Source organism: Saccostrea echinata, unplaced genomic scaffold, assembly GCF_033153115.1.
Source record: "Saccostrea echinata isolate AGI-Se365-2 ecotype Australia unplaced genomic scaffold, CSIRO_AGI_Sech_v1 ptg000033l, whole genome shotgun sequence".
Taxonomy (NCBI): domain Eukaryota; kingdom Metazoa; phylum Mollusca; class Bivalvia; order Ostreida; family Ostreidae; genus Saccostrea; species Saccostrea echinata.
The window spans coordinates 2,285,289-2,357,377 of NW_026889782.1; the positions used below are offsets into that span (position 1 = coordinate 2,285,289).

The window sequence follows — 72,089 nt, forward strand, 5'->3', positions numbered from 1 at the left end:
TAACACATCCTTGCACTTTCACAAATTTTATCTTTATCCTTAATATTTCAGAAAAGAAGCGATTTTGTTGTGTATTAATGAAAAACATTACATCTATAATCCAGAAAATTCAGAGTAGAAATGTGCGAAAGCAAACCCCTTCACTAATATCGTCAGCCCGTGCTCAGTGTTGTGTACATAGTTTAACAAATTGAATACACCCGTGAAACGTAAACTGTTTTTGTAAACAGGGCACGAGCTCTTTTATTGTTAATGTTTACGATTCACCGAGTGTGTTCAATTGTTAAAGTCTGCACACACCACTGAGCACGGACTGACAATACTGTGAGTGGGTTTTTGTTTTCGAACATTTCTACTCTGAATTTTCTGGATTATAGTTTTGATATTTTTCATTAATACACAACAAAATTTGCCACTTTTCTTAAGTATTAAGAATAAAATTAAAATTTGTGAAAGTGCAAGGATGTGTCAATCAAACGCGTCCAGAAATTTGAAGTTTCAATGACTTCGAGATGAAATAAGATTTTTACTATATTTTAATATGAAATGCTATAGCAACATATAAGTCATGAAATTTTACAGAAAATTTGAGAAAATATTAACTTCAAATCTGTGTCCAAGCACCTTTAAATTTAACGAAGAAGAAAAATTGATTTTTTTTTCAAAATGTTTATTCTGTGTGTATAAACGCGATAAATGACGATCTGCCTTCGTCACGGTCATTTGCGGGTCAATGTGTTTGTTGTCTCATTCAAGTAAAGAACCGGTTCTTACTGTTTACGGAGACAGCCCATCTTCTGGTTGAGCGAAACTGATGTGTTTGCTACGATATATATTTCTTGAAATTTGAGAATAAAATATAGTATCATTTGTTAAAAGTCTTGGACTAGGGAAAAAATGAGAAAAAAGTCAATGCAGCAACAACAACAACAAAAAATAACCAGAATTTTTTATGCATATGGGAAGATTTGAGTTTGCTTCAAAAAAAAAGGGGGGTGGGTGGGTGGGTTGTTAGAGGTGGGTGCAATTAGCCATTCAGTGAACATCTTCATTCTATATCAATCAATTACCAGTGAAACATTATGTATTGAACCCCCCCCCCCCCCCCTACAACATGCCTGCATTTAATTACTAGTAAATAATGCGTCATTATTTATAAAAACCTCAAAACATAATACGAGGAAATTAAATCTTAAAGATTGAATACAGATTTATATCCCTGTAATATTGCATCTGATTATTATTTTAATTTCATTCAAAGATGCAATGTTTATCTGAATTAAAGATTACGAAAATAAATAAATTTTTGTGTAGGAAGGTTTGCAATAAGTTCCGTTTAATCTTTGAATTGATAAATGGGAAGAATGACTTTATTTTTTTTTAATGAATCATATTTGGCCATTTCTTAGGGCATGTACATGATGTATGTAACAACAATTTCAGAAAAAAGGGGGCTTAAAATGACAAGTTAAAAATACCCCCCCCCCCAAAAAAAAAAAAAATCAAAGAAAAAATGAATTTCGGTAGGGGGTAAATCTCTTTTCGACAAAAGAAAATTGAGCTAAAGTGACAGTGCTCAGCAATGTCGGCGATTCCACCAGACGTTACTCAGTAGATATCCAATGCGTACAAATTTATCAGACCTCGGGTCAAGGGGCGTTTCACAGATACTAGTATAAAATGTCAAAATTTTACGAGCTTGAAACGACAGGTTGTTAGTGTTAGCAAAGAAAAAATTATTTCTTTTTAACTCTGAGATAAATACTTCTATCGCCGTGCAATATCGACTCATGAAATAAATCTTAGTTTGAATATTATTTAAAACATATATTCTTTTTATCAATTTTAATTACAAATCTTTATGTAGTGTTAATTGCCCTCAACACTTTTTATAGCCCTATATAAAAAAAAATCCTTAATACATGTCATTTTATCCCTCAATTCGCTAATTGTTGCTATATACCAGTATCTAAATTGTATGTGTCCGGAGGCCCGATAAATTACTGGCCACTTCCGTTTGTGTCCCCGCATGTATTTCTTGAAAGTTAAAATTGTTACTTTAATAAACTCGGAAACTGATTTACTCGTTACTTTGGATTTATAATATGTGATTTCGGAAAGAGTCCTAGGAATACAGCACTACTACTTCCGGCCCGCAGCCATTTCACTGCCAACATTCCCTCTTTCCCGATCATCGACATATCTTATTAAACCCAAACTAAGCGGTCATACTTCCACAAAATTTGAGAACCAGTAATTGAATGGAAGAATATGTAGGCCTAAGCTTTTGATTTTTTTTTTTCATACGAAATTTAGCGAAAAAGGGGGGGGGGGTACATGGTGAATCAATGAGACATAAAAAAAAATTCAAACTTCAAAATATATTCTTAACTTATAATGACTGTATAAGGATATAATGATAATACGAAAATTATATCCTTATCCTCAGTTTTTGTGAAAATTACATGTTCACTGCAAGACATACGAATATTGACCTGCTTATAAATCGGTACAGAGCAAATAGGCAGTGCAAATATTGTGACGGTTTACGCCAATATGTAGGGAATACGACCAACTTTAAAACATTGTTTGTATGCCCTCTCGCGACTCAGGACGAAAACATTGGATCGGTAGGTAGATGAGAATTTTTTCCTCAGAAAATTTTAATATCAATGCTGAATTTTTGAAATCTATTTCAGAAATGCAATTTAAAAAAATGCTTCCTGACAGTTAAAATGAGTTTTGACTCATGCCATTTTTAGCCAGTCGGAGAAGGCGATCAACCAGTTTTGACAGATGTTCTAATATGTACAATATCGGAAGAAACATACATTACAGATGTAAAAGGGGGAAGGGATTGTCTCGGAACTTGTTATTGCCTGTGTCAATATTTACCAATGCAAGATAATGAATACACATATGTTCAGTATTGTAGGTACTGTACATATTGCCCCCTCCCCCTAAACTTCATTTAATTTGTCAGAAAACCTCCTCAAACTTCATTCTTTAACTTGTCAGAAAATTTTAACTGGGTTGTGTTACTGTAGATGCCCCCCCCCCCCCCATCCGGATCAATTTTCTGTATCCGCCCTTCAAGCTTTCTTTCATAAATTCATCTACGTCATGCAACATAAAACAACAAAAATTAAATCCCTATGATGAAAAATTATCAAACAATGAACTCTATTATTACAAGGAAGACGCGATGTTATCAGTCTTATCTTACACATTCTTTTTAAATTTTTAACAAATATTTTTCATAAACTACAAATAAATAAAATACTAGTCTGTAAAATATCTAAACACATATCTTTTATTTGTTTGTTTTTATTCAATATTAACTTTTCTCTGAATCGTATATCAGAGCAATATTCACGTCTAACATGACGTCGCGAGTGTTTAAAAGAGAAAAAAAGCTTACCCGGTATTTACGGATATAAAACCATTATCTGTGTTTTACTTATGAGAAAACTTACATAAAGAATTTTTTATCGGATTTTTTAAATCATGTGTGTTACATTTGGTCAAAATGGACATTTATGTGACATGCAAAAATGTCGACACTCTGATACAGAGTCCAAAACACCTTCTCTTTATAAAATTAAACTAATATTGAAACGGTTTCGACACTTACTATATTATTTACTTTAACGAAAACAACTACATGTATATTAAATATTGCATGTAAAATAAAGGCAGGGGATTTATGCATAAATTTTTCATGTATGTTTTCGTGTGACAAAGTAAGTTTTTTTTCAATCAGATACATATTTCAAATATTTATGAGAGTAAAATAAAAACGTCAGTTTGAACGTCATTTTCCAACGTCATTTATCAAGGTAATTTTAACATTTTCTTAACCTTTGATTCCCTATATCTCAGTAATTATTCTGAATATTTGAATCAAACTTTGTATTTGGTTATTTTACACTATAATCTATCATAGTCCATTGAAAAGTCAATTTTGAAAATTTTTACCTTAAGGGCCCTTTTCGCATGGGACGGCTCATTTGTCAATCAATATCTCTAAAATAAGTTAAGAAACCTAATGATTTAACTGCTTTAAGATATGTGGGACATACTTAATTAGAAATAAACAAAATGTGAAAAAAATTAAATGACGGAATTTTTTATAGCCTAGGGTCCTTCACCTCCCTAATGCCAGTAAATTCTGTAACACCGTCCACTATTCTCCGTTGATTGTCAAATTTGCCATTTTCTCACAGCTAGTTCTTTTTTATGCAATATTTTGAGCGAGATTCGATAATAACATGCTACGTTTGACAGACGCTTAAACCACCTCAGAAGTATATAGGATCTCCTAAATAGAACATCATATGTTAGACTGTAGTGTTTGTAAACATTCACCTAACTGGTACATGTATTTGCATCCGACTAATGAGCAAAAGTTGACTAAAATTTTAATTCGCTGAAATTGTGTCTATTGTTACGTCATATTAATGGTCAGTCTGCTAAACACACGGGATTCTGATGTCATTTTCGGAGTTATTTCGTCATAAAAATTAAAAAGTGACGTCACAGTTAGTGTAATTTTTTTCTGATCTTTCCAATGATATCGAAACAAATAATTTCCGCTAAACGGTTAATATTTTATCAAACAGTTCTCAGAACTTTTCAAATGCCCCTGGTATTTTAAATCTATAATCTCTCAAACCGACTTATTTTCAAGGTTTTAAGGGAACTATTTTGCGGAGTAAAAATTAAAATTTTAATTAAAAAATCCTTTTAAGGTGTAATAAATTAAGTAATGTTTTCCGATAAGAAAGATAATTAAAAACGATTATTAATATAACTTTTAATCATTTACAATTTTTCCAAGAATCTTGTATAACAAGCGTTGACAGAGGTGTATGTGGGAGTGTAGCGAGACCGAAACTCTGGATAGAGAATGGTCACTATCTTTGTTTAGGTCTTAGGTTGGACGCGGCAAACGAGGATTGAACCCGGGCCTTTCGATCAAGAAGCGAGCGCCCTACCAGTAGGCTACCTTGACCGGTATAATTTATGTTGGAAGAATATGTCTGTCAATAAAAAAGAGGGCTTCTGGGAATGAATGAATTTAATTGCGCAACAGTTGATAAGTATACTGGTATTTTGTTTGCAATAATTTAAAGAATATTTTAAACTTCGGTCATTCTCCTATTTTCTTCTGTAAACACAAAGGAAATCAAGCCAAAACGGCCAGGGCGTCTGGATTGATTGATATGGCAGAAGTTAGCTACAGTTCATTTGTAAATTACTTGTCTTGAAGATGAATCTTGATTTCGCTTGAATATTCTGCAATACATCCAGTATTAATCAAACATGGTGTTTTGATTAGGTCGAAAGCATTACCACTTCGCCAGAACCACCCTCCTTCTTTTGAAGGCACTACTGCAGCAAAAAGGAACACAAGCCAAAAAGGCCAGGGCGTTTGGATTGATTGACATGGGAGAAGTAAGCTACATTTCAATTGTAAATTAACGTGTCTTGAAGATGAATCTTTTGATTTAGCTTGAATATTCTGCGATACCTTCAATTTCTTAATCAAACATGGTGTTTTGATTAGGTCGAAAGCATTCCCACTTCGCCAGAACCAACCTCCTTCTTTGAAGGCACTACTGCAGAAAAAAGGAACACAAGCCAAAAAGGCCAGGGCGTCTGGATTGATTGATATGGCAGAAGTAAGCTACATTTCAATTGTAAAATACTTGTCTTGAAGATGAATCTTTGATTTAGCTTGAATATTCTGCAATACATTTAGTTTCTTAATGAAACACGGTGTTTTAAAACGATTAGGTCGAAAGCATTCCCACTTCGCCAGAACCACCCTCCTTCTTTGAAGGCACTACTGAAGCAAAGGGAACACAAGCCAAAAAGGCCAGGGCGTCTGGATTGATTGATATGGCAGAAGTAAGCTACATTTCAATTGTAAATCACTCGTCTTGAAGATGAATCTTGATTTAGCTTGAATATTCTGCAATACCTTCAGTTTCTTAATCAAACATGGTGTTTTGATTAGGTCGAAAGCATTCCCACTTCGCCAGAACCACCCTCCTTCTTTGAAGGCACTACTGCAGCAAAAGGAACACAAGCCAAAAAGACTTTACAAGTTGGATCACACATAGAGGTGACACATGGGAAAGAAATTTTGAAAGCTGTTGTAAGTACATTTGAACACATAATTTTTGAAGTTCTAATTTTCATATAAATGTACTTGGTTTCTATTTTTATTAATCATGATAATCATTTGTTCTAATGTATGTATTAATACAGGTCTCAACATGCTCAAAGTGGAAATACATTTAACTATTTGTTTTGGTTTTTACCATACTAAGGATTTTTTTTCTGATTGTTCGTCTGTCTACAAACCCAATGGGTTATTGGGTTCGTTTTTTTTCCGTAAGGCTTCAAAGGGGGTTTATGGACTCGAGGAGAAAGAATTCTTCATTGTGCAAGAAGACATTTCTAACAGCATTCATGACCCTACTCTAGAGGCCTTAGGGTCACGACTGTTTTATGTTTTAATAGAGTTAAAGTTATCATAGTCTTTTTATTTTTCATCTGTATGTATATACACAAACATGCATGTTCATAAACATCATAATAGCTTTTCTTGTGGTAAACAAAATATTCTCATTGATTTTTAGCTCTACTGGTCAGAGACCAAGAAGAGCTTACTGCCTGACGCCACGTGCGTTAGGCAGCATAAGGATTAATGTTTTCATGATCCGAAACTAAGCGATCATTCTTAATCAACTAGATTTTGTGCAAGCTGATTTACATCGGAATTTGTTACCTGCATTTAAACAAACACAGTTTGCAGAAGAAAGAATCATATTACTAATGCAAAATAATGATGTGTTTAATTCCTTTAGTTTTTTTTTTCTTTTTTTTTTATGCATGCATATGTTTATTCTTTGCGGTTCTTTGAACGGACATGTCCGTGTAACATTTTTTCTGCGTTTCTAAACTACTGGATCAGTCCATTTGCCTTCTACGAAAGGGGTGACACAATCATTTCGCGCCAAATGTCACATGTAAATTATCTTCGCGCCTTTTTCTTGGATTGTTCTATTGAATGGGTGTGAGAACTTCAATGGAAATAAATAAAGTTCAATCTTTTAACCTGATTCTTAAGCTTCAGATTTTTTATTAAGAGTAAATTTGTACTGGTTTTCATTTCATAAAAAGCACGTTATTATAAATTATGAGAAAGTTTCTAAGATCGATTGAAAAGAAAAACTAATCAATTTTAAAACTGTACATAAGGATGTATTTTAAACTCATTTATAATACATGTATATGGTAAGACCATCATCTCGTGAGTTTTGTCCGGAAGTGGGGGGGGGGTGTTATTGGTATCTTGTTTTGCTCTAGCTATAAAGTGTACAGGCCATTTACTTTGAGTTCTAGAACAGCATTGAAGCATTTTTGTCTCAAACACTTCAAACAAGTTTCCCAGTTAAAAGTGTTCATAATTTACTTCGTCTTTGAGAACGACGAAAAAATGACCAGTCTACAAATAGAGGCCGTCTCATCAATCTATCACTGATGAGAGTGTGAATGAAGAAGCGCACCCTCTGGCAAGAGAGTACATGTAATATGAATTTTTTTAAAACGAATCATCTAACTATTTTTCCCAGACTTATAATCTACGCTAGCCCACTGGCAGTTTCATCCCAACGTAACTAGTCAGCCCGTGGGCTAACTAATAAATAACCAAATGGTGGCATGTCTTAGAGATTCGTTAATCTGTAGTTTTGAGAAAGTCAATTGTACATCTTGTGTAATGAAGTATCGCAAGTATGTCGCTCCTCGTTTAGCACCTCTCTTGCTTATACGTTCCATAGAAAATGATTAATTAGTCAGGCAAGCTTTTTGAAAAGTTATTACTTGTGCAAAAGTAAGATTCAGTCGTTCGTATGACTAGCTATTTATTTGTATGTTTGCCTGTAAACAACTTCTAAAAATACTACTCTTCTTACAGTTTTGCACTGGTTTCGTTATATCTTGACACACAAGTAGACTACGCCAATGTACACTAAAATACATAATTCTATATCTCTGTTTTTGAGTTCCATGAGCAGTTTTGGTCTGATTTCAATATAACTTGGCACACAAGTGATACTTTTCTCATACTTTTGTTAAAAGTACAAACCAATAGAGCTACAGTCTCTTCAGAGAATTCTGGTAAATATTTTTACAGATGTAGATCTATATTTCCGTGCATCCATCATGTCCATTTTCACTGTAACAATAACCATGATAAAAATGGAGGGATACCATTATCATGATTATGTTCCATGCATTATAATTAACACAGAACTTCTTTCTTTTAGTTTGAATGTTCATAACAAAAGACTGGGTGAGACTGAAATTCATCATTTTTAAAAATAATTGATCTTTTTAGTAATGACTAAAAAATTCATCATTTTCTAGAATAATGTTGAAAAACAGTCATAAATGTTTGGAGTTTAGAGTTATTTCTGAAAATAAACATGACCATATTTCATCAGTTTTTTAATCAAATTAGTAGGTCTAGGTGTACTGCATTATCAAATTTGTTTTACAGGGGGTGCACTTTTCACTGTCAAGATTTTTCTCTACACATGGGTCCATCTTATTATTGTAGTAAATAGATTGAAGAAATAACATTGGAATGGAAATATGATGAAAACAAGTCATTACCAAAAATAATGAAAATATGTACATTATATAGTTAGTATAAATGACAATAATCAATTTTTTTTTAATATGGTGGATTTCAGTCTCACCCCGGACTTGAAGTTATGATGATTTTTTTATATGTTATGATGATGTTATGACATGTTAACATTGTGAACATTACGAGATTCTCATTATGAGACATTATTCACAATTGACCAATCATACATCATTTTTAGTTATACAGCTGTTAAAACATGATAAAGCTTTGCATTCATTCATGTAAGCATGAACAACACATTTGTTTTTAATATTAAAGGTATTGTTTTAAATTTAGTTTGTATTTGATCTTGTCAAACATTAAAACAAATCATTTTGTGCTTGAGAAGCAATATAATCATGGCCGTAGGAGCTGGGGGGGGGGGGACCCTCCCCCCAATAATTTTGCCGAAATATAGAATACTATAGAAAACTTAGCTACTATATGCTTGTGCCCAATTTATTTTTTACTTGTCAAGGAATTTTGGTAGTTGAAAGTCTCCGCCAAAAAACTGAAATTGCTTCCTACTGGCTTGATAATGATTATCAGTATTATATATAATCAGCAAATGATCATCAGTATCCATGGTATTCTCTTATTTTGGGTGATAAATAGTTTAGTGAGGATGGAACTTGATAAAGAGAGACATCTCTATAAACCCTGAAACCCTGAACAAATCTATCGCAACAAAAAGCGTGGTACAGTTTATATTTCTGGCGATACTCTAAACCAAATAAATGTTTCACTTAAATACATTGATTCCCCGTTTGCCTCTGATGTTAAGGGAATATAGGGAATATATAGAAAAAGGATCAACTATGTACAAATTATTTATCGGTACTCCGCTTTGCAGTAATAATTATAAAGTTTTATTGATAGAAGCATTATTTCCGGATTTTACTTTCAAACAAAAATGTAGGAATTAAAGGAAAGAAAAACTCGAATTTAAGCAAAGTTTATTTAATACCCTGAAATTATTAAGTAAGGTAATTGTGTCGGAAGGATATTCTATATGACTGTAAATGAACCTTCACTAAATCCCCCCCCCCCCCGTGCCTTGAAAGAAAGACGCATTTTATTCCGTGTCCTTACACGATCTAATTATAGATTGTTTCTCCATGACCATTTTCAACCTATGACGAATTTGGATGTCTCTCTGTTTATGATTGTCAGACGTCATGGCGTCAGACAGTATTTGATTTAGCCAAGGCTTGTTGGTCAAGTCGTTCAATAAAATTCTTGCGATAACTCGATTTTGGAAACTTCATTTTGTCTTAGAACAGGGAAACATGCTAAACACCCAAACAAGCCAAAGCATTGGACCTAATTATTTTCCCATTATATATCAAATGTTACTTAACAGTTGTCCATTCTCTTATGCATCATTTATCATTCATGTACGCAGGATTGAAGCTGGTCAGGTCAACAGTTGTCAAATATCCTTATCAGATTTAACAAATATGTTTATTAGCTCACCTGAGCCGAAGGCTCAAGTGAGCTTTTCTGATCACATTTTGTCTGGCGTCTGTTTGTCTGTAAACTTTTCACATTTTCGACTTCTTCTCAAGAACCACTGGGCCACTTTCAACCAAACTTGCCACAAAGTATCATTGGCTTAAGGGAATTCAAATGTGTTCAAATGAACGGCCATGCCCTCTTCCAATGGGAGATAATTACAAATTAGTGAAAAATTAATAGCATCTTTTAAAAATCAAGAACCACTGGGCCAGGAAAGATGAAACTAATGTGGAATCATCCTCAGGAACTATAGATTTAAGTTTGTTAAACTCATGACCCCCAGGGGTAGGTTGGGGCTACAATGGACGATCAAAGTTTTACATAGGAATATATAGGAAAAAATCTTTAAAAATCTTCTCAAGAACAGCAAAACCATGATTGGTCATATTGATATGGAAGCATCCTCAGATAGTGTAGATTCAAGTTTGTTCAAATGATGACCCCCGATGATAGGGTGGGGTCACAATGGGGGATCGAAGTTTTACATCATTAGGAATATATAGGAAAAATCTTTAAAATCTTCTTCTCAAGAACAGCAAATCCATGATTGGTCATATTGACATGGAGGCATTCTCAGATAGTGTAGATTCAACTTTGTTCGAATCATCACCCCCAGGGTTAGGGTTGCGCCACAATGGAAGATCAACTTGAAAAAATTCTTCTTCGCAGGAACAGCAAAGCCATGCTTTGTCATATTGATATGGTAGCATCTTCAGGTAGTGTAGATTCAAGTTTGTTCAAATCATAAACCCCAGGGGTAGGGTTAGACCACAATGGGGGATCAAAATTTTACAAAGGAATATATAGGAAAAAATCTTTTCGAGAACAGAAAAGCCATGTTTAGTCATATTGATTTGGAAGCATCCTCAGGTAATGTAGATTCAAGTTTGTTCAAATGGGGTAGGGAGGGGCCACAATGGGGGATCAAATTTTTACCATGGTAATATATAGGAAAAAAATCTGCTCAAGAACAGCAAAGCCATTTCTTATATTTATATGGAAACATCCTCAGGTAGTTTAAATTTCAAGTCCCGGACGGATTAACTTCTTTACAAATATTAATTAAAATATACATGTACTGGAAATGCTAAGTAACCGATTTAGGTGGAAAGGGGGGGGGGGGTTCTTAATCATATGGAACGGCAAACATATAAAGTTATTGTGAAGAAAGGATTTTGTTCTCTCTAACAATAGCTTTTATGTATGAATTGTAGTGTATTACATTTAAATGAATATTTCTTAACCCCACTATCAATTTAATTCGCTCTAAAGATATTCAATTAACTGGATATCCGCAGTACTATTTATAATTCTCAGAACTAGTTCTTATAATGTATATCTATAGTAATTGAAAAAAAAAACACGTGTTAGTAAATAAATAAATACTTTCTAATTTTGCTGCAGTTGGTAAATTAATTGCCATGGATTATTATCTCTCCATTCAGGATTTGTCGTCTTTAACATAATAACAAAATGTTGCAGTGCTTGAAGTACCCGTATATTTCCCGTATTTAAATTCAATTTTTCAGCATTTACATAGGTATATACTTATAACAACACAATTTTCCAGAGTAATTTAATAAATAACATCAAAGTTAGAATAATAATAAAACATATTGTAGATAATTTGTTCCCATGAAGTAATGATCCTTTAAACACGATAAGTTTATTATTAAATTTCAAATCCTGTAAATCATTACTTACAAAAAAGGTAAGTCCTTTCACTTTGGAGTTCCGAATGACAGTGACGACTGAATGATAAGTGAACGCTGAACGCAAGGTGAACGAAAGTGAACGAACGGAGAGCGAACAGTGAACGCGAGCGCACGGTGAACGCAGAACGCAAAACCGTGAACGGAGAGCGAACGATGAACGAACGGTGAGCGAACGGAAAAATTGGAAAGTAGAACGTTTCAGGGAGTGTATTTGCTTAAGCCCCGTCAATAAAAACATCTGATGACTCCTTTTTTTTGCCTGTCAAAGGAATTTTGATAGTGGATAGTCCCCCCCCCCCCCAACTCAAAATATATGGCTGTGCCCTCCCCCAATTGAAATTGCTTCCTACAGGTCTGAATTCATACAAGTATTGAAAAACTCAAAAGGTCCTACACCTACAGATAGAAAGCCTTTATCAGGGATTGAAACTCCCCTTAATTTGAAAAAAAAAAGTGATCTTATATTTTCTCAAAAATATTAGATTTCCCTGTTAATCACACCGATATTTTTATGCAAGCAGATTGTACTTTTTCTATTTCAAAGTACCAAGTGTGGAAGTGATTCGAAGGGAAATTTCATAATTCTGAGAAAATATAGTCTCTTACAATTTTTATTCGTTTGTTAATTGGGAGGGGGTATCGTCACTCTAGTTCATGTGCCTGTGCTGTGGCGACACGGGGGGCTAAACGGGGCTGGGGAATTATAACAATCGACATGAGACATCCAAAAATGCGATAAAAAATCCTGTTTATAAATATGATAAATCAATTTGGTCTGAACGTCTTCTTTATTTAAATTTAAATTGAAAAAACAAATCTATGATAAACTGTTAAATAGGCTAGGCCAGAGAAGCGTCGGAAAGTCTTCTCAGCCGATGTCGATCTCCAATGGTTGCCACTCCAAGTCTGGTTAACTCGCCATTGGAGACAGAACTTACCATTGATAGTTTAATTCTTTCAGAACTGAATCTTTCCGTCAGAGTCTTTCAGTACCGCGTCCATCTTCGATTTCCCGCGTTCTACAATTTGAGAGGTTCCGAACCGTTGCTGCTGCTTTGAAATGTGCACCATTTATTTTCTCGGTAGTACTCGGTGCTCTTTAATAATCACTTTATAACGTAGAAAAAGCACTGATTAATATTATTCTCTATTACTTAACCATTTAACATAGATTAACGACTATAAGATATTTATCAGACACTCGGTATACGAGTAGTTTTTTGCAGATTAAATTTAAAATAGAACCATGTTAACATTTTGAAGCAAAGTTTATTTCAGAGTATGCACTCTGTAAAATGGCATTAATACCAACTTAATCATGAAAACGCAACGTGGAATGTAACACTGACCAGATTGTCTCATGTATTGGGCCATTGCTTCATTTTTTTACCGTTTAATTGAAATATGATATCAATTTAATCATCAATACCACGATTTAATGTGTTTTTTCAACCATGTGAAACCGTTCACGGTAGCTCAGTCCGTAGAGCGCTCGCTCCGTGATCAGGAGGTCGTGAGTTCGAATCTCGGCCGCGACTGACCTAAGTCGATAAAAAATGGGTAGCAACTGTTCCTTCGCCATGCACTCGGCACTTTGAAGAGAAAGTTGCGGGTCTCTCGGAGGAGACCTTGAAAACCGAGGCCCCGTGTCACGGCAGGCGTTGGCACGATAAAGATCCCTCACTGCGCAATGGCCGTAAGTGCCGAGTAAAGGTCAAAATTTGAAGCCCTTCAGCGGTATATGGTTACGTCTTTATATGAGTGAAAAATTCTCGAATGGGACGTTAAACAGCATACAATCAATCAATCCATCAACCGTGTGAAATAAGCTGCATACCAATGAATGTACTTGATGCATCTTTTGTAATGTGTTACTTACCATTTACTTTGCTCCTTTCACCTTATAACAAGAAATGGTGACCATTTTACAAAGTACACCGTCCCTTTGTTATATTGAACACACCATTTATTATGTAATTTTCACCCTATAACAAAGCGCATTGACAATTTAACATGGTAAACCGTCCCTTTATTTCATTGAACACACCATTTAATATGTGCCTTTCACTCTATAACAATGAGTGGTGACCACATATTATAAGGAACCGACCGTTTAATATATTGAACACGCCATTTATTTCGTGCCTTTCACGTTGTAACATGGAGTGCTGACCATCTGATATACGGAATCGACATTTTATTTTACTGAACACACCATTTATCTTGTTCCTTTCACCCTATAACAAGGAGTGGAGACCATTTGTTATAACGAACCGACCATGTAATATATTGAACACGCCATTTTTATGTGCCTATCACCCTATAACAAGGGATGGTGACCTTTTAAATAGTAAACTGACTCTTCATTATACTGAACACACCAATGTGGGACGTGGAGACCGGTCCTTCGGATGAGACCGTATAAACCGAGGTCCCGTGTCGCAGTAGGTGCTGGGACGAAAAAGATCCCTCACGAGTGCCACTGGTCAATGGATGTGCAGTGACCTTGAACGAAGTTTTTAGGTCAAGGGTCAAGGTCAAAAATAGCCTCTCTGTTTAAAACCTTTGTTCGGTGCATAATTTCTTTCCCTTAAGTCCAGCCTCAAACTTTACAATTGACTTGGGGTACGAAACATTTGTGATTTTCCTTCCATATTTTGATAGAGGATATGAAAAATTTTTATAGAGGATATGCAACATTCCTGATTTTTGTGCCGTTTTCTGATAGAGGGTAAGGAGCACTCGTTATTTTCATGCCATTTTTTTTTATAAAAAGGATGACATAGAATCCCTTTAGACTCAAAAACACATCCCTTAATAGTACACAAATGTTCCTCTTCAAAATAAACCCTTTTCAGCTACCTTACATTTTCATGTTCGTTGCTGAAAACGGGGCCCTTTGAGATGGCCACCATCTCAATGATATCTAGTTGTTGTATGGCTTGACTCGCTTAATATTTTTTCCCTCTCCCTCCTCTTCATGAGGTCTCACAGGTGACAATGTTGGGCAATCATCCATTTTTTAATGCACTATATGATATTACATATCACTAGAGCTGTGTTATATACACATTCTTTATACCCCTTCAACCGTTCACGGTAGCTCAGTCGGTAGAGCGCTCGCTCCGTGATCGGGAGGTCGTGAGTTCGAATCTCGGCCGCGACAGACCTAAGTCGATAAAAAATAGGTAGCAACTGTTCCTTCGCCATGCGCTCGGCACTTTGAAGTGAAAGTTGCGGGTCCTTCGGATGAGACCTTAAAAACCGAGGTCCCGTGTCACGGCAGGCGTTGGCACGATAAAGATCCCTCACTGCTCAATGGCCCTGAGTGCCGAGTAAAGGTCAAAATTTGAAGCCCTTCACCGGTATATGGTGACGTCTCTATATGAGTGAAAAATTCTCGAATGGGACGTAAAACAATATACAATCAATCAATTATACCCCTTCCAACTGTTTTGTTACAACCATGCATTTGCTGGGGTACTGTAAACCAACTTTCATTCGCGTGCGAGAAATTTTCGGTTAACTGAAAGGTGATTGAATGATTGTTGAAAGGTGACTGAATGTCAGAGCTCTGCCTTTCATGCAGTCACCTTTCCAGATCTTTCAGTGACCATCCAGTTGACTGAAAGGTGAAGTTTTATCCTGGGTATATGTATATCAATCATCGTCTAGGGCTATATCTGACTCTCCTCCCCCTTACCAACCATCGACTGGGCTGCATCTGCGTCTGGGGCTATAGCTTCCTCCCGGGTCTGATTGACAGGAGGGTTATACAGACCCCAATATAGCACCTGGTACTTTATAAACATTCTTTTGAATTTCTCTTTCTATACATTCCAACAAATGTACAGAACATCTTGTATCCGGGCTGTCAGTCAAAAACTTCATATAATCTCCATATCAGTAAACAGAAGCATCCTCCATATTAAGAATACCCATTTTATGCATAACTATTGATTTCTAAAACACAAATCAACAAGCAGATGAGATGCAAATATGAGTTCCTCAGAATAAGGTTAGGGAACTCACATATTTGTTATTCCACTGGGTGTCAAAGGAAAAATATTGTAGTCAGACCTTCAGGCTGATACTCAGATAACACAGGACTTTCCTAGAACAAGTACCAATTTTTGGACTGGCACTTTTGGGGTTAGACCAAACAATCGTCTTGGGGGCAGCCCTTTGGTAGCCCCAGCAATTATCACCGCGGCAAATAGCGCCACACAATAAAAAATACTCCAATATAACCAGTGTTTTTATCCTTTACGACAATCTGAGATAATACTCCTGCTACAGTTTTGGTTTCATTTCAATCTAATATGGCACACAATTGGACTACACTACGATACATAATATTGGATATGGGTTTTTGATTTCAGCGAATGGTATTGCCATGGTTACTAAAAATAGAAATTTCTATGAAATACTTTCAAAACGCTACCCCTACAGTATTCATTTGGTTTCAGTATAAATTGGCACACAAGTAGCCTACACTGATATACATAATTCTATATATTGCTGCATGTTGCAAAGTTTTAAATCCAAGTGCTACTTTTCCTTTGTTAAACGTACAGACCAGTAGAACTACAGTCTCGTCAGGGACTTCTTGTTTAACGCCTCCCTCGAGAATTTTCACTTATCTGGAGACGCCACCACTTGCCAGTGGAGGGCTGCAAATTTATACCTATACTGGCACACAGGGCCATTGAGCAATAAGGGGTCTTTTTCCTACTGCGACACGGGACCTTTGTTTATACGGTCACATCCGAAGGACTGGTCTCCACGTCCCACAGTGGATTCGAAACCCGAAACATTTTTTTTTAAGTATGTACAAGTACAACAAACTTAATAATTTTTTTTCAGCTGTACTGGTCAGAGACAAGAAGAGCTTATGCAATAGTAAGGTGTCCGTCGTCCGTCCGTCTGTCTGTAAACAATTTTTCAAAACGCTACTCCTACAGTTTTGGTCTGATTTCAATATAACTTGGCACATAAGACATTAAGTAGACTACACTAAGATACATAATTCTGTGTATCGGTTTTTGATTTCAATGAACGGTGATGCCATCGTTACTAAAAATAGAGATTTCTGGGAAAAACTTTCAAAATGTTTCTCCTCCTACAGTTTTGGTCTGATATGAATATAACGTAGCACACAAGTAGACTATACTAAGATGCATAATTCTTTGTATCGGTTTTTGATTTCAATGAACGGTGTTGCAATGGTTTCTAATATAGAAATTTTCTTGAAATACTTTCAAAACGCTACTCCCCTACACTTTTTATCCGATTTCAGTATAACTTGGCATACAAGCAGACTACACTGAGATACATAATTGATGTTAATGTTTTTTGATTTTGTTAATTGATGTTGCCATGGTTACTCAAAATCGAAATTTCTGTAAAATTGTTTTCAAAGGCTACTTCTCCTACAGTTTTTGTCTGATTGCACTAAATCTTGCTACAAAAAGAGACTAAACCAAGGATCATTTTTCTATTTATTGCTTTTGCAAAGTTTCAAGTCCAAGTGCTACCTTCATCTTCCTTTATAAGTACAACCAGTAATGCTACAGTCTGGTTTTTACCTGGGGTCAACACTGAACTTGTCATCCATGTTCCACCAGGCTGGGGACTTGAGTTTCCCTGTATGGTTGGGGCAATGGTTAAGGTTTCACTCGTCTTCAATGTTCCACCAGGCTGAGGACTGGTGTTTCCCTGTATGGTTGGGGCAACGATTACGCTTCTCTTCAATGTTCCACCAGGCTGGGGACTTGTGGGTTCCTGTATGGTTGTGGTAAAGGTTTCAATCGTCTTCAACGTTCCACCAGGCTGGAGAATTGTGGTTTCTATAGACTCAAGTGTTTGTGTAGCATATCTATCAGATGGTTCTGGAAAATGGTAGTGCTACATATAACATCTAAACTGCAGAAACATGTAGCATAACCCCACTTATAATAAATAAAGGTAATTTACTTGCAGTTAGTGTAGAAGGAACCTTACTCCCAAGGACATTGTACAGAATGCGTCTCTTGAACCACTTTGTTGATGTGATGGTCGGCCCTACCGTAGACTCGAGTGTTTGTGTAGCATATCTATCAGATGGTTCTGCAAAATGGTAGTATAATTGTAACACAAAACATCTAAACTACAAAAACATGCAGCATAATCCCACTAATAAGAAATGCAGGTAATTTACCTGCAGTCAGTGTCGAAGGGGCCTTCTCAGTCCCACTCTTGGTCAACGATGTTGTTGTAATGGGAGGTACAGGTGCTTCACGTGTAACATCAACCCCATCAAATATTTCTACAAAATTAATGTGAATTCGTAACCTCTCGGTCATTTCAAAATGAGTAATAGGGATAACGAAGCCGATGCAAGAATTGTCAAAGGCGGATCAAAAATTCCTTCAAGAGTTAACAGAACTCACCCCCTCATTGCCGCTTTATATTTGATTTCTTAATAAATATTAATCGCTACTGATAATTTATTTCTTTTTATTTTTGTTGTTATTGTTTTTTTAACAAAGTCAAAGATGGTGAAAAATGTATACCAGTGATCGAGATAAAACTGCGCTATGTTTATGTTTGGCATTTTATTATTGCAATAACAAGGAATAAAATTGACACCGAAATGTGGACAGGTAATGCCCGACCTATCCCTCACTACAGGATAACGTTGTTTTCCTGTTATACCGTTCCGAATGAACACGTTGACCTTGCAATTCTTAATTCGGACTTTACGCACGTTTCCAGTAGTAAAAGATGCTAGTCTAACACAACTGAATTGTAAAAATCTGTTGGAAGCACAGTTGTAAATGCCAAAATAAGTCACGCAAATGGCGAACTTGCACTGAATAGTGCGAAAATGACACATAAAATCATCCTCTCCATCTTTGCTTACCAGTTCTAACGGCGCGAATATTCTGCACGAGCTTTTGGTCATGTGACGGGTAGCAAATGACATGATCTCTATTGTTTACATTAAAACATTTTTCGGGGTTGAGATACTAGTAATTGAAACTTGTGAACTGAAAATGACATGCTGGTATATCAATGTGTGTGTTCTTTCAATTGCTTTAATAATAGTTCCATTGTTTAAAATATATATATATATATATATATATATATATATATATATATATATATATATATATATATATATATATATATTTGTGTGTGTGTGTGCGCGTGTGTGTGTCAGTAGAAAAAAGTTCTAAATAAATATATAAACTAAGAGTGGTATATAAGGATATTTAACTGTTTAATACCAAATTCATATCAGATCGTTCTATGTCATCAGGTTCAGATCAGCAGGCGTTACTCTTGCATATTTCTTAATCGTTAAACTATCGCATGATATCTAACGGGATCATAATTTAATGTTCAATCCTTTGACAACTAATTAAGCATTCTACAAAGGTGCTATGAATACATAATGACCTTGTCCAGTTTGCATAACTTAATTATTCCTTACTACAGTAAGTACGTAACGCCCCTTTTTTATTTTAAATGATTTTAAGATTTACCATGAAATATTTTTAATTTTTATGCGTTTTATAAATTAAAAATGCATTCAGATTTCATGATTCGCTGCTTTTAATGTGAAACATATAAACAATTAAACAGGAATTTTACTAAAGTTGTAATACTATATATGTTGTCAGGACACGCTACGCTACCTTTAAACAGATGTGTCCTGATAAAGCGGTATTTTTGAAAATAAAAATAACATTGCCGGTAATGTTAAAGAAGTGCGTCCCACCTTCCTCACAACATTTATTGAATTACGTTTATGAAATATACATTTTTAAAGAGATTGAATGAAAAAAAAAATTGCAAAAATTGCGGTCGGCAGGGGATACTCACTCCTCCATGACACCTGATCCCACCTCTGATGTTTTAGAGGTCCATGTTTGCTCTGTTCCAAAATTTGTATTGTTTAATGGACTTTTGAGCATGAATACTGTTTGTTATCTCCATACATTTCATTGATCAGAGGGAATTCCGGAACGATTCTAAAACGCGGTTCACCACAAAGCCGTCCCAAAATGGTATTGTGGTAACTTTCTCAAAAAATCTCGCAAGAAAGACCAGACAGATGGCATTACAACTTTGCAGAAAAGCTGGTGTACCTGTTGACTGATACCTAGGCTTGAACGACATAGAACCGTTTGAAAAACTGCTGGACGTGAGTGTCAATGTCGTGTCATCAAGAGTAGGGAACAAATTTGTCAGGGTCGCAAAGGAGAGGGAGCGAACATGTCTATATTTGTATCACATATCAGAAAATGAAAAACATTGGTACGGTATAAGTAATATCCAAGGCTTCTTTAACGACTCTTATTTTTACCACACTTGTTTGAAACCTTACAAAACCAAATTCAAACACACGAGTGCAACCTCATGCGACGTATGTCTGCACGATAATTATATAGAGACGGAAACAAAAGTAGGATGCACATCATGCAGTCGTGTTTGTCGTTCTCTAGAGTAGGGATGGGTATCGGCAAAAATTTCATATCGTGATATATCACGATTTCCCCCAAAAAATATCACGATAAATCGTGATATTTTTAAACACACAATTTTTACAATTTCAAAAGAATTTCCATAATATTTCTTTAAAATATGCTCTAAAAAATAACTTTACCTTTTAATTTTTTTTTTATTTATTTAATGTAAACATGTTTGGATGTCGTTGTTTAACTGTTTTCAACATATTTTACATTCCCTGTAATTGTCATTCAATAGTTTGAACAAATAAATGAATAATTTCCAGAATTTATAATTATGTACCAAATACCGGTACTTTAGTCTCCGTATCACGATACGTATCACGCAATAAAAAATCGCGATATACCGGTATAGCGATAAAATCGCACATCCCTACTCTAGAGTATTTCAAAAGACACGAGGTGGGTAAAATGGTGCAGAAAGAAAAAGAATCCTCCCGCTTGCGAGCTGTGGCAACAGTGCAAGAAATGTCGCGTAAAACTTTCAGTTGCTTAACGCAAACCAAACTTCATGTCTGCTGTGAGTGGCAATGTTCCAGTTGTTCTGAATAACACGTATGGGATCATCTCTGTTACATTCAAATATCTTACATTTCGGATCCGGAAGAACGAAAGTAGTAATTCATCTTTTATGACTTTGAGACGCGACAAGACGATATTTATCAGTATGAGCAGGGATACAACTCTTCCTGCATCAGATGTCGAGAACGTGCTCATAAAGGACTTAAGTGTGCAAACTGTAGACTATGTCGACATTGTCGGGACTCTTGTGGACTTGCACAACATAAAGTTCAATTTTGCCGTACTACAAACGTCATAGCACGATTGTGAAAAGGGGGAATTAGAAGATTCGAAATGTAAAAATTGCGGCATACGTTGCGCCAGTTGTTCTAAAAGGACGAAAAATCAGTTTGTTAGTCCACCCTGTCCTGATAGTTGCGGTCATCGGAGACGCATATTTAGAGGAGAAACGGCAGCAGAAGGTTTTGTTCCTACGTGACTCAACCTCATTTTAAAATCACAATCTTAATCGCCCACAATGCCAAAAGCTTTGACCTGTATCCCATTTTGGAGGTTCTTGATCATAGACCGTCATTCGATTCGTCCAGATAAAATCATTTTACAAATGTTCCAAATGAATGTACGTGGACATCGCCAACAAACTGAATCTAACTTTTCCTGATTCGTTGAATTTTTTAATGATGAAATTGTCAAAGATTCCAGATGCATTTGGTATAGAGGAACTCGGCAAATGATTTCTTCCACATTTTTTTTTCAAAACTAGAGAAAATCAAACTTACGTGGGTCCCTTTCCTGCTCTAGAATATTACGGATACGATTTTATGTCGCCGGGAAAGAAATTAGCTGAATGGCATGCAAGTAAAAGTTCTGAAATCTTCAATTTTTGAGAAGAGATGTTGGAATACTAGTCGATGTCTTGAGAAGGGGATGCATAGTGTTTGGAAATACCGTCATTCAAGCTACAACTGTCGAAACGTCAGAAGTGGAACCCGATGGTACTCTTTCAAAAACTATCACATATGTTACCAACGAAAGACTATCATCCATGTTATTCAAAAAAAAGACTTTCCTTCACCATTAATGTTCATTTACACTTTTTTCGGTTTAATTTAGAACCACTCCTAGAAACGAAGAAATGCAGGAGAAGACCGGGTCAGGTAAAGAGTATTTTTTATTCATTTCAAAAAAAATTGAATCAGGTGGTTAATTCATGCTTAATTTTTAAAACTACCCAGATAAATCATTTTATTCAATATAAGTGAATGTTTTATTTCTTTTTAAAGGTTCAAAACTCCCAGGGCCCCTAAAAGACTGAGACTGTGGTTAGTATTCTCTCTTAAAGCTGAACAAGCTTCGTAAAAAGAATGTGTCCGCCATTTTCGATCGGACTCTCGCTATATCTCAGGTCCCCTATATAAAGGGCCTGACTTAGTCACTGTTCAGTGTAATCGGTCGACACAGGTGTAGACGGACGTATACTATACAGCACTCGGTAGAGACAAAAATAACTAATACTTCGTCTAATGCAGGAAAGTAAGATACCAAAGAAACTTACAATAGTGTACAGGTCAGTGCAGTATACAAACACAGATACATGTAACTGCAATAAAATGTAAACAAAAGTATTGCAAGATAACTAGCACGAACACGGGTCGCCATTCCACGCCGATACCCGTGACAATAAAGCAGTCAGGTGTAACGAATGCGAAGAGTATACCTTGGTGTTGATATCGTAGATAATAATATCAAAAATGGCGTATGCCTATTTACGAGTCGTGTTCAGTTTTAAATTAGTTGTCTTACGCTTAGTCTGATTTAAATAGTTCCCTTAATCTTAATTTCTTTTTTTTTTTTTACAGCCATCCAAGAACCCCGATAAAAGAATCAAACCAGTAAGTTTCAATTTGAGTGTTTTGACATTTATATACTATAATTGGAACTTAAATGGAGAATCACAATTCTTTTGTAGAAAATAAATTACTTTCACCCTTTTTAAGAACGCCAATGACTAACTGTTTCAGATACACATGTCCCCCATAAGGTTAGAATTATTATAACCTTCTCTCGACCATTTTTTTTTACTTCAACGTATAAAAAGCAAATGGTAGTATAAAATGTCCTATAATTAAGTCTCAGTACAAAACAAAAATATTCTATGAAAAAAAAAAAACATATTCAACAATGTCCTTTGATTGTTTTCTTGTAATTTGTCAGTTCATTTTTAGCTGGTCAGAGACCAGAAGAGCTTATGCGATAGTGAGGTGTCCGTCGTCTGTCTGTCCGTTTGTAAACAATTTTTCAAAACGCTACTCCTCCTACAGTTTTGGTCTGATTTCAATATAACTTGGCACACAAGTAGACTACACTAAGATACATAATTCTATTTATCGGTTTTTGAATTCAATGAATGGTGTTGCCATGGTTCCTAAAAATAGAAATTTCTGTGAAATACATTTAAAACGCTACTCCTCCTACAGTTTTGGTTCGATATCGGATAACTTGGCACACTAGTAGATAATACTAAGATACATAATTCTGTGTATCGGTTTTTGATTTCAATGAACGATGTTGCCATGGTTACTAAAAATAGAAATTTCTGTGAAATACATTTAAAACGCTACTCCTCCGACAGTTTTGGTCTGTTTTCAATATAACTTGGCACACAAGTAGACTACACAAAGATACATAATTCTGTGTATTCCTTTTTGATTTCATTGAACGGTGTTGCTATGGTTACTAAAAATGGAAATTTCCCTGAAATACTTACAAAACGCTACTCCTCCTACAGTTTTGGTGTGATTTTACTATAACTTAACACACAAGTAGACCACACAAAGATACATAATTCTGTGTATTCCTTTTTGATTTCGTTGAACGGTGTTGCTATGGTTACTAAAAATAGAAATTTCCCTGAAATACTTTCAAAACGCTATTCCTCCTACAGTTTTGGTCTGATTTTACTATAACTTGACACACAAGTAGACTACTCTGAGGTACATAATTGTCATTATTGCTTTTTGATCTTGTTGAATGATGTTGCCATGGTTACTTAAATCGAAATTTCTGTAAAATTATTTTAAAAGGCTACTCTTCCTACAGTTTTATTCTAATTGCAATAAATCTTGCCACAAAAAGAGACTAAACCAAGGATCATTATTCTATTTATTGCTGTTGCAAAGTTTCAAGTCCAAGTGCTATTTTTATCTTCCTTTATAAGTACAACCAGTAGAGCTACAGTCTCATCAGAGACTTCTGGTTTTTAATAACGTTTTGTAAATACAAAATTTCAGACACGAGTGGAATCCTATTATTATAGATTCGAAGTGAGAAGTAACTTTCACAATTATCAAACATCAATATAATTGAAAAAAAAAAAAAAGAAATTCACTTAATTAGAAATTATGTTTATAAATACTGTTTCCTTGAATCGCATAGTCTATAATTGGATATTTATGATAATTTTACTTTTTTGTAGATCAGAATCGGAAATACTCTGTATTCCACTGTAAGTTTTCTCTTTCTATTTCAAAACCATTAAGCCTTACGAAATATATGTATATCTCATACAATAATATTTTTTAAAAGAATACATTATTTTCTACGACTGTTTAAGGAAATGTACAGGTGAAAAAAATTTATCATAGGTGATGATATTTTTCATTAAACTAATATTTATTTTCTTCATTTCAGTGAGGAAGAAAAAGAAGAGATCGTGATTCCTTCGTAAAGTCTCCAATGTTTACTTTCTTTAAATTTATACATTTTTTAAATTCGTCATTCCTTCTCTCTTTCTCCAAAGAAAAACAATTATTTTTTATGTAAAAAAAAAAAAAATGGAGTAATTCAGTTGGAATGAAAAGAAAAACCTTAATCGGTAATACGACAGATTTTCCCTCTTTTTCACGAAAGTCGATTTGTATTTCCCGGAGTAAACTTTAATTCGTTTTATTTTCTCGGAAAAAAATGATAAATCAGGTTTATTTTCTTGTCATTTATTCTTCATTCATTTTATTTTACAGGTCACATATACATCTTCAGAGACGAAAAAAAGCTTTGTAATTTTCGTTTTGAGGAATTAAAACATATCGATTCCAATATTATTGTTTTTCTTCATACAGAATTACTGAAACTTTTTGTTGCGTCATTTATTAATGGAATGATCTGTAATAGTCTTTTCCATTGTGTCGCAGTCAGGTACAATCCTTTTATAGTGGCTTTCTTATTTAAGAAAACCCTTAGGTCAACACGCATAGTATTTCCATATAAGCAGACGATCACAAATACATTTCCAGAGATTGAAAAAGGTTGTATGAATTCACAGGGTGTGCCATTTAAAATATTACAGTGTATGCAACTGTGACAAAATCGATGAAATAAAGGATCACCTCGCACAAATTAATGACATCCTTAAGCGGGTCATGGGGTCCGCGAGTATCTTTTCAATTGTAGATTTAATTAAACTGTGAATGGGAAATCTTTTAATGACTTCTATTTTCAAATAATTGAATTTTTATTTTCACATTGATCAACACTGATCAACAGAGGTCCCGTGTCGCAGTAGGTGCTGGCACGAAAAAGATCTTTCACTGCTCAATGGCCATGAGTGCCGAGTATAGGTCAACATTTGTAGCCCTCCACCGGTAAGTGGTGGCGTCTCCATATGAGTGAAAAATTCTCAAGATGGACGTTAATCTACAAACAATCAATCTTTTTTGTCCATATTTGTTTTATTCTTCAGTATAAAAAGCAAATGGTAATATAAATTGTCTTATCATCAAGTCTCAGTAAAAAACAAAGTTTTCAGGAAAAGGCGTTAGAAAAGGTGATACTTCTCTCCCCAGATACTCTGATGAGAGCATTGACGGAGAGAACTAGGATGAGATCTTGGAGCCATGGCTTCCGAAGAGGACTGACTATACTAAAAATAAGGCGAGACTTTTCTCCTTAATTACCAGGATGTAAATATTGAGGAGAGAAATGGGATGAGGAAATCCGGGACCCATGGCTTCAGAAGGGGACGGAATATACTTTAAAAAGGTGAGACTTCTTTCCCTGATTACCAGGATGTGAACATCGAGAGAGAAAACTGGGATGAGGAGATCCGGGAGCCATGGCTTCCGAAGAGAACTGACGATATTTAAAAAAGGGCAAAAATTCTCTCCCTAATTACCAAGATGTAGACATTGAGAGAGGGAACTGGGATGAGGAGATGTGGGAGACATGGCTTCCGAAGGGGACTGACTATATTTAAAAAAGGAAGGCGAGACTTCAAGATTTTACAAAATATAATATAATACATTGAATTTAAAACACATAGTACTAAAGAGAAGAAGAAAAACAAGGTCGCAGACATCATCAAGTCCTGGTACTATGTGCCCGGAATTTCCTCAAATAGATATACCCCTTTAAAGAATAGTGTAACAATTAGAACTAGCTTTATAAAAATCGATGGTGTCGCAAGATTATTAAGATTGTTTGCGCCATTTGCAAATTGCTGTTGGCGTTTTCATAGTTTGTACCTTTCTGTGTCTGTGTTCATTGAACATTAAGTTTGTCAGGGGAAAGTATTCCTTAGTTAAAGTGTGTTCTGAGACTGGATGTAAGTGGCGGGGAGGGTTTTTATACACGGGCTGTTTACCTCTTAAATGGAAGGTATTAAGCTTTAACTATTTCGATGATGCAGCCATTCTTGATTTACGATGCACGAGTAGTCGACATGGATGAGAGCACCATGACATGCGCTGACACATTCTACATTGTAAGGCACAAACCTACGGTGTATTTAAAGATAAAGTGTGTAAAATCAACAAAGAGTTCTGCACTCACTTTGAGTCAGGTAAAGTCATTTTATTCAATTTTTATTTGATAGTGATGCAGTTTTATATTTGCTAAAGTTTTCTTAATGTACACAGTAGTAAATAAGAGTAAATTTAAGATGGGAATCAGTACAATCACCGTCAAGACCAAACAAAAAAAAAAAAGGGGGGGGGTCAAACAGAGGTAGAAAGGGAAAAAAGTGAAACTTGTCTCAAAAAAATATAAACTTTAGGGAGAGATTTAAAAGTGTGAAGATAAAAAACTGATTGATACAAGAAGAAACAAATCTACAAACAATTCAATTTGTGAATAGGGCTTAAAACACGGAACACCGGAAATTCCAGAAGCGAGATCTGGTGCCCAGGAGGAGTAAACATCCCGTGTCGACCGGTCAACCCACCCTAAGCCCTAAGTATTATTGATGGGGTAGACGATGAACATGTGCCATTTATTATGAAAAGATACTGTGCTTCAAGTTTTGACATGAGAAAATAAAGTTGGATTACGAACTATTTAATATGTATTATCTATTCTATTCTTGTAAATGTATTTATTAAATTTCAATGCAATGTTTTACATTGTTTTTGTGTTGGAAAGACTACATCAGTGTGAAGAAAATGAGGCTTATAAATATGCCATTGAAAGTCTGTTGAATTGGTGCATGCAAGCATTTAAACCCAAGTGTTTCAGTTTAATACTTATTTATCAATTATACATTCTTGATTGATGAACTAAGAATATACGTATAGTTTGGGGATGCCCTAAGTCTAAAAATATAGTGCTTGTTTTGCAACTGACCGTTACATGGTTAATATTTTTCAAGATTCAAAGTCTCTATTTGCATAAGTAGAAAAAGACCAGAAATTTAATTCAATTGCCTGACTCAACGAGAAGAGGTGCTTTCTGCTAGAAGTGTCTGACGACTTTATTTGAAAATATACTGAACATTTGTGAGTAGTAATTTCTTATATTTACATATTTTAAATGTTCTATATCTTGGAAACATTTAATTTCATCTAGATGTTTTAAACGGTACCGAGCGAGTCTAAATTTACTATCTAATTCTATAAAATGTCATTAATTCCACATAAACAGTAATCTTATGTTAAATAGAACTTTGTAGATAATTGACTTTGTCTAAATCGCAATACTCAATTTATCAAGGTAACATTGCATACAGTAGATTATATTATGTGAATAAATGAAGGGGGAAAAAAATCAGAAGTATATTTAGATTGCCTTTTACTGGAAAATGGCTTAAAAAGAAGCAGATTTATGACTTTGATCACGCTTTCTTGATATCTGCAAGATAAAATTCAAAAAGTGTGAACCTGGTGGGACTTTTCAAGTAAACGATTTCTCTTATAACATCACTGTTACTTAACATATTAGGTTCTGAACATGCACCCCCCAAATCCCAAATCGTCGGAGGACATATTTTCCCATATCTAACTTCTGTTTCGATTCGATATAGGGAATTAATTACATAAAGAAACCATTCTTACTATTCCTAAAACAAAATGTCATTTCGAGTTGCAATTACCCCTCCCCCTTTTATTTTGGTCTTTTGCAAACCATGAAACTTCCACCCCCACCCCTAACATTTTAAGAACAGATAATTTCTTTCGCATTTGTAAAGCATGATTTTATAGAACGTGACTGTTCATTCTGATTGCCACAAATATTGTTATAAAACTGAATTAATTACAGAAGCTCATTAATCAAAGTGACAGCCGAATAAAAACAAAACATGGGGCTCTGAAAAGGAAATTTGTACATAATTGTGCACAATTAAAATGTATATTTCATGTTGTGGATTTAAAACATTTTTGTACAAGTACAATTCTGTAATTATGCTTTATTTCTGTAAATTTTTTAGTGACATTAAGAAAAGGTATCAATTTATATTTTCATTTTATAATGAAGTTTGACTTTTTAAACCGTTTAAGGTAATTTCTCGTTACTGTGAAACACGAGAATTTCCACTGTACAAATTAGTACTCCCAGTACTCAAATAATAATAATAATAAATGAATAATATGATTGATTGATTAGGGTTTAACGCCGAGTCGGCAATATTTCAGCGGAAAATTAATTTTGTATGACCGGTTTTGAAAGATTTTTGGTTTCTCTGGCGGCCCCCAATGAGCCTACTCTTTACCAAAAACCAGAGAAACGATTTTTTGCGTGCCAAGGGGGTTGCAGTCCTTGACACGGGGCACCATTTAACGTCCAATCCGACGGACTTAAAAATCAAAAAATATTTTAACAGTTTAAAATAAAACTCTCTGTGTTTATAAACAAAATTAATTATATTGTGTACCTTTAGATTTTACAGTAAAAATCAGTTTCATGTAAGTAATCTAAAATTGTATTAACATCAACATTTGTAATCAGTTCACGCATCGTTCGTACATAATTGAAAAGTCTACTTGAGTAGGCGAAAAATCAGAGCATTCTAAAAGAATATGATTTATAGTAAGCGGACAGTCACAGGATATACATGTACAGTCTGGCTGAAGTTCTCGATTTAATAAGTATGCATGTGTTATTTTAGAATGACCTATACGTATTCTTGAAATAATCACTTCGTCCTGACGTTTCAGGCCGAAGTTAGATGATTTGTTAACTTTGTATTCTATTGCATATAGCTTACTTGTATCACAAAATTCCCAATATATTTGCCAAAGAGAATTTACATAAAGTTTCACTATATATTTTAGGTCAGTATAAGGAATTTTAAAAAAGGTAATGTCGTACTGAAGTGCCAATTTTGCAGCACTGTCAGCCTTAGTGTTTCCAATGATGCCAATATGACTTGGAATCCAACAAAAGTCGTTGGGTGAAATGATCGTACTGAATTAATATATCTAAAATGTGTGGTTGATCGATGTTCATATTTTGTATAGATTGCAAGCAAGAAAGCGAGTTCGAAAATATTGTAAAAGAGTTGTCATTAGAAGATTTAATATATTCAAATGCAAGCTGTATGGCTTTTGCTTCAGCTGTAAATATTGTAGCTTCATTTGGAAGCCTTAAAGAAAAAAACATTATTTTATTCACTGCAGCTGCTGCTACTTTATTTTTGTCTTTAGAACCATCTGTATAAATTTCGACTGTAGAATTTTTAGATTGTTTTATTTCGGCTAATTTCTGTTTAAAAACAAGAGAACTGGTTTCTTTCTTAAATTCAGTTAAAGATGTGTCTACATTTGGTTTAATTAATTTCCATGGCGGTATTTCAGAGAAATTTGTATGTTTTATAGTGTCCAAAGGTAGGTCAGAATCCCTGATATGTTTTCTAGATCTTAGATCAATAGGTTTTATACGTTTTACTTTTATCAAATATGATTGATATGATTTATAAAAGTTTTGATGGAGTTTATTTAAATGACTTAGAAGATACAAATTCTTGAACTTTAATACGAAATCTACATTAGAAATCAGTTGAATTTAAATCGGGCCCAAAATTCCTAATATTTGATACACTATGGCGCCTTATGTAAAGAAGAGTAGTCAGCAGCAACGTGATCAGTCGAGGCCCGTTTCTGTCCTCAATAAAGCATGTGTCATATTTGTTGTGATTAGACACGTTTTCTTAGTTTAAAATACGTATAAGAAAGCTTAAAGGCTACTCTGCTACTGCTTCAATATATATAGCTATCGATATCATCATTCTAGGAATTAAAGCTTGCTTTGTCTGTCCACATGTAATTGTTGTTTACTGCATACTAGTGAACAATCATTTAATACGATTGGTCAGTATTGTCGATGGTATTGCTGGGTTCCGTTTTTCATATGTAAAACAGTATTGATTCCATTGAAATCAAACATGCAGTCGATGAATTTGATAATCAGCATACAACATTTTAGCACTCAACATCAAGCAAACTGTCATGCTGTTAGTAAAACGATAACACTATCTACGATATCAGCACCGGGGGTATACTCTTCCCATTCGTTACACCTGCCTGCTTTCTTGACACGGGTATCGGCGTGGAATGGCGACCCGTGAGTAGTATAAGGGGTAGCATTTCGAGCGGATCCTGACTGATCCTGAGATCCTGAAATGATCCAAACTTTAAAGATCCTATCCGAACAGGTGATTTAAATTGACAGGTGGGAGATGAGACCCTGAAAATAATCCAAACTTAAAAGATCCTGTCCGAACCGGAGATTTTAATGGGATTAAGTTCGGAAAATCTGAGTCTTAAATGCCAGGCTCATTAAGAAAATATAATAAAGTGAAAGGAGACAACAGGGTGCTGTTAAAAAAATCAAATTAAATTAACGCCTCGTTAACATGTATTCAGCTAATTAGATTAATGACTTGTTGGGACGTATTTGCGTAATAACTGACGATTAAGGGAGACAACCATTTAAAAAGGACGACAAGAGAGCGATTATGGACATAACACCTTTTCTGTCTGCAATAGTCGTTCTGTATCCTGAAAATGTTGTCTACAGCTTACTTATACCACGCAGAAGAGACAATTATTAAGGGAGGACTTAAAGATAAATAAAGTATCCAGGCCGTAACACAATGGGCTGAAAAAATGGGCTGAAGAATCACCCACTCGTTGAGCAGAAATTAGACGAGTGCAAGAAAGAATCAGAGATGAAAAGGTAAGATCTTTATTTAAAAATTTAAACATTTTTTTCTTTACATTTAGACTTCTCTTTTCACTATCAACAATTTCACTGTTATAGTAACGAGGAACTGGCGGTTATGGAGATTGATCCGGAAACAGAACAATCCGCAGGGTATGGTCTCTTCACAGAACATGTAGAAAAATTAATATTCTTTGCATATTACTAATACCAGCATTTAGCATAATTTTTTTCTGTGCAGAGAAGAAGAAGGCGCGGCGGAAATATCTCCCCAGTCATGCGCGGAACAAGATCCGGGGTGAGAGTCTAAATGATGATTCTTTTTAAATTATCATTCTCAAGTGTAACAGTCATATATACATGTATGTTGTTTAAATTATAGAAATAAGATTGATATTCAACCCAGTGTGGACCAGTCATCAAGATCAAATGCCCCAATTGCACGAAGTCCTTTATACGGAAGAATGAACTGAATGTGCATATAGCCGCAAAACATGAAAAAAAAGCATTTATATGCCCAAAATTTCAGAAAGCATTTGCATATAAAACAAATGCTAAAAGACATGAAAATAAATGCATGTAAAGGGATGAAGCAGCCTCCAAAGAAAAAAACGGTAAGTTAAAAAAATTGTACTGTGAATTGTGTGCGTGTGTTTCATCTGACAATCTTTGTGTGAATTTATACTGTTTGTTGTTGTTTTCAGAATAAAGGAAAGGGGATAAAATGCCGGAAATGCGACCACGCCTCACATAACAAGCGGGAGTTGAACGAACACAAAAAAATTCACGACAATGAAAAGAAAGCAGAGAAGGCGCGTGGCCTTAGCTGCAGGAAATGCAACAAATCCTTCCCCGATAGAAAGAGTCTCTATCTACATCTGAGATCTGCACATCAAACTGGCAATGGGGTAGATTTAAGTTTTCCGTGGGAGGGCACAGAGGAACCTGCTCCTTGGGAAGGCGATGAGAATTTGAAGGCCACATACATGGCAAATAAAGAGTTCATTCTCGGGGAAGGAGAAAACGGTGTAGTGAAAAAGACCATCAACTTCCCAGCGGATAATTCGTTGTCTGCCGCAGACATTGTCTCTAAACTAGAGAAAATTACAGAGGAGGAGAAATGTCCTTCAGATTTAATATATCTGTTGGGTTTATCTTGCAGAATATTGAGACGGGAGACTATCGTTATTTCATACCTGATAGGAATGAAACACTCTTCCCGAAACCAATATTAATTGGTAGTCTGGAAGATGTTGACAAAAAAGTGAGAGGGAGATTTAACTACATAAATCTCTTTGAACATCTTATGCGACAGCGACAGCAAGTGGAGAGTGGTGCATGTTACCAACATTAAAGTTGTTCTCTACCGAACCTCACACATGTTGAATTAATGTGTTCTAAAGTCTCACACTTGTAAATATGTGCATAAATTAATTTCTTTTCTATTCTTTTAATTACCCGTTACATTATAATTTAGTGATTTTGTTTATGACATAACAGTAAACATTTATTCCTTTGATGTGGCCACTGGCCAGTCTGCGCGTCACGCATGGGCGACCAGGCCGGACCCTGTGTATACACAGTGAAGCGCCCTTGTGACACAGCTGCAGCCCCGCACGATCATTTGACCGTTGACCGAGAAGCAGGCGCCATGTTGAGACTTACAGTTTTCCTTGTTTTAGCGAGTTTTGCTAGCTGCTGCCAGAGGAAGAACGACATTATGACATGCGAGATGATGCCAGAGTCCAGTGAGAGGATGGAGGGCGTCAGGATTTTGATAGTGGACAGGGTATTCGGGGAGACGGTGGACTTAAGGAGTTTTGAGCTTGCCAAGATTATGATAAACGCGGGTATGTTAAGGCTACACCCAGAGATATCCTACTTGCCTTTACAATATGACGTCATAGTAAGCTGTATGACGTGATCTTTATAAATAATGATTTCTTAATAGCTATATTTAAAGTTTAATTTTAGGTCCAAGAAATGAATGGAATCATTCACATAATATAAACTAAATCTTGTCATTTTTGGGTGGTATAAATAGCTAAGTATTTATCACGGGGGTTAAATATCAAACCCATTACGTCATTACTATTGATCAAATATTTGCCGAGTAAAAATTAAACGTGACGAGAATTTATGTAAACAAATATATGAAATGGGAGTTTCAAAGCTGTTATGTGTGATTAATAAGGAATTAAAGATTATGAATCAGGTACGCTGATATATTCTTATCATGTTTTCTTGTAATGAACACAGGCAGTGCTTTGAAATCCCGATCAGCCTTTCCTCTGTCGCTCTATAACAGAAAAGATGCAAAAGTTCAACACTACGCCGCATACTGTGAAACATAATTTTTGTTTGTATCGAAAGCTTTTATTCTATAGTATATGGAAAGTGCTGCTAGAATCGTGTGGTTAACATACATTGATGACAATTCCTTGATCGTATGTATAAAATGTAAAAAATTTGGTAAGGTTTCATGCGAAACTTGGAATATTTTTTTCTGTGTTTGGAAAGGAAGGATTCTAGCAGCACTTTTCATGGTCCAGTGAAGTTTTTACATAATTATTTTCACAAAAAGAAATGAATTATACCCGGGGTAGTGTTGAACTTTTCACTTTTTCATTAAGGCAATTTTTATATTTATAGACGTCACTTGATGACGTCGTAGTGGAGTGCTTCTATTAGCCTAAGACTCAACGACGTCTATACAATGGATAATAATAGTAAATGTTTTATTGAAACACGCCGGGTATATGTGGTTACCATATTTTATTATTGGTATGATATATAATACTGGTGAAGGCCTACAATATAATAATAACAAGTAATAAAATCTAACATCAAAAGCTATTGTCATTTTGAATATAGTATTCTTATAAAAAGATCAATGAATTACATAGTTTGCAATACAAATGCAGAAATACAAGTATGCAATGAAATAATATAAATACATTTCATAATACTCAGACATTTGTATAAATTTGTATAATTTATTACTATGCCAAAATTATATAATATATAACAATATGCATCATCTTTATCATGGATAAAACATACCCTAAGTAAGGGAGAAATCAAAGATCCATGCGTGATCTGTCACATCATTGTTGTTAACCTAACATGATAATATAACAGACCTTAAATGCATATTCTGTATCATTGATCAATATATTTTCAACTCTCAAACTAAATGTAACAATAGCATACCTTGAATTATAAAAACTAGTTCACCGGTTTAACAAGACTACAATATTATTTACTATTTCATGATATGTGATATGATAATTATTTAAGAGAATTAATAAATTTGATTATTAGCTTCTTTCGTAAACAATGAATCTCATATGTAAACCTAAACAATCAACTCATTTAAGAATTCCAAAATAAACACTTAATATGCTGTAAATTACACATAAATTTTACAGGATACTTAATAGATAAATATTTACATACTTTGGATAACTTCTGAGGCGATAAACTAGAATTTATTTTAACTTTTACGGACTTCAATTTCACAAAGCTTCCGAATCTCAATATGGCGTGTCTTGTTATGAACAACCGACAATTCAAACAAAGGAATAAAATAATTATTTTAAAGAAACACTATTATTTTATATTAATCCTATTTTTAGATGTATAAATTAAATAAAGAACTTACAGAAACCCCAAAAAAATTTTTAACATAAAGTAGTACTGAAATAAGAATATATTGATATTACGGTTATTTAAATAATTTACGATACATTGGTCGTATTACTCCATAGTCCAGCGGATAGGCAGCTCGCCCCGAAATCCAAAGGACCCCGGTCCAAAACCAATCACGGGAACAATTATTTTACCAAAAATTATTTTGTAAAATATGTAATTTTTAAATATAAAATGCATTATAACAATTTCACCATATCACATATTCCCCCCTTTTACCATTGCTGTCCACAGCAATGTTAATAAAAATATATATCAACTATCATGAATAGAACTATCATAATAGAACATCAATATCATGATATATTTTTAAAACTTAAAATCATTATTAAAAAATTGACACAGCCAATGATTAATGTTTACACTGAGACCATGCTTTGGTAAGTGTTTCTCCTAGAGTGGCTCCGAGATTTGCAACAGCTTGACTTAGTTCTTGAAAGTTACTTTCACTTGTCACAGCTGTTTGTGTTCGTACTGCCGACCGAGGTAAGTGGTATGGGTTTGAATGTTTGCCCGCGGTACTTCCACTCGAACGCCTAAGCGGTACGGGAGTTTCTTGTCGGAAGGGGATTTCTTGTGACGAATGATGATGTATAAATTCATTATCACTGTTGTCTGGATGAACATCCTCTGGCCGAAAATCTAGAACTGCGTGAAAGTTTTCATCACTTTTTACAGAATCTGAATCAGAAATCGATGTTTCACTTTCAGAATCACTCGAAACTAATTCACCTGTATCCAAAAGTTCTCTACGGGTGACATTTTTCGTTGGACCAGTTCCATCGGCTAATTGCACAGAATACACATTATCCCCGAAATCTTTCATAACTTTATAAGGCGTAGAATTCCAGACATCTCGTATCTTGTTTCTGCCCTGAATTCTGTTCCGCATTAAAACACGTGTACCAATTGAAAGAGGTTTTTCTTTGGCATCTCTGTTGTAGAGTTCTTTCCTACGTAGAGCATTGTCATCCAGATTTTGCTTAGCGCTTTCCATCGCTGTTCGTAGCCTTTTCCCGTGTTGTACAACGTATTCATCGGTTGAAGAGATTTTGGTTGTTGGAAGTCCGAGAAGATGATCGATAGGTAAGGTCGGATCTCGTCCAAACAAAAAAAATACGGTGTATACCCGGTAGAAGAATGTATTGTTGAATTGTATAGATAAATTAGCTCGGGCAAATGTTCAGGCCATTTCCTCTTTTGCTGAGGGAATAATGTTCTTAATAGATTGTGCATTGTACGATTTTATCGTTCTACCTGGCCGTTTTCCTCAGGATGATACGGAGTTCTTCTACTTTTGGAGATATCATACATTTTACATAGTTCTTTTACAACTTCGCTTTCGATGTTTCTCCCTTGGTCGCTATGAATCCTTCTAGGAATTCCAAAACGAACAAAGCACTCTTTTACTAACACTTTAGCAACTGTAACTGCCTTTTGATCTTTTGTCGGCACTGCTTGTGTATATTTACTGAATATGTCAGTCATCACTAGTACATTTTCTCGCCCATCGCTCGCTGGTTCAAGAACTGTAAAATCAATTGCTAGAATTTCTTGCGGTTGGTACGCTAAAAGATTCCCTATAGGTGGTCGTACTGTGGGAACTGGTGCTTTGGCTACCATGCAGCGTTCACACTTTTTGCAATATTGTTCTACATCATTTTGCATTGTTGGCCAATAGCATCTCATTTTAATTAATGACGAAGTTCTTTCCATCCCTTGATGACCTGCGTGATTGTGTAATGACTCTAATATATGGTCTTTCAAAGACAATGGCAAAACAAGTTGTCGAACAGGACCAGTATCACTTTCAATGTTTCTATATAGAACGTTGTTTTCAATTCGTAATTTGTTTTGTTGTTTTAATAGTTTTCGAACATCTTTCTTCTCTTGCTTCAGTTCTTTAATTGTGGGTCGAGTATGACTATTAAGCCAATGCATGACTCTACTGATTGTTGGATCTAGTTCTTGTAATGAAGACAATTCAGTAGGTTGGTATTCTGGCAAAGTTGATGTTGCTTCAACAGAGTCTACATGAGTAGATCGAATATGAGCATCTAAAAAATGAGTACCTTCATCTCGAATATCCATCAGTGGGGTGCTAAATATCAAATTCTGAAAAACAGATTCAGAATTACGCGTGACAGTTCTGACTCTTGGTGTAGGTTTACGACTTAACGCATCGGCGTTTCGATTTACCTTTCCTGATCGGAATTTCACCTCGAAGTTGAACTGTGCCAATTGACTAGTCCATCGCATCTCCGTTGGCCCTAACTTCGCAGTCTGTAGGTAACTCAGCGGATTATTATCCGTGTAAACAATAAACTTTGCTCCAAGTAGATAATCGCGGAATTTTTCCGTCACTGCCCATTTTAGTGCCAACAGTTCTAATTTCATGGAACTGTAATTCTCCATATTACGCTCCGCTGGTCTCAATGTTCGTGACGCATATGCTATAACTACGTGTCCTTGATTTTGTTCTTGGGATAGCACAGCACCAAGTCCGTCAAAACTCGCATCGGTCTCCAGAATGAAAGTTTTCTTAAAGTCAGGTTATCCTAAAATTGGAGAAGATACCAATCTTTCTTTAAGCTCGTGGAATGCAGAATCACATTCTTTACTCCAAAGTTCTATAAATGGTTGGGATGGACATTTCTTCTTTTTCTTCTTGTTATCTGTGGTTATAGCATGCAAAGGTTTTGCAGTTTTTGAAAAATCCTTCACAAATCGTCTATAGTAACCAGCTAATCCTAAAAATGATCGTAACTCTTTTTCAGATTTTGGTGTTGGCCATGATCTTATAGCCTCTGTCTTTTCAGGATCTGTAGAAACTCCTTCAGCTGAAACGATATGTCCAAAATATTTTACAGATGTACTGAAGAAATTACATTTTGATGGTTTCATTTTAAGACCATGACTTTTTAGTTTGGAGAATACAATGTCTAATCGATGTATGTGTTCTTCGATGGTTTTAGAAAATACTAATATATCATCCAAGTACAAAAGTAAGATGTCAAAATTTTCATCTGTAAAACAAGCCTCCATCAGTCTTTGAAATGTAGCAGGGCTATTACATAAGCCGAAAGGCATCCTAAGATATTCATATAAGCCACCAGTTCCAACTCGGAATGCCGTTTTCTCAATTGATTTCTCATCCATAGCAACTTGATGGTATCCTTGGGCTAGAGCTATAGAACTGAAGTACTTCGCTCCATGCAAGACGTCTAACGTTTCCTCTATTCTAGGTAACGGATACGCATCTTTAATAGTTTTCTTGTTCAATTCGCGGTAGTCAACACATAAACGAAGACTTTTGTCATTTTTTCTCACTATCACGACAGCGGACGCAAATGGACTATTGCTCTTTCTAATTATCCCTTGGTTTAACAATTTGCGTATGTGTTGTTTTACTTCGTCGACTTGATGTGGTGGAATTCGACGATGTGGCACTCGAACAGGAATGTCATCTGTTAACTTTATGTTATGTGTAATCAAATCCGTATAGCCAAGATCATCATCATCTTTGGTAAATGCGTCTGAATGTTTTTGAATGACTTGATGAAATTGCTTTTTCTGGTTTTCGGTCAACTGTGCATTTCCAAGTTTAAATTTTAAATCATTCGCACATTTACTGTCCGTCGGTTTGATGAAATCTGTATTTATTTTCCGAACGTAAACTTTCTTATCAAGAATTTCTAGGTCATACTCATCATCTGTAGATTTGATGACATCAACTTTGTGTAAAGTTCCAATTCGACTTTTTGGTTTTAACCAGACATCTTCATCGCCGATATTTATAATTCTGTCAGGGATCTTTCCATTTTCTACTGTTCCTAATGTGTCGATTACCATGATGTTCCGTGGAAGCGATCCTGTTGTTCCATGAATTGCTTGGACTGTGGCTGTATATTCTTCACCTTTTTTATTTTGGTGAGTTGAACCAATAACTACTTTCATTGAATTTGCGGGAATATTGATTTCTTGTCGCCCGGCAACTTTTACAAAACTTTTTCGGTCATCGTGTTCAGCCATATCGAGGACAGTATCAACGTTGTTCCAGGAATCCTGTTGTTCTACACTTTCAAATTTAATTTGATCCTTTTCTTCGTTCATGTAACTCCGAATATGCTTTAGAATGTTACAACCTAAAATGCCATTTATAGGGTCGGAAACAGAACTGTCTTTTGAAACTAAAAATCCTACACCCAAATACATCAATGTCAGTTTCAATGTATCCTAAATACGGAATTTGCGTATCATTTGCTGCAACGAGTTTGAGAAATTTTCGGGTGTCATTGAGTTCTGAAGATGCTAAATGTTCATTATAAAATGATTCTGAAATAGTTGAAACTTCTGAATGGAAATTGTGCCCATTAAGTTTAATTGTTGTTGTTGGACATTTTGATAAGGCATTAAAAACTGGTTTTTGAAGTGTCATTTTGGAGTCTATTTCCTGTCCCCCATCAGCTAGACTCCTCACCGTGAGGGTCAAGCTTTTGGCTTGTTTTTCTGGTTTTCTTTCTTTGAACGAAAAGCATTCGTTACTCTTATGTCCTTCTTTTCCGCATTTGAAGCAAATGATCTGACAGGTTTGCTGTATCATTCCTCTGCCTGCTCCTCTTCCGCGGCCTCTTCCTCGAAACGTTCCTCTGTAGTATCCACGTATCTGATAAGTTGAACGTGATTGATCGTATTTTGGCTGCTTTGCTAGGTTAGTCAATAGTTCTATTTGCTGTTGTTGTTTCTCAAATATTTCTTGTTCTTTTCGCAAAATTTCCATAAGATCGTCATTTGAGGTTTTCTTTTCAGTAGATGTTCTGTTGATTTTTGCAGTCCCAGACTTGGTATTTTGATCATCAACCCACATCAATATTCTGCCACAAAATTCAATAAATGGAAGTGTTGGATTGTCTAAAGAGAATTTCCTTGACTCTTTTTTAATTTGTTGGTCTTGGACACCATCTATGAATTTGTCTGTTATAATTTTATCCGTAGTGTTGTAATCACTTCCTTCTTTCTTCGCAATGGTATGCAACATTTTCATGAGGGCTAAGGAATAAGATTCTAAACTTTCGTTTTCTTGTTGAACACGTTCATAGAATTTGTGTTGCAGTTGTGCTACAGTGTCTTGTATCTTGTATGTATCTTCTATGATCTTCAGAATATCCTCTGGTGTCTTCTTACTATCTGGCGGACGTAACCGTAATTCTGTTTTCGCAGCGCCTGTAAGGTGATCTAGGATGAAATCTATCTTTCCATCTTTCGTTGGTATACTACTGAGATGTTCCCTTACATCTGACAACCAGTCATCTACATCAGGATCACTCTCCTTAGTTGGTCGTCCTACTAAACATGGTATTTTTCTTTCAGACTTGATATATACTGGTGGCTGTGGTTTTGGTGTGGTCGTCTGTTTAATCTCTAGTTCTTTTAACTTCCTTCTCAATTGTTCCAATTCCTCCTTCACTTCTGACATTGTTTCTGTTATTTTTCAGTGACAGTGAAAAGCGAGGTTGACCTCACTAGTCTCTAATCAAAGAAAATATACAGATTACTGCAAATAACTAACAGCGAGGACTCCTCACTTATCAGAGATTTGCAAAGTTTACTGGCTAATCACTATAACAGTCATGTACGACCAAAGACATCAATCGTTTTAACCACAGTTTTGCTAATGAAGAACAAGGATGTATACCAATGTTGTACAGTTCGTAGTTGAAATAATACGTGCTCTTCTTGCCGTTCTTCACCTTTCTGTTTCTCAAGAGATCAAGGGAGAATTTTGGAGATCGAGCACTTTTATTAAGTTCACGGATAATTTGATTTAATTTATCAACCTGTGTCTCCAACAGTTTATCGTCTTCCTTAAACTTGGACGGATCCTCGTGTTTATTTGTCTTGTTCCACTTTGAAATAGAATAAACTGGAATTTCCAGAATAGTAACGTTAACTTCTCTGTATTTCTTTGTAAAATTAATCACTTCTTCAAATTTGTTCTTTAAGTATTCAACACTATCATCATTTAGAGTTCTAATAGATGTGAATTTTCCAGACTTGGTGGTTAAATCGCAAGTTCCTAGCCATACATACAAATGAATTTTACCATACTGTCTGATTTTTGAATTAATATTTCTTTTTAACCAGTCAATAGCATTATTTGTTCGTTCTCCACTTTTACACCAAAATCGAATTTGTTTTCCAAATCTGTGGTAACTTCTCTCTTTAAATATAAATCCTTACTGTCTGATAATAAAACAGGTGTTGCAATCTTACGTTTACCATTTATCTCGGGATTAAGTTGTTTAAGTGACTTCAGGATTTTAGGTTTAGACATTGGAATTCAAAATTAATAAACACAGTCAAAGGAACAAAACAAAGATGCATATTGTCTACAAAATATTATTATCACTTCTTGGACAGCTTCAGCACCATGGGTCTTCAATAACACGACACCATCAGTATCCATATGATCTGAGGAATCCCACTTCTGACACCATTGTAACACGCCGGGTATATTTGGTTACCATATTTTATTATTGGTATGATATATAATAATGGTGAAGGCCTACAATATAATGATAACAAGTAATAAAATCTAACATCAAAAGCTATTGTCATTTTGAATATAGTATTCTTATAAAAAGATCAATGAATTACATAACTTGCAATACAAATGCAGAAATACAAGTATGCAATGAAATAATATACATTTCATAATACTCAGTTATTTGTATAAATTTGTAATATTTGTTACTATGCCAATATTATATAATATATAACAATATGCATCATCTTTATCATGGATAAAAGATACCCTAAGTAAGGGAGAAATCAAAGATCCATGCGTGATCTGTCACATCATTGTTGTTAACCTAACATGATAATATAACAGACCTTAAATGCATATTCTGCATCATTGATCAATATATTTTCAACTCTCAAACTAAATGTAACAATAGCATACCTTGAATTATAAAAACTAGTTCACCGGTTTAACAAGACTACAATATTATTTACTATTTCATGATATGTGATATGATAATTATTTAACAGAATTAATAAATTTGATTATTAGTTTCTTTCGTAAACAATGAATCTCATATGTAAACCTAAACAATCAACTCATTTAAGAATTCCAAAATAAACACTTAATATGTTGTAAATTACATATAAATTTTACAGGATACTTAATAGATAAATACTTACATACTTTGGATAACTTCTGAGGCGATAAACTAGAATTTATTTTAACTTTTACGGACTTCAATTTCACAAAGCTTCCGAATCTCAATATGGCGTGTCTTGTTATGAACAACCGACAATTCAAACAAAGGAATAAAATAATTATTTTAAAGAACACTATTGTTTTATATTAATCCTAATTTTAGATGTATAAAATAAATAAAGAACTTACAGAAACCCCAAAAAATAATTTTAACATAAAGTAGTACTGAAATAAGAATATATTGATATTACGGTTATTTAAATAATTTACGATACATTGGTCGTATTACTCCATAGTCCAGCGGATAGGCAGCTCGCCCCGAAATCCAAAGGACCCCGGTCCAAAACCAATCACGGGAACAATTATTTTACCAAAAATTATTTTGTCAAATATATAATTTTTAAATATAAAATACATTATAACAATTTCACCATATCACATTATCTATGACTTTTCCGATTTATCAATGTTACATTTTACGAAAAAAGTCTAAATTCGCCGAAATATGATCTGTGTACTGCCTTAACGTACCCGCGAAGTTTCCCGAACTGACCTGTGGTAGCGTACTCGTTAGACGGGACACCCAAGTCTTTCTGGGGGACAAAATGTGTCCAATTGTAAGTAAATATTTCTTGCCAGTAATTTTTTTTTAATTTATGTACATTTATTGTTTAAAATGGACATTACGCAATTTTTAATATCGAATTGTTTATGTTTGTCAGGTTTCGGCAGAGTTGCATCCGACCCAGGCCGTGTTCACCACGACGACCCTCGCGGAAACGGCAGCGATAACCTTCGGTAAGTGTATCATGTATTTAATTTTTTCAAAAGTTTTGTTTTTGGTTGAAAAAATCTTGTGTTTACGAGAAATCTCAATTAACAAATACCAAAAAATGCTGACATTATTTGCGTGAATTGAAGACTTATAGTATAAAATATATTTTCTAGACACTCCCTGGATAATCGCCGCAGGAATATCGTCCCTCGTGATCTGCAGTATTGCAGTGTGCATTTGTGCAGTGCTCGTCTTCAAGAAATGCGCACAGAGAAAACGACGACCGAGGTTAACAACCGCGATTGACGATATTTCTGTGACGGACTTTGGCCAGTTCCAAAGTGTTAATTTAGACTGAACAAACTTTTTAAAAGCCAACAATTTCTTGTAGTGCTCTTTATACTGTGGAAGTGCTCTTGGACCTGAAGCCCCCGTGCCAACCCGCCATCAAAGGGAACCGACACCCGTCCTTAGACGATCTCAGCGCGTCAGGAGAGTGCCAGAGAGACTTGGCTATTGAACTGTATTGTGTGTGTGTAATTTTTGTAAATAACCATCGGCAAAATGCTGCATTAAACTCGTATTTATAAAATAAAAATGTATATAGATGTATATTAATATTCTTAACTATAAAAAGTTAATGACATTCGTACAACTTTGTCCATGGGTAGTTTTTTTTCCAATGGAAAAAAAAATCAGAAATGTTGTATATATGGGAATAAAAGACTGTCATTATGTTCTGTTAACTCCTGCAATAAAATTATAATGAGTTTTACATGTTTTAATCTGTCTTCAATTTGGTATTGCTTTCATTGCAATTAGACAAAATCAAATTGATTTAACGGTAACGTACGGTGGACAATAACAGTTATTAATTGATACAATTGAGAAGAACCACGAAGTTTAGTAATTTAATGCAAGGAACTCTGTCCAAAATGAGTTGATGTGAATAGATAGTAAATTGGGTATTTAAACGTTAAACAGGTGATAATCTTACTTGGTTTGCAAGAAAAAAATCATGTTTGCGCAGGTCCCCTGTATTTTGAAATTTTGTTTGCACAAACATAGAATTTTACTGATTAAAGGTGGACAATAGCAATAATTAAATGAAACAAGTTAAGGAGTTTTATTACGGAGTTAAGCTACAAAGAAGAGCAATATAATGCAATGGACTCTATGCAAATGAATTGGTGTAAATAGTTAGTTAATTGGGTATTAATGGTTAAATCGTAGATAATCATACTTAGTTAAAAAACATGTTTGTGCAGTTTACCTTTATTTTGAAATATTTATTTGTACAAACAAGATTATTTTCCATGTATACAAGGAACTATATAAGAATCGCACCTACACCGAAGGAAAATCATCTCACAATTCGGCGAGGTACACGACACACCACTGTAGAGAGACGAAAATGCAGAACCAGGACATGACTGAGACTTTTACTTTCGACTTGGGGTCTGAGCGCAATGTGAAAATTTACGAACACAAAACCAACGAGGAGGAAACCATTGTTGACGTTCGCTTATTCGACAACAACCATCCAACGGAAAAAGGTCAGTCCATGTCCCTGTCTAGATGGCGCATCCTGTGCGATTCTATAGAAATTATAGACAAGAAACTGGGGGGTGTGAAGAAAGACAAAGAAGTTGATTACCGTCTACACATTGGGGGTAATGTGCATGCTCGGTAACATCCCCGTACAGATGCATAAACATTCACAAATTCGACCTCATGAGGAATGTGGAGTCAGGCAGAAAAACATTATACCCAACAAGAGAAGGAGTCTCCCTAAGAATTCCGGGGTGGGCAAAACTAAAGAGCAACTTCCACGAAATAAACTTTCATTTACCCTTGGAGCTGGACAGTGTGGTGCCATGTTACGCGCATCAAGACCATAGCAACCAGATGGCGATGCTAGAGTGCATGGAGTGCAAGTGGCGACATTGATAATGACAATTAAGAAATGTTAAATGGCGGTGCTAGAGTGCAATCCAAGTGGGGACCTTGATAATGTCAATTAAGAAATGTTAACTTAATTAAATGTTATGCAATATGTATCTTTGAATAAATATGTCATCTTTACAAAATTTGTTTTTTGTCGTTCTTTCTGCAGGCAGAAAGATTGTTTGTTCCTATATATACCATTACTCGATTCAATAGTTAGTCATTTTCAAAAACGAAAGAGAGGCTTCAACATGTTTCCGTTTCATAGTTGTACAACGATTTCTATATCCGGTATAACAGGTTCGGGTAAAACGACTTTTGTCAAAAAGCTTATACAAAATTTAGACACAATGTTTGAACCCATATCAGCAAAAAGAGTGTTATACTGTTATGGTGTTTATCAAGACGAATTTACTGTCATGGAAAACAGTTTTCCGTCTGTGTCTTTTCAAAGAGGTTTACCATCCTTGTCCGACATAGAGGAACTTAGCGGTAATCACAACCTTATTGTTGTTGACGATTTAATGAATGAACTTAACAACAAGGAAATGGAAAAACTTTTCACGCAGGGTGCACATCATAAAAAGTGGACTATATTGTACTTAAATCACAATATGTACTGTCAAGGGTAACATTCAAAGACCATAAACTTAAACACCCATTACATGGTTTTGTTGAAAAATCCAAGAGATGTTTCTCAAATTCAATGTCTTGGTAAGCAAGTTTTCCCCCGGGAAATCACGAGCTTTAATTGAAGCGTACAATGACTGTATGAAAAAAAAACTTTTGGTTACCTTGTGTTGGATTTATCTCCCCATGGTGAAGAAGATTATCGTATCAGAACTGGCGTCTTTCCCGACGAAATCTGTGTTATATATAAACCTCTGTAGACTTTCAGTCATTCATTGCGAGAAGGTCGTTCGGAGAATGTAGATAGGTGATTTAAATATGAGCACTACTTTACACAACGTTTCGTCGTATTTGAAATTAATTTTTGACAAGGACACACCCCGTGAGCAAAGATTGGGTCTGATATACACCGCCAGCGTAAAACAAGTGTTTGCACTGATTGAGATCATTCACAATGTCTTAAGTGGGTCTATTCCACTATCAAAGAAGATACAGATCTTATGCGTAAGAATAAGAGAGTATTCTTAAACTTTACCAATTCAAAGAAGCCTGTAAAAGATAAGCTTCGTGCCTTAAAAAAGCATTACCGCTTGCTGTCTCATGTGTTAGAGGAAGTGAGGGAATTTGTTATAAAACTCTTAAAATGAAATACACGCAGAAAATGGTATTGATTCCAGAGGACAAATATAACAGATTGACTACCACGCGCAGCGCGTCCAACCCTTCACAGTTCAGTAAAATGCGACAACGCAAACATCAACACCGGAACGAGATGTGAAAAAGGAAATTAAAGTAGAAGTAGCCCCTCCCCCTCCTCCTGGTTTACCTATAAAGAAGACTATTCGAAAGAGAACAAAGTGGATTCAATTTGTGCATAATAGCACTGGAGACTTATAAAGATTATCTGAGATCTATTATGACAGTGGACACCCCGCTGCGTATTCCGGTGAAGAAAAGTTATACAGAGAAGTTGAAAAAGAAGGACGGCATCGTATTTCCAGAAATAAAATAAGAAATTGGCTGCAAGAGCAAGAAACATTTAGTGTACATAAACAGTCACGAAATAAATTTCCAAGGCGTAAAGTAATTGCAACTTATATTGATTATCAGTGGGATGCAGATACGGCTATTTTCGATTCCTATAAATCATCAAATAACGGTTACACGTGTTTTCTGCTCGTCATTGACATTTTCTAGAGCTTTGTGTGGACCCGACCTTTTTAAAAACAAGAAAAGGTGTAGAAATTGCAAGTGCTTTCCGAAGTATTTTTCAGAGTGGTAGAAAGCCCCATGTTTTGCGAACAGACAAAGGCAGTGCATTTGTTAATACATATGTAAACCGCCTATTAAAATCGCTAAAATTAAAACATTTCGTCACTCAAAATTCCGTTAAAGCGTCTTATGCAGAAAGATCCATTAAAACTATAAAATCCAAATTAGTGCGTATTATGACCCACAGACAATCGCATTGTTGGATTAACGATTTAAATGCTATCACACAGAGTTACAACAATACGTATCATAGGACAATAGAGAAAAGCCCTGTAAGTGTCACTAATGAGCACCGATTTAACTTTTGGAGAACGCAAGAAAAGGAAAGAGATAGTAATCCAGAAGTTAAGAGGTTTAAATTCAAAACAGGTGATATTGTTCGTATTACGTACACTCAGAATACCTTTTCCCGAGAGTACGACGAACGATGGACTCGCGAGTTATTTATAATTAGTTCCCGTTTTACTAAAGACGGTCGCTGTCTGTACACCTTAAAAGACTACGATAATGACCCAATACTTGGAACATTTTATCAAGAAGAACTTCAAAAGGTGCGGGTGAACAATGATACAGTTTACAAAGTTGAAAAAGTTCTGCGCAGACGTATGCGCAATAATAGAAGAGACGTGATGGTGAAGTGGTTGGGGTGGCCAAATAAATTCAATAGTTGGATCTTGCAGTCTCAGTTGAAAGAACTTTAAGGATGAATCATCAACACTCTCTGTTTTGCGCCTCTAATGATTGTTTAAAATTTCACCCAGAGAACAACTCTTATGATTTTATCAAAGAATTGGCACAGTCACTTCACCTTCAAGGGGAGTGGGAATGCGCATTGGTGGACATAATTTTTGACGTGCCAAATCTAGCACAGCTGAAAGTTATAACTGTTATGTCAGACCAGTGCTATAGTAGTTACATCGATTTTTAGAAACTTCCCGTCTTGCGTCGTCTGCTCTTAGAGCGCGGATCAGCAGCGCTAATTAATCCGTTTTATGTGCCCCTGGCACGTGATCAGATACAGCGATTTCGCATTTATTTATCATACAGCGACCTGTCTAACTCTACATTACCAATTAAAACCTTGCACTGTACACTTCACTTGAGAAGATGTCCTGGAAACCGTTTATCCCTAACGCAGAAGAGTGGAAAAAACACTTTGTCACAACGGCTAACATGAAGTACATTACAAATCAAAATTCATATATTGTTAGACAATTTGGGGAAGGACGTGGGATTTCCAAGCCTAAAATAGAAATGGTGACTCCAACTCAGCAGGCGGTGGACAGAGCTAAGGCGGATTTAAAGAAAAGAAAACTGGAGGGCGGACCGGTAGTGGTTTTTCCGCGCTAGACGGACCTAAACCTAAGAAAAGAAAAAAAAACAGAGAAGATTTGTATATACCAAATATAAAATTAGATTAATACTTATCTTGTCTTTCATTCCTCTTTTCATCATCGACGTGTCAACATGGCTTTTTTCGCTGATGGATCTAAACCTGCACTTAGTCATAGACTGGCATTATTTCACAATTTACCAACTGACGCCGGTGTCGAACAAACTGAGTGGATAGATGTCCGACCTGTCGGTAGTACCTCGCACGGTGGGGTAATAGAGTTTAATCTATCAGCAGCCACAACTTGTTACATTGATTTGCTGCGCACTCGTTTATTTCTCAGAGCTAGAATACTGCATGACGACGGAACACAACTGAAAGCCAAAGAAAAGGTGGGCTTTGCTAACTTAGCATTACACAGTTTATGGAACCAAGTAGACATTTCTGTTCAACAGCAAGTCATCTCTCCCACTGTTTCAACCAATTATGCATATAAAGCATACATTGATGTTCTTCTAAAAATACGGAGTATCTAAAAGTGTACCGCGTTTACAATCTCAACTTTTTGCTGCGGACACTGCGGGTTTTATGAATGATCCAGACGCTCTCTCTGGAGGTAATTTTGGATTGTATGAAAGAGCAAAAGCCTCAGAAAATAGCGCATTTGTCGATCTAGAGGGTCCCATTTACATGGGTATATGCCAACAAGATCGCTTCTTGATTAACGTGTCCAGGTGGCGATTAAATTATGGCCTAACAGAGATTTATTTTGTTTGATGTCGGCGGAGAACGGAAAAAAATACAAAATTCACATTGAAGACACCATTCTCCGGTGTTGCTACCTCAAAATTAACCCGGGTGTTTTACTGGGACATAGCGAGGCTCTCCAGAAACACCCAGCGTTGTACCCATTTAAAAAATCGGACATAAAATGTTTTTGGATACCTGCTGGGCACTTTCATCTCAACATTGACGATGTATTTCAAGGTGAAATACCCGAACCACTTGTAGTGGGATTAGTTTTTTCTAAAGCTTATAGCGGAAGTTATTCTTTAAACCCGTACAATTTTGAACATTTTCATTGCAACTTTGCTGCATTCCATGTAGACGGTAAATCTGTCCCTTCCGCACCATTGGAACCCAATTTCAGCACAGGAAATTACGTCACGGCCTTTCTTTCAATGGTAGGGGGGGAAGAAAAAAGACCAGGATAATCCTACATTCCAGCTAAGCCGCAATGACTATTTAAAAGGGTATTGTTTATACATGTTTGACATAAACCCATCTTACGAAGAGGAAAATAATTTGCCATTATTAAGAAAAGGTCACTCCCGTCTTCAGCTCAAATTTGAGAAAGCCCTTCCAGAGTCTGTTACCTGCATATACGGAAGATTTCCAGCAATCCTGAGCATTGACTCTAGCCGGAACGTGGAAGTTAAATAATGGATTCAATGTATATAAAAACAATATTACAAAAAGACCAAATTGTTTCTCGTCAATTAAAGGGGGTGTTTGCTGCAAATGATTTATTTTATCAGAATATTTCAAATGGACTCTACATTTTGAATACAGACGAAAGAGGTTGGCCAGGTTCGCACTGGTGTGTGTTTTATTTTGACAACAATACTTCCGAATTTTTCGATTCTATGGGTCAGTCTCCAGAGTTTTATCACACCTATTTTAGAGATTATCTTACTGCACAGGATAGACCCTACAAATATATTTGTGAACAACTTCAAAGTCCCCATTCTAACATTTGCGCAATGTATTGTATATATTACTGTTATTTACGTTGTCGTGGTAATACTTTATATAATATTGTTCAAAGTTGTCAAAATGACGAATATGTGTTTGACTTTGTAACTCAGAAATTTGGTATAAAACATACTGTAAATTGAAACAAGTAATCATTATTGTCTGACTGAACTACGAAATGGACGTCATACATGATGCAGGAGCTCCTCGAATTATTAACAGGCGGAAAGTGATATTCGCCCTGTCCATGGGTTGTGCGCTTACTCTATGTAGCATATTAACATGGGTCTCTTCAACACCTCTTTGACAGCTGTAGCTGAAAATGGTACCTTTCACCATGTGTTTAACAAGACTCTGTGTACATTTTTAAAACATTTTCCGATAACAAGGAACGTTGTTATCAGTGTGTGCATGCTTAACAAACATATACGTGTTGATATTCGGTATTTTGTGAATGACGAACCAACTATTCGGGGCATTTATTTAAATGAATTGCAGTGGGATGGATTATTGAAACTGCTTCCAAAGATTAATTCAACTTTACACGAAATAAAACACAAAGAGCTTGAAGTATAATCTGTAAATACTTTAATCTATACACAAGGAATGTTTATAATGAATGATAATTAAATGGTACATTTCTTTATGTAACAACCTTTGTTATGGACTTTACTATTCGTCTATGAGGTCTAATAGAATGTTTACATTGTTTGCATCGTCGGTATCCCTTTTTTCTGGGCACAACTCAATGTCCAGCACTTTTGTATCGACCCCATTAGCCTGAACTTGACTCTTGCAATAAAAGTAGGAAAACCGGCAACGTTCCTGTTGGTAGGAAAAAACACCATTATTGCGCGCAGGAAAGCCTTTGGTGATACCATTTCCTTGTTGTTTAGTCTTCAACACCCTTTTAAGGGTATATAGAGGTGATTTCAAAAAGCGTTTTGATACGCCTTTACAACTGAATTTCACTACATGGCATGTTTTTGGAATTGAACGAAGAGTCCGTTTAACCTTACATTTTTGGCCCTTCTGAGAATCTGCTCTGCTGAAAATTGCTTCGTGATGTCGCGGGATTGTGTTTTACTCACAAGGTAGGTCTTTGAGCAGAGGCTTACCATTTCGTCACCCTCAAACTCAAGTTTGAAAAGTCCAGGGGTTCTTTTGTCGTATTTCTTGTGTTTTTCACAACATTGTCGAGGAAACCAGTGATACTTGTCATCAGCCTCAATATCCACGTCACTGCAATAACCGTAGAGTCCATGTCTGTAGCTGACCATCGTTTCGGGTCTTATAACATCTTCTAAGCTACTACCCGAAATAGACATGTACGCGCTGTCCGTATCCATCTGGCAATGTTGAAAATCTTCTCTACTCACATGGGGATCAATAAAGTCATAATAAAACTGTAGCATCCGGAGCTTGGCTTACTGAAGAATAAAATAACCTAGCTGAATGGGTAAATCAAAAATAATCATCTTTTTAGCCTTTTCTACTTCATACACTTCGTCCTGCAATTCCGTCATTGCCATAAATAGAGGATTGTTCACTTCCTGACTTGCTGCATTCGCCCCTTGTACATAGGTAACGTGTCTATGTTTTGATTGGTCCATGATTAGTCCTCCACATCCGCAGTTACCGATCAACTTCTGGGTGTCCGCTATGACGCTCATCGACGGATCCGTGTCTCCCAGCCGTCGTGCTGCACTAACATCTCGCACAAATTCTCGGAAGCATCGCATAGGGACATACTCTACAACCTGATAGATTCTGGTGACTTGTAGTCCTTGTCTGAGGTACAACTGCAGTAAGGGAGTTGCAATAAGTATTTTTCTAGCTCTCATTCCACCGATTAACAACCGTCGGGGATTTTCGCTCAGATTATTGCTTGTAACGTGCTCTTGCATGTGCTGACCTATGATGTCGAAAGGGATATCCACAGTGCAAAAGATCGGCGCCATTTCTTCAAAATACTCGTATGGAGACAAATCCCGTTGCCAACCATCCTCCCATTTCTCTGGCGTAGTGATGTCAATTTCCACCATTCCAAACAAGGATCCGTCATAGATGGCTTGAAGAATTTGATTTTCTGTGACAGTCCTTTTATGCTTTTTAAAAAATGATGGTAAAGAGTCGTCAATTATTGTACGAAGATTAGAACATTCTTTCTTCAGCTCCTTATATTTACATTCCCAAATTTCAATGACCTGATACCCCTGTTGCTTTATGTAGTCCGTGGTTTCCTTTGTACGTTGAAATTTTTGGTGTTTGGTTTCTAGCCACTTTTTATTCCGAATAGACTTGGTTAGAACACATTCATGACCATGAAAATAGCATCCGTGGAACTGGAAAACAGTCTTAGTCTCGCTGCAATAACCGTCTACTGGACATGGTCCGATGCGTTTCTCGTGACCAGTGTTCATTTTGTGTTCAATGTTCAGTCCTGAATTACGCGAGAGCCAATTTAGCCAGTTGTATTGAGACATGTATTTTTCTCTTACTTCCGGGCGAAAATCGTTTTCTTGGCGTCGTCTAACGAATGCTCACGTCGGCATCTCTTGGTCTAAAGCCCATAAGTACAGCTCGTTAGCATCGTAACCCACGATCCTCTTGCACGGTTTTTCAGGATTATTTCTTCTAAAGGTCTCTGTTGCTTTGGCATAGCGATGAAAAATAATTGACGGACCGCCTATTATGTTGTTCTTTACTGTATAGAATAAGTCTTTGTCCTCCTCTCCGAGCAACGAAAACGAGGCTCCGGAACGTCTACTCGCACTGAATAACATCTGGCGAGCAATTCCTGGCACTGACATGGCGGTTTTGAAGATGTCAATATTTCGTCTGAAAAAAAAAAAACTCCTGTAATCTTAGTACTGCACGGACAAATGGTGCCACATCTAAATTGTTGTACCAGATGAGAAAATCTCGCAAACAGGTCATTTTCTCTTGTTTCCATATGTCTTTACAAAAATTGTATTCCTCCTCAGTGATGTTACATTGCTTTAAGGAGCTGTAAAAAGCACTGTGAGGTGGTAGCTCTCTCTCGTCTAAGCACGAAAAGTCTGTTAGATATTCATAAGGAAAAAGCCCCTTTGCTTCCGGAATTTCATATGCTTTTAGGAAGCTACTGTAAGAAGTACCAGGTGCTAAGAAGTTTGTTATGTCCAGGAATCGTAGAGAATCGTTGCTCAAACAAGTGTACGAGTTGTTTTTCTTGATTGTTATTCCTTGAGATTCGTGGAGACAGACATGCTTTGCAATACTCTTCTTAATGAGATTAAGGTCATAGCGCGCAGAATTAAATCCCAACACAGGTACTTGCTGACAATAAAAGTTAAATCTCCCAAGCATCTTCGTAAGTTCATTTACCATTATTGTTGGGGCTAGACTATTCTCATCCTTGTCCTCTTCTTGTCTCCAATGGGCTAGTTTTTCTTCTAAATTCTCTTTTACTGCACCCCATTTGTCCAGCGCTAGTGATTTGCAGTGAGTTGCAATCTCCTCCATGTAGGACACCATCACTTGAATCAATTTGTCTGGATCTTCTTCAACAAAACAAATGTATTCCTTGTAGTGCTCCACATTTGAACAAACACTCACAGAAATAGGGGCGTGCTCAGCTTGCCACTGTAATTTCCTGTCGTGTGGTATGTCAGATTCCGGACGTAAAATTGCTTCAAAATCAAATACTATGAACCATTCATAAACTCTCATGTGCAGGGACAACACAACCAAATTCCCTTAACTGCTCGAATATGTTTTCTTTCCCTTCGTGAAATCCTCCAGGAATTTAAATTTCGTTTTACTGTTGCAAACCCGTTCATGTTTTGAACACCGCCAGGCTGTGGGGAAAAATGTCTCGCAGATTTGACACTGATATTTCTTGGAATAGGCCTTTAAATTCGTTATGTAGGACAAATTGCTTTCATATCTGTTCAAATTCATTTGCTCTTTGAATCTACATACAATCCATCTCTCTGGAAGTGTTGTTCCATCTTCTCGCAAATTAAAAATGTTAACACAAACTTTAAAACATTTTTCAAACTCGTGTATTTCTTGCTTTAAATCAAAACCATGATACTCATCATACGGAGGGCATTCGTGTTCATCGTCCTGATTTTGTAAATACTGACACCAAGCCTCATATAAACTTTTGGTTCTTGTCTCCTAATTTGATAAATGTCCCTTATGCAGCGCCAAACAGCGGAAAATTCCTCAATGGTCTTCATATCTTTTGCAGTAACTGTTGTTGACAAGCGCACGAAGATTTTTGTTTTGCGTTATGAATTCAGGCGCATAGACCCTACAAGGTAATACTTGTAGTCGATTAGTGATACAGAATTTTTAACCCTCCAAAATATTATATAAAAAAAATAAAATGATAAGAAATAAGAAAGCACTGGTTAATATAACATGAAAAATAAATGTATAGAAATACAGTCATACCTTTCCTCGTCCATGGCTTGATTTAACCTCGATGATTTTTTTTTCTTACCTGTTTGGTTTAATCGGGTTAAATTATTGGTTGACTGTAGGGGCTTGTCCCTCGTTTTGTACAATATACTCTTATATCAATGAAAAGCGTTGTTAAGTAGAAATAGGTTCTAATTACGAGACACCTTTAATGACCAAGTATTCAACTAATAATGGAGTCCATTTAATTTGCTTGCAAAAATTAAGATTATGTTCTAATCCCGCTCGACAATTTAAATCTCCGGTTCGGACAGGATCTTTAGAGTTTGGATCATTTTCAGGGTCTCATCCCCCGTCTGTCAATTTAAATCACCTGTTCGGACAGGATCTTTAAAGTTTGGATCATTTTAGGATCTCAGGATCAGTCAGGATCCGCTCGAAATGCTACCCCTTATACTACTCCCGTGTTCGTGCTGGTTATCTTGCATTACCCTTGTTTACATTTTATTGCAGTAACGTGTATTTGTGTTTGTATACTGCACTGACCTGTGCAACTGTTGCAAGTTTCTTTAGTATCTTACTCTCCTGCATAAGAAGAAGTACACAGTTATATTTTGTCGCTACCGAGCGCAGTATAGCATTCGTCCGTCTACACCGGTGACGATTGATTACACTGAAAAGTGACTAAGTGAGAGATTTTATATAGGGGCCCTCAGATAAAGCGAGAGACCAATCGGAATATGGCGATATGATATGGAGATTGCTGGAAGACTTGATCTCCAAAAACTAAATAGATATTGTCAATCAGAAAGCTGAAGCATCTTTTTTATATCAACTTCGGAGTACTGGTGTGTTCAGTAAGAATGTTTTCTTTAACAAAATAATTTTCCAAATGACCTAGGAATATGACTTCCATTTTTATTGAAAAAGCAGCTATGATGTCAAAAGTCTGAACTTTAAATTATCATGGTTGTATAAAGTGTTGAAAAGTCGTAAGTTTTGATGTGTTTTTTTTAAGTTTTTTATTTAGGAATTCATATCTGATTTACACCACTTCTCGAATATATTGTAGTACAGTACTTATTAAGTTTCTCCTTTACTGCTGTTAATATTTTAGTGAGGAGTAAAGAAAGAGGCTTGGTAGAACATTTACTGGGATCCGTTAAGTACTTTTGTTTGTAAGGATTTCAGTGTACTTTAGAAATCCAGTGTGGGTATGGTTAGTCAAATTCATTTTGATTGTTGGGAATATTAAAGTATATTTAAACGGACTCTGATTTTGAAAAAAAAAAATCCTCCTTGGAAAGGGAACTATGAGTATACTTTGGATTACCACATAATTAAATCCAAGTTCATCTAAAATACAATTAAAATAATGAGCCTTACGCGGGTATGTTAAGGAAATATACAAATCATTTCTCAGGAAATTTAGAATTTTTAAAAGAAAATTAAGCTTGATAATTTATCAAAGTCGCCGATAAATCGTAAACTATTATTAACTATTGCAAAAAGAAAACAGAGTGTCTGAGGCAGAGAAGTGCACCACCACGACGCCATCACGTGACTGCTATTAATAGCAAAATATTCCTTAATACAAAAGTTAACAGAACAACACTACCCCGGGGTTTTAATAATTTCTTTGAGGAAATAATATAGTTGAAAAACATCCCTTATGCCTAAAATCCCACTGTCCGATCGGAAAAATAATTATTCCACATATTCGCACGAAACCTTACCCGATGTTTTGCATTATATATATATATATATATATATATATATAAGGTGGACTTTGGCATAAAGTAGACCGCACTTATTTTGAGGCATTAAGTAGACATTTTTCATTTCTTTTATTTGAGACATTCTGATTCACACTTTCACCCAAATTTATTCTAATAGGCTTCAATAATGAAAATTTTACCCCCTCAGCCCTAAATGTTGCTTCCTGAAAAATATACGACATTTCTGGTCTCCTTAATATTTTGTAAATACATTGGAGGTTTAAGGTAGACATGTATATATTTTATGAGGATCCCGAAGGGTTAAAGTAGACCAAGTATATATAATGCATAAAGGAGACCAGAATATATATATATACGTGATTATGTAGACCATTTTCTTTTTTCTAATTATTTAAATAAAAAACTACACATGCATAAATGTACTTCTCATACCAGTATTTATTGGTCAATTTGCATTTATCTTAAGTAAAATATTAGGCACTTTAAAACCCAGTATGGTGATTCCTTATTTTAACTAGAAGGAACTAATAGGGTGATGTCTATTCGTAGACAAATTTTCATGTCCTGAATCTTATGGAAATATAGTAAATGACCGATAGTATTTGTTATGTTAAGAAAATATTTCATCCACCACCAAAGAAACACATTGATTTAAAACGTCGTAGTCACATGATGACTTATGGTATCATCATCATCTAAGCCACAATCACCTGTACATGCTAGATATGACCTCTTGAAACTATAACCTTGTACTTTTCTAAAAAAAAAAAAATTGTATTTTAGAATTTTATATATCCAATTTATGTCATATACTCTGAGCATAATGAACACTAGGATAATATAATCTTTGGAAGTTATTTTATAGTGGTCAAAAATTGAACTTGATGCAGGGTTGTTATAAATCCCCAAGTCACAATTATCCCTTTGCCTTGATTTACATCTAGTATAACAATAATGTGATTGCCCGCTTGGCGCAGTGGTCAAAGCATTTGCTCTAGAGTAGTGGAGTAAGGACTTGTTCCTTAAGTCATAGGTACAAATCCCACTGAAGGACATGGAAACCGGTTCTTCCAATGAAACCAAATTCCCTTGTTGCAGTATATGCTGGGACAAGAAAAGACCTCTCACTGCTCAAAAGTACAGGTCTATATTTGCAGCCCTCAACCAGCAAGTTGTGGTGTCTCAATACTAGTGAAAAATTCTTAAAGGATGTATAACAAACAAATAAACAAACAGAATTATGTGTTTATCTGAATATTTATTACATTTCTAAACCCTATGGCCTTGACCTGTATTAACCTGTGTTAGGATCATACTCTGAGGTTACAAACAATTATTGGTAAGTATTTAATACTTTGATATACAGTGAATATGACCTTGTGCAAAAGACCATTACTACTGGGTCTAGAATATTTCTGGCCCCAAGCTACCTTTGTTTCAAAAGATGTCTACTCACAGAAGACACGTAGACTTCACAATTCCAGTAACTTCATTTGTTGTTGTACATAAATGTCAATATTTCCCCATGCAAAAAAAAGTTTGTAAAACAACCCCTTTTCTTCTCATGTCTAAGATCTCTATCCTAAATACACATTTGTCACAGTCACTGTCTACTGAATTCATAAATCTAAAGGTAGTTCATACAGTCTTATTTTAATTCATATTCTTGTGTCTTTAACATCATTACACATACAATTTTTCCATGTTTGAATAGACAATAAAAATTGGAAACAATAAATACAATGAATGAGATTTGTTATAACTGTAACAAATAATGCAAATATGTGCAAGTCATGTAAAATTTCATTTTATTTGTAAATGTGTATTACATTGGTGACATTTGTATACTGTTCAATATATGCATAAGGACTTCTATTATTATCAATCTTCACAACATTAGTTTTGTATAAAGTAATAAATAACTAGTATTTTGTACACAAAAATAACATCAATAAAAATAACAATCTTTTACATATCTATAAATGTACATAAGAGGAATAAAACACTATTTTGAAATAATCATTACATTTTCATTTCTTGTCAATTAAAAAAAAATGAATAGCATTATTAAACTATTACAACATGTTTTAAACCACAAATTTGTGTTCTAAAAATGCATTAGATACAAAGTGAGATGCATTGATTAACTTTTCATTGTAAGTTGAAATGAAGTTATTACTTATAAAAATACTTTCCATTAAAAAGCAAATCTTTACATAGTTTATTTGATGAGAACATTCCCTCCAACAATAAACTGGCAAGCTGTAATACAGACTCTGAAATACCTATACCACCTATTTCAAATAATACAGTTTGCATTTCATCCATGAGATTATTGACCTTGAAAAATTATAAATGTTTTCTTCTCTTTGAAACGAACATGTGTGCTATGAAAGGGATATATTAAATAATGTTATTACAAGACATACAAGTAATTTTTATCTTGATAAAAAATAGTGACCTTCTCATGTCAATTAAGAGAACCATTTCACACAATATGTGCTAGAATCTCATCTACAAGGTGTTGGCAGACAGGCTACCATACTAATACATCCCTATAAATGAGTTGCAAATATAAAAGAAGTACCTGAAAGTCATTCAGAAAAATTTTTAAAAAGCTGGCTTAAAGATGCTACATTTGTCAGCTGAAATGCATCTTTCACAATACATTCCTAGCATATAATTTTGTGCATATTATATGGTATAATGTTTTTGTTGTTGTTGTTTACAGAGCAAAAATAAAAAGTATATCCATGTACAAATGTAAAAAAGGGGCAAAACTAGAAATATGTCCATAGGACATGAATGCCCCGCTGAGGGTATATTAATTTTTATTTGCTTGTTTATTGTTTAACATCCCTCTCGAGAATTTTTCACTCATATGGAGATGCCACCATTTGCCGGTGGAGAGCTGCAAATTTTGACCTATACTCGGCACTAAGGGCCATTAAGCAGTGAGGGATCTTTTTATGCCAGCACCTACTGTGACATGGGACCTCGGTTTATACAGTCTCCACGTCCCACAGTGGGATTCGAACCAGCGACATAAGGATCAACTCCTTACTCCGCAACTCTAGAGCTTTAACCCCTGCACCATGTGGGCATATTAGTAATGCAACATAAAAATATTTTTAGTGTATGAAATTTGATGAGAATATCTTAAAATAGTTTCTTTAATATTGAAATCGAAAAAGTTGGATATAGATGATAAATTCCCACCAAATTCTGTTAAGTGCATAAGCTCACATAAAATTATATTTAATGGTTTCTTTAAAACTATGCAAAATGCAAATTTAAGAAAAGTGAGGTCCAGGTCACAGGAAAGTTCAAGGTCATACATTTTTGATGCAGTTGAATAGTTCTCACTAATACGCATAAGCAAAATAAGTTTGATAAAAATATTTTGAATGGAAACCGTTTAATTAACACTGAGCTAATCACCATTTCAAGAAAAATGAAGTCAAGGTCAAATGAAATGTCAAGGTCAAAAATGTTGATACAGTCAAATACCTTACATCAGTCTGTATCAGAATATGAAGTTTGACACTAATTTAGAAAAAGTGAAGTGAAGGTCAAAGGAAAAATCAAGACCAAAAAATGTTGATGCAGTTGAATAGCTCTCATCAGTATGTATCAGCAAATGAAGTTTGATTACGCTATCCTGAATGGTTTCTTTAAAACTGAGCTAAACACTTATTTAAGATAAGTACGGTCAAGGTCAAAGGAAAGGTCAAGGTAAAAAAATGTTGATTCGGTATGTATCAGCATATGAATGGTTTCTTTAAAACTGAGCTAAACACTAATTTAAGAAAAGTGAGGTCAAAGTTAAAGAAAAGGTCAAGGTACGTTGATGAAATTGAATACCTCTTATCAATATGTATCAGCATATGAAGATTGATAAAAATATCTTGAATAGTTTCTTTGAAACTTAGTTTTGAACTGAGCTAAAAGCAAAGCAAATGGAAGGACAGACAGAAGGTTGAAAGGACGGAAGACGGACATGACAAACTCTATATGCCCCAGCCATATTCATGGCAGGGCAGAAAAATTTCTAGTGTACTGAAATTCAAAACTGCAGTAATTGATAATTTTTTTTTTAATATAAATTCTGTATCAAAAAACATATACAAACTTTTTTGATAATTTATTCTATTCAAAGCAATAAGAAATGCATCTGTCTGCACTGCTTAAAATTGATAAGAAGGTTATGACATAACTAAAATAATGACCATGTCCACATTAAATTTAAAATATAATGAGTGACAATTCACTTCACCTTTTCTTCATTCCATTGACTTTTCTTTCGTTAAAAAATTGTGCTTGTGTACTACTCCATCTCTAAAATATAACATACAAATGAAAGTTTATGGCACTCAATGAACTCTCTCATCCCTTCCTTTACTGTTCAAGAAAAAAAAAATGCATACATGTACCACAAGCATACTTTAAATATGTGACTAGACTTTATATTTTCATACATAATGTCACCAACTTTATAAAGAATTGTGAATGCATTTTAAAGGTGAGCACATGTGAATTGAATTAAAAGTACCAGTATTTTGCAATACGTAGTATTGTGAGTATCTCACAATTATCTAACTTACAACCGCTCTTTAATTAGCATGGGAGTCAAGGAAGCTCTAAATCTCACAAGATTTCTGGGGCATAACATTACAGTGGTGACAATGGAATGATTCGAACAATCATTATGCTGAAACTACAATGTATTGCCAAGAGTTGAACTCCAAATAGTAGATTTGTCAAGTAAGGAAAGTTTAGAGTATTTTATCAACTTTCAAAAGTAACGATTTTCATTTAAAATTTAATAAGAAAAGTCCACTTAGTAAAAAGTATCGTAAAAAATGCAACATACAGGATTAGCTCCTCTCAAAAATTTATTAGGCTGGTTCAGTGCATGTTTAGCAAGATATTTCTCTAGGATTTCTTTCTTATCAGTCCTTATAAATTCCACAATGATCGATCATGCATTGCATTCAATAGTACACTGCCCCCATCCAACAGACGTTTCCTACCTCCGTGAAAGAGTTCCGCTAATTTAAGTAATCGTGATATCAAGTATTGTTGTTTATCCTTAAACGTATGTCAATAAATAAAAAATTATTTCGAACAGATCAATGCTTAAGTTTTGAGATTATCACCCTTGGTATGCTTTTTTGTTTTTTGTATGGACGAGAGATTTGTTTATTGACAGCTGCTTTTTCATTAAAAGTGGAACTCAAAAACTAACTTATCTTGTCATTTGCAAAATTATTTGCAAAAAACAATAATTTATCTTAAATATACATATATATATATTTAATTTTGAATAATATTTTAATGGAAATATCTTTTTATATTTCTGTTTGTTGATTTATTTATCAGCGATCTGTCATACGTGACTATCATTCAAGAATTGGGGAATAATATGTAATAAACTTACAATGTGGTTACAGTGAAAATCACTCATAAGAGTTAAGAAAAAATGTCCAGAAAAAGGGGTTGAATTTAGTTCCTATGTAATGCACGCACCCACACTTTTGAACAATTTTTCTGAAAAAAAAAAAAGTGCGTCCGATACACGTGACTTTACGGTATTAATTATTTCCATTCATATTTCAACACAATTATCCCAATGAGCTTGATAATTTAAAGATACCACAGAGTCCAGGGATCGACATTAACCGTTGTCCGATTGCCCAGGGCAAGTTAATTCCCAGTTAAGGCAAGTGAAAATGCCAATGTACTTGTCCGATTGGGCAAGTGAATGTTTCAGATAAAAACTTTTATTTTTTTTTTTCATATCTTGCATTAGTTTTAAACAAAACAATAACACTTTCCGCCAAGAACATATCAAAAATAGTTTCTTAAACAAGAATAGTTTGTTTTTTCACTCAGAGAACACCAGTTATTCTCGGCAAACAATGTATTCTGATCAGGATATGTATGTTTCAAAACATAACAACTGTTTTCCTTTAGTGTGGCCTCAGTTTTCCAGAGAAAAAAATCAAAATAATATATATATATTTAAAATATGAATTTTATTTTAAAGAAAATATATACTGCTGCATGGCAGTGCAAGTTTTCAGGATAAATGAAAGGACAGTGGTATACATGTACAGAATTTACAATTGTAGGATAACTGACACATCAACATTTTTTCTTGGCAGTTAACTTGCCAATAGAAAGTACTTTATTGCACATAAATTAAATTACCCGTATTTTCTTCTTTCTAAGGTTTGGGCAACCAAGTTTTGCATTTGGACAAGTCAAAATTTGTTGTCCCAAAGGACAAGTGAATATGAAAGTTAAAGTCAATCCCTGGAGTCTGACACATCTGTTTCATATTTTGATAATTTTCTATAAAAAGAGGTTAATACCTAACAACAAACCTTTATGACTAACTTTTCAATCATTAACTTCCCTTACTTATGCAGCAATATACCCTCATCACCTGCATACAGGGTTCATATCTCTCTGTTGATTCGATACGCAAGAGCATGCTCTACCTATGAACAATTTCTAAAACAAAGTAAGTTATTGACAAACAAGTTGATGAAACAAGAATATCATCAGTCTTGTTTAAAGTCATCATTACAATAGTTATATGGTCGATACAATGACCTTGATGCTTGTCAGAAAATACAATCTATCATTAAGTCAAGTGCTGATTGACGTTTTAAATCTAATTTCCAGGCCATTATTTACAAACTGAATTGCATACAGATTTTTCTAATTTTTCCCGGATCATGACAGGAAGCACACCGCGCGTGTGACTGGTCAGCAAGGGATGGTCACTCCTCCATGGCACCTGATCCCACCTCTGATGTTTTAGAGGTCCGTATTGTTCTGCTCCTGAATTTTATTGTTTGAACGAACTTTTGAGCTTTAATACTGTTTGTTATCTCCATATATTTCATTAACCTGCTAGTAGGACATGTTCAATATACTGGTCTATAACTGTTTATTTGGATGCACTAATCAGCTCAAAATTTAAATAATAAATACCAAAAATATCGGGGAAAAAAACACACTGGAAAAATCTTATAATAATACGAAGAAAGAAAAATGGATCTCTAATATATAGGCATCTGATCACTGCATGTCAGGATTCTAAATGAAACACTGACTCTTTCCCCTCGTAATAATTTTAAAGATTCCACTATTTTTTTTTTTAGAATAAATTTGTACAATCTAGGAAGTGTCTTCTCTCAAAGGAATTGATGATTCATTTGTTTTCAATCATCCTAATTAAAACTAGATTTTATAAACGAAATATGGAGACAATGAATAGTATTTAAGCTCAAAAGTCCATTCAAATTATGATTTGAGCAGTGCAACCTCTACCTCAAAAACATCCGAGGTGGGATCAGGTGCCTTAGAGGAGTGAGTATCCACTGCCGACTGTCACTCTCACTGCCAGACTCCAGATGATTCTTCATTAAACCTTGGCTGTAACTGTAGGTAACTTCATATGTGTCTCCACCTATCATTAGTGATACAACTGCCTGTTTACTGCTTAGAGAAAAGTAACACTTAGAAAAGGATAATAAACAAGAATCTGATATACCATGAAAATCCTTAAGAGCAGTGAGGAAACACTTAAAACATTACTTTTCAAGAAACATGCATTTAATATTACATGTACATAATTAATTTATAAAATTTTAATTAGGGATGGAAATAAATAATATCCAAACATGAAACAGATGTGTCAGACTCTGTGGTATCTTTTATTTCAAGCTCACTGGGGTATAATATATATAGTTGACATATGAATGGAAATAACTGTTGTTAATTGATAATATATCATCGATATATCTCACTGTCGAGTTCAAGACCACAGCAAGTGTTTTCTTCTTCTCATGTGTAAGATTTTGAATAAATTCTGCTTCATATGAATATAAAAAGAGGTCTGCTAGCCTAACAACAAGTTGCAATTGGTACCCATGGGAATTCTGACAGATTATTGGAAGACCTGGTCTCCAAAAACTACATATATATTGTCAATCAGAGACTCAAGCATCCAAAAACCTGTATTACTAAAGTATAGCTCAATATGATCACCAAAATCATCATTGCTTGACATAATATGCATGTATAATCTTTCTTTAATATTAATTACATTTTAAAAGGCCCTAATTAAGCCATCATTTTGACATTTATTTAATCATGATTGTGTATACTTTATCAACAATCTCTGCCACTTTCATGCGGATATGGCTTCTTTTTGTGTTTCTCTTGTTGAAGAGCTACAATCTCCAAACTTGTGTATTGAGTATAATAACTTTCATCCTTCTCATATTGGCCTAGGTGAAAACAGATAATACTACAGGTCACTTACTCAGAAGGATTACTTGATTTTGTTGATCATGTTGATTGATGGTAGTCTGCACAGTAGCGCTAGCAGTTTCTTTTTTACCATTTCACTGTGAAAAAAAAATGTGGAACTTATTAAATATTAAAAATATTTACCACTAAATTAGCATTGGTGATATGGTCATTGCTCTTTTTTGTAACAAATCAATTAAACACTGCACCTTTATATAGTATGAATTATATTGCATGTACTTTCGATCAATCTATTTAAAAAACATCAGATTAATTACCAATAGGTTCTTGAATTTTTAGTTTCTGTTGCATTGGGCTGAAATTACGAGAAAAACTTTATTTTGAACAAGCATTTATATGTACAGTATTGTACTTGCATACTTAAATACCTACTATAATTAAGATTAAACAAGCATTTTGAGAGTATTGCATTAGCAATACTAGTCCCCTACCGGCAAGTGTAATCTGGTTCCCACTAAAAAATGAATTGCCACAATACCATTAAAAATCATTGATTAAGAAGCATAACAAAATGCAAACTTGAACTGTAACTCATCAAGATACACTTACATACCAAAACTCAGCTCAATATCTGCAAGTGTTTAGAAAAAAGTGCGGAAAACAAATGGGACAGACTGAAAGAGGGACAGACAGACAGATGGACAGACTCGGAGGAAACCTATAATTCCCTGGTTTCACCGGTAGGGGACTAATAAAAAAGTGGGAAAAAGCCACCCTGTTAAGCCCTACTTTCGTCTCCCATGGTGAGCAGTGGAAAAAGGTCTTGGATATGTTGTACATGTACTTTGTATCAATCTGTACATGCATAATCCATTGGCTTATGAAAGAGGCAATGTATTCGTAATGTAAACTTTTAAATGTAGTGGTAATGTGTACATTTTTTGCAGTGGTAATGAGTATGTAGCGGTAAATAATTACCATTTTGAAAATGTAGCGGTAATGATATTCACCTGGATAAAGAAATGGTCTATCTATTCCAATCACATTTTTGACAAGATAGGGCACTTCTTATTTGCTGTACATATAATTGTTTTCATTTTCATACTGCTTTTTGGGAAGATTGGGAAAATAAAGACCTTTTAGGAAATTTTGGAATAACTATTATACGTACTTTAAAATCATATATATTGGGTTTCCGGTCTTCGTTATCAACTAAATTTGTTTTATAAAACAGAGGAATATGAATAGCAAGTTAAGTTATTACCGGTATATATCCAGCTATATTTTCTTTAATTTTTGGGAGAAATTACTATTGGGAAAATTAACACATTTATTGGGTAAAAAGGCACCTTTTTTTGAATTGGGAGTGGGGCCCTTGAACGGCCCCAATTATAGACAATTGAGAGCCCTGTTTCATATTTGAGAGGTCGATTTATAACCTTCGTTCTTCATTTTTTTAAGCTTTGGGTGTGTGTTGATTACAACACATATGTTAAGTGACTTATCTTTAAGTTATTGTCAAAGAAATTTCAAGTCTGTTAAAATCTTAATGTTTAAATAACTTGTGCCCTGTACGAAATAAGATTTTGTAGCAAATAATCTTTACAACCAAGCTGCAATTTTCCCCAAGTTATCAGGCTGAAAAAGGTGGTGCATATTTAAACCAATGCATATTATATTCGGCAAGATATGGTAACTGCTTGATTGTCACATTTCAGTTTGAAACATGTTACAAGTTTTATTTCAAAAAATGAAAATATTATTGAAAAAGTAAATACAAATACTCATTGACAAAAACTATTTACTAGGGATGGCAATTTCTAACCGGTTAACTGATTACTCGGTTGGAACGATGGCAATCGGTTAGAAAATCTGCAATCGATTAGTCATAAAAAAAATTATAATATATGTAAAACTGAAGGCAATGTACTAAAATTCATTTTCAAAATAGAAATTCCTACCTAAACATTTAATTTAGCATTTTCATTTATTTATTTAGGCTGATTGGGAGGTCATTATGGCTCTCCAGATTAAAATTGTGGGGTAATTGGTCAGTCTGAGATATGTTAATTACTGTTAAAACATCATGTCGTTACCCCGACTGTCCTCTAATTCTTTAATGATAATAATCACCGTTGAGCACCATGAATTGGTGTGTGTGTATCTTTTGCAGTTATCTATCACATTAGATTATAATACAAACATTGTAAATTAAGGGGATGAAGGACACATGGTCACATGACTCTTTTTATCTACGTCATAATCTCCGTTTATATAAGTCCAAAACGTGTAAAGCATCAGTTCTTGTATAATTTTTTGACATTTTTTTTTAAACTTAAATTGCCATCTTATATAAAAAAGTAAAAAGTTTTAACATTCATGTAAACATTAACAAATTATGAAAAAGATTGATCCACTCCTCTGTTTCCCTAAACTGCGCGTCCATAAGTCGGTGACGTCATACACGATCTATTAGTACAGCAAGATCATACTCGGTGAATACAGGGGCAGTATTATTATGTAAAATCAGGTCATAATCAGTATGTGATGAAATATTTTGAGAAACGGGGAACATAAAAATTATGATTGCATGGCTGATGACAGAAATCTTATGTAGGCATATCTTATTTCGCTTATTTAGCTTACGTGTGACGTCATAGTTGGTTTTTCCCGTACTCAAGAAATGTAAATATGACACGTTTTGTCATGCTTATGTCCTCTGTAATGATGTCCTGTGCAATATTGAGGTCAGCTTCACCATTCAAAATTTTTAAAGTTAACCAATAATTTGAAGGACTTGCATTTCAACATAAATTTAAAAATATTGAATGATAGAATTTTTTGTAAATTACGTTTTTTTTTGTTGCTTAAGTTGTCTCAAAAAGTACGTAATTTTCCCTATTCAGATGCGGTGTGACAGGATAAAATTGCTTTTTCGAATTTTAAACCTATTCATACTCTGAAATATTTTAAGAGATACATGTCCACTTGCATATTTTTTATATATGCTTAAAAAATCCCATTATGGACAGAGTATTGGGCCCGGAAACATGAAGAATTAAAACTCCACTTAGATACTGCAGGGCATAGTATTTGTCAATCAATATCTCTAAAATAAGGTCAGAAACCTACTGATATAACTGCTTTAAGATATGTGGGACATACTAAATTAGAAATATACAAAATATGAAAAAAATTGAATGACAAGGATTTTTTTGAGCTCAAGGTCCTTCTTCCCCTTAAGTGATACAATTTAGACTTAGTTTTGATTATGGTGATAATGAAGAATGAACTTGTGTGACATCCGCTCATGAAAATTATCCACGATATCTCAGGCATGGTTCATGGTTTTCTGAATTTTTTCTTGTCTATTGAAAAAAAATATGCGCGTAGTTTTATGATCAAGAAAGACAAATAGAATGATTTTGACCTCTAACAACTTTTTTAAAGACTTCTTGTGCATAGGAATAGAGGTACTTGAAAAAAAGTCAAGAAAATGACATTGTGTAGTTTGATACGATTAACCGGTTAATTGGTCGGAACATTTTGCGGTTAACCGATTTGCAATTCTGTATTTGATTGCCATCCCTACTACAGTGGCTGCAACGTTATTGTTGACAAAAGAATCATGTAGAATCGTTCGTGTAACATGCGTGATCGTTCGTGTAACATGCGAGATCGTGCGTGTATCAGACTCAATCGTTTGCGGTTTTAATCGTGCGTTAAGAAACGTGTAAATTTTGTTTTGTAAGTTTTTATTGGAATGTTTTTGTTATACAAGCATTTCACTTGCCTGTTTTTTTTTTTTTTCAATCCAAATTAAAAAGAAATGAAGCGCGATTTACATAACTGAAAACAGAATGAACTAATTATCGCTTGGAAATAAACAATATAGTAAGTCGTACAATATTGTGTTCTCGTCAAATAGCATGATTTTTTTTCTGATAAACCGTACTTAGATGTTTGATTTTTTTCTCTGATGTTAAATAAATTATATTTATTGCTAATTATGGTCAAGATATTTTTAAAATCAATAGATCAAAAAATAAACATTTTTACAAATAAATAATTCTCAATGCTTACATAAGTATTTAGTCGGTGAATGTACATTTACACAACATGATTCTCGGGGTTTCGTTTATCAGTGTTATCTCTGGAGGTTACTTTTGATTATTTTTTTTAATTTCTGCAAATAAATGATTTGTAAAATAATTGTTGATTTTAGAGATTCACAAATTGAAATGTGGATATAACTTATAATTTAATTCATTTTCATGCCATTTTTTTCAAACTTATCCCTTTCTGCATATTATGAAATCCAATTCAATCAAAACTCACGGTCCACCTACATGTACATCTTCTGATAGAACGAGAAAAAAACAATCAGTTTTCTAAAGTCAGAGAATTACATAAATAATTTTTTGTAATCTAAAATAATTCATAAATCTTACATGTATTTAGTTCCAGAAATATCCATTTCTATTTTTTTTTTTTCATTTTTCAAAGTTGATGAAATAAAATCAATCATTATTTGAAATCTAAGATAAGTATTAAGCCTTATTTCTTTTTGAAAATATCCATTCCTAAAGAATTTGAACTATTTTGCGTTAAGAATCGTGCATTTCCATTAGCAATCGTGTAAGATTGTGTAACGTGTAGAATCTTGTGTGTGAAGGATCATTCGTGTAACAGATTTTATCGTGTGTGAATCGTGCGGAATCGTCTAACGTGATCGTTCGTGTAAGTTGTCAACAATAACATTGCAGCTACTGTATCTACTAAGTGGTTAGTATGTAAATTGTAACTGGTTACAAAACTGGTTATGAAAATTTTAACTGGTTATGATCTTTCTTAATAGTTAATAAACCAGTTAATCATTGCCATCCTTATTCCAAAGATACTTTGTGACAAGTTTTGGTTTAAACTTGTCCAGTAGTTCTTGAGAAGAAGTTGAAAAATGTGAAAAGTTTATGCATGACCCAAGCCCTTGCTTATGCAAAAACATCCAAAAACAGATAGAAATATGTTACCATGGTTACCTAGGTAATTCAGTTAACTTATATCAAACCACACATTGTCAAATAAATAAGACAAAGACTAAGTGCTTTTCAAGGGTCCAGATCAGCATTCAGTCAGTATCAAAGTATCATGGTCTTTAGAGTTTTGTATATGCCTTTTGTCTTCAATGGTAACCTGTACTTATACATGTACTTAAATATGGCCATTGAGGAGACCACTTATAATTAGGCATAAAGTAGACCAGTGAGAAAAATTGAGTAAATTGAATTAACCCTTGATATCAAGTATATACAGTATATAAATATACCATTCTAATGATCTTATTCACTATATGCATCAATACCCTGTATTATATTATACTGCATATCAAATTAAAACTTATTTATTGAGTCACAACTGAAGTGTTGCTGGACTGAAAGACATAAAGATGGACAATATGTGAATCCTATAGAGCTTTATCATTTCATGCAGGCCCTAATTAACATTCAATCAGTGATAAAGTACCTTTTACTTAGATTTTTATATTTACCTTTGTCTGCTATAGCAACCTGTACTTATACATGTTATACTTAAATATGGCCATTGAGGAGACCACTTATAATTGGGCATAAAGTAGACCACTGAGAAAAATTGTTGATATCAAGTATATACAGTATATAAATACACCATTCCATTCTAATGATCTCATTTACTGTATGCATCAATACCCTGTATAGTATTACACTGCATAAACTAAAACTTGTTTATTGTGTCACAACTGAAGTGTTAATTGCTGGCTGAAAGACATATAAAGATGGACAATGTGAATCCTATATAGCTTTAACATTTCATGCAGGCCCTAATTAACATTCAATCAGTGATAAAGTACCTTGCACTTTAGATTTTTTATATTTACCTTTTGTCTGCTATAGCAACCTAGTTCTTATACTTAAATATGGCAATTATGGAAACTGCTGATAATTGGGCATAAAGTAAACCACATAGAAAAAATTAATATACTTAATGGGAAAATTTTACTGTACTCACTGTTAATAGCAAGTACATTTATATGCATGTATTATAGATATATACAGTGGTGCCTTGTTTATCCGGACGCCTCTTTGGCTTAAGTTTGTTAAAAATAATATTGATTAATTTTGAACTGTTTCTTATTTGGGCTAGTAATTTTTTCCTAATCAGTAGCCCCTGGGCTAGTGGGATTTCCAGGAAAATTTCAACCCCTGAAGATAAGTATGAAAAAGTCATTTCTTGAAAAATTACCATCCGGATAAACGAGTCATTTTTCAATGAACTATTACGTTTTGTAGTAGAAATCGACCGTTCGGATGTGGAACACGAATTTCTGGATTAATGAGACAGAATGACATGGAAAAAAATCTATTCCCGAAAAATAGCATCTGGAAGGTGAAGTGTTCGGATAAACATGGCGCCACTGTATATACCATAAATGACTATGACCTATGGTACATATAGTCAGAGAAAAACAATCAATTAAAGCTGACCACATCTCATAAATAGGCATACACCATATTCGATTATATATCATCTACTATATCAGCACCAGGGTATACTCTTCGCATTTGTTACACCTGACTGCTTTATTGTCACAGGTATCGGAGTGGAATGGTGACACATGCTCATGCTGGTTATCTTGCATTGCCTTTGTTTATTTATTTTATTGCAGTTACGTGTACTTGTGTAGTTTGTATACTGCACTGACCTGTGCGACTGTTGTAAGTTTCATTGGCATCTTTCTCTCCTGCCGTGAAAGAAGTACACAGTAATTTTTTGTTGCTACCCAGAGCTATGTAGCATACGTCAGTCTGTCTATACAGACAGGTGACAACAGATTACACTGAACAGTGACTAAGTGAGTGGCTTATATAGGGACCCTACAATATAGCGTGAATAAAGGAATATGGCGGAAAAATTCCTTTTACACAGTGTGTTCAGATTTAAAATCACTAACTTTAAAGCAAACTAATGGATTACATACCTTTTCCCATAATTCACTTCAAATTCCTACTCATCATGTACGGCTACTTCAGAATCTCACATGTATACATTCTTTGACTTTTCCATAGGAACATTATTTCCTACAATGTACAATCACATTTTAAAACATTCAAATATTACTTCCAATTGGACATAATTGGTAGTTCACAAGCTAGAAAGCTCACTTAGTAGTTGGATTGATTGTTTAATTGTATGTCGTTTTACATCCTGTTTAAGAATTTTTCACTAAAATAGAGATGTCACCATATAATGGTCAATAATCTTTTCAACAGTTTTTTTCTTAAGAGATTTCAGGCTGTCTTTACTGCAATTGTCAGTCTACATTACCACCCATTGTGGTATACTGATCCCGATTTGTTTTCATAGGATTTAAGTTTTAGTTTGTGTGATAACTGGATATCAAAAAGTTTCAAAGTAGAGTGTCATGAGCTCATCAATGCTAATTATCAAAACACTACTTCTAGAAAATCAAAACATTTAAGTTAAATTAACCATTCAAAATATTTTTTGAAAAGTAAAACAAAGGTCAAAGTCAAGTGAACTATAATGCTGGTATTTT

The 72,089-nt window shown here is 34.8% G+C and overlaps 1 protein-coding gene, 1 long non-coding RNA gene and 1 pseudogene across 2 annotated transcripts; 2 read left to right on the plus strand and 1 right to left on the minus strand.

Annotated features, from left to right (window-relative positions):
* The first annotated feature begins 31,413 nt into the window (after window positions 1–31,413).
* Window positions 31,414–33,051, plus strand: LOC133199080 (uncharacterized; annotated as a pseudogene).
* Window positions 33,052–33,054: 3 nt separating this feature from the next.
* On the plus strand, window positions 33,055–43,665 carry LOC133199082 (uncharacterized). Its single transcript, XM_061334965.1, has 4 exons — window positions 33,055–33,256; window positions 43,065–43,140; window positions 43,291–43,405; window positions 43,509–43,665. The coding sequence occupies exons 1-4, from the start codon at window positions 33,058–33,060 to the stop codon at window positions 43,635–43,637; spliced, it is 519 nt and encodes a 172-aa protein (XP_061190949.1). The 5' UTR covers window positions 33,055–33,057; the 3' UTR covers window positions 43,638–43,665.
* Window positions 43,666–63,565: 19,900 nt separating this feature from the next.
* Window positions 63,566–71,592, minus strand: LOC133198572 (uncharacterized). Its single transcript, XR_009722500.1, has 3 exons — window positions 71,511–71,592; window positions 64,548–64,632; window positions 63,566–63,689 (listed from the first exon to the last, which is right to left on the minus strand). It is a non-coding gene; the product is annotated as an uncharacterized LOC133198572 (long non-coding RNA).
* Window positions 71,593–72,089: the final 497 nt, after the last annotated feature.

Bases quoted from the DNA above. Each gene is read 5' to 3' on its own strand.
- LOC133199082 (XM_061334965.1), top strand. From the start codon at position 33,058: ATGTTGAGACTTACAGTTTTCCTTGTTTTAGCGAGTTTTGCTAGCTGC. The intron at 43,141-43,290 runs GTAAGTGTATCA...TATATTTTCTAG, and splicing joins AACGGCAGCGATAACCTTCG to ACACTCCCTGGATAATCGCC. The intron at 43,406-43,508 runs GTTAACAACCGC...AATTTCTTGTAG, and splicing joins CAGAGAAAACGACGACCGAG to TGCTCTTTATACTGTGGAAG.